Genomic DNA, 72,089 nt, shown 5'->3' with positions numbered 1-72,089 from the left:
TGAGAAGATTTTTCATATTAGAAGACCAATTGAGCATCTCTAGCAATGAGACTCTTTTGGAAATGCAAGGAAAGCTAAATCTCTCAGAATCTGATGAACTGGAATTCCACAAGCAGCTCCAAAATCAGATTGAGGAAAATAACAGAAAGCTTAGAAAGAGATCCAGACCTTCAAGGAACTAGATAAATCTGCTCAGGCTAGAGGAGCATCTTGAAAATGACTGTGAGCAAAACTTTGTACATTTTGTTAATTGAAGCACTTTTCAGTATTATCTACTTTCCTTTTAAAGTTGTATTTTTAGGGTGTTTTGTTATCATCAAGTATCTCTTAATTTATGCCTACAATTCCAATAGACATAAATTGGGGGAGATTGTTGTGTATATGTTGTGTACTTGATGATTTCATGAACAAAACACCTTGTTAGATTTTACTTAGTGAAATTGTAGCACTCGAAGGATAAGGATTATAGTCCCGACGAATGACTCAATTTAGTCCGGACGGATGATGACTTATTATCCATCGAGTGAGTAGCTTATGTAACAATAAGTCTATAACACATTTCTGCATACACATTGTTTAGAATCTGTAGTAGTATTTGAGACATGATTGACTTTAACTAGATATACAGAATAGGTTGATTAATTATACATAGATGATGTCTTGTAATTCTGCATAAGTGAAATGAAGTCAAGTGCCTGATTGCTACCCGACAGATAAACAGCAATGAATTCGACGGATAATCAACAACCCGACGGATGATCAGTAACTCGATGGATGATCATGAACCCGACGGATAAAGATTTCAAATATCTGTTGACAGTGACAACACAATCACATACGTCAAGTGGATGCAAATAGAATGTGGTAGCCTATTCAACTGGGTTTTTGAGAACAAAGAAGCATTTCCATTTCCATGCTATTATGGAGATATTCAAAGATGCTGGAATAGAGTAATGAAGTAGCATTGTAATAGACTAGATAGTTTTTCTTTTATTATCTTATCGTATTGCTTTGTAATCTTGGTGATATATAAACCAAGAAGCTGCAAATAGAAAAGTAACTAAGAAACTGAAGAACACAGTAGAAAAGAGAGAAACATTTGTAAGCTGTCTTAGCATTTCTCTCATTCTTAGTTGTTATCATTTTGTAAGCAGCTGTGAGCATTTTGCACACAGGGTTCTCTCGATATATATTTTATATATCTATAGTGGAATCATTCAAATCCACCAGAAAGTTTTTAAAGACTCTTGTTTTTAATTACTTGTATTTTGATTCATTTCAAGTGATTATTCCGCATTCTGCTAATCAATTCACACTATATAAATATCTGAGTTAGAACATTTTTTTTTGTCAAGAAAAAGTTTCAAGAATTCCATTCAACCCCCCTTCTATAATTCTTGTTATATTGTTAAGGGACTAACAAGCTTTAACTTACTTCATTTTATTTTTCTCCTTTTTTCTTTTAATAAAAAAAGGGTACCTTCATTTGATCATTATTGTAACGTCGGTTAGCAATGGTGCTTCCTGGGCATTGTTGGGGTTCAAGCCTAAAAATCCTTGTATTTTACCCATATCCATGTTAACAACTCATAATCTGAGTTTCTACGTATCGAAGCTGTAAGGTCTTTTGATGAGTGACCATCGCGGGCATAGCTTCATCTGCCCGCCGTGGCTCTTTATTTTGCTCTTATCTGCTTTTGGTCCTTTATGGCCTTTGAACATTTTCAGTGTGCATCCTAACTGTCCTTCGGGATTCGACTTGTGATCCTTCAGGATCTTCTATCATTATACAATTATCTTTTATTTTCGACGGTTGGTCTTTCAGGACTTGCATTCATTAGATGCTTTCTCATAAATAAATTGATAGATAAAATGATAGGAATAAACTTGCATAAGTAGATAATATCCTGAAATATGGGTTCAACCCTTATATAGAATAGAAATTGGTTGCATCAACCTTATTTCTACTTGTTAGATACATTCACGCCATGGGGCTTCAAGCCCAAAAAAAAGTCAAGGCATTTTTGGGCTACAAGCCTTCTTTTTGCACATATCATTTACTTATGTCACTTGAACTCTTCAATTACAACATATCCTGGTACATGATCGTTACTCGAGTTTAATTAACTGCAATTGAATGATTGCGACACCTACGAGCCTCTAATCGGACAAAACTTGGGCTCTTCAGGCCTTTAACAACTTTTATTTTCATTTCCTTGCATACTATTTCAGTGCTTGGCACATATTATGTGTTTTCCACATATTTGCTTTTCTATCATACACAATAATCCTTCAAGTTTATGTCACAGCAAGGCTTTGGCATTTTCTCACCATTCATGGTTTTCAACATGTTGGATTTTTGTCCTAGAACGCACTTGACTCGATCTCATTCTCCTCGCAATACTTCCTGAATTCTTTATTATTGAACTGTGTTCCATTATCTGTGATTAGGATGCAGGGAATTCCATATCTGCACATGATATTTTCCCACAAGAATTGTGCAACCTGTTTAGTTGTGATCTTGGCTAAAGGTTTAGCTTCAATCCATTTGGTAAAGTAATCTATCGCAATAATTAAGAACTTCCTTTGAGCATTTGCCATAGGGAAAGGTCCAAGAATATCCATTCCCCACATAGCAAATAAGATTGGGGAGTTTATGGAAGTCAGCATTTCAGGAGGTTGCCTTACTATAGGGGCATATTTCTGACAACACTCACATCACTTCACATATTCTTTGGCGTCAACCATCATTTCTGGCCAATAGAAACCTAAGCGGGTGATTTTATGGGCTAAGGCCCTGCCCCCCAAGTGTTGGCCATATATGCACTCGTGTACTTCCTCTAGAGCAAGTCGAGCCTCATCTGGCCTAAGGCATGCTAAGTAAGGCACTACAAAAGATCTTTTATACATAATTTCGTCAATCAAGGAATATCTCAGTGCTCGTACAGCTAACTTTCGGGCTTCAGTCACATCATTCAGGAGCCAACCAGTTTGAATATAGGCCTTAATAGGATCCATTCATGATATCCCCAGCCCTATAGGGGCTACAAGCTTAACATCAATGCTCTGTGTCTTCAAAACATGGAAGTACACACTTCCTGAACTCTTCTCTATCTCTGATGAAGCAAACTTAGACAACGCATCTGCTTAGCATTTTCCTCCCTTGGAATGTGTTCAACATGGCATTCATCGAACTGAGTCATCACAGCCCTTACTAGGCGGATATGCCTATCCATTGTTTCATCTCTTGCCTCCAACTCTCCCTTGACATGAGATATGACCAGCTTTGAATCTCCACAGACTTTCAAGTTCTTGACCCTCAATGTCCCTGCTAGGCCGAGGACAGCTATCAGGGCTTCATACTCAGCTTCATTATTTATGGTTGGGAAGTCTAACTTCATAGCATATTCAACCAAGAACCCATCTGGGCTTTATAAAACTATCCCTTCCCCACTCGAATTTGTTTTTGATGCTCCATCAAAATAGAGAACCCAGTATTCCTTCTCCTTAACGCCCTCTCTTTTATCTCCTTTATTACCTTCTGTGTCTTGAGTTATAGTATTATCCTGCCCCCCGACTTTTTGGTTGGGTATGGTACACTCCACCATGAAGTCAGCCAACGCCTGGGCTTTTATTATCATTCGCGGCTTATACTTGATGTCAAATTCTCCCAATTCTATTAACCATTTAATTAGCCTCCCACTAGATTTGGGACTGTGAATGATATTTCTCAATGGCTAATTTGTTAGCACTTCAATTTTATGAGCTTGGAAGTATGGGCGCAACTTCCTTGAAGCCATCACCAGGGATAAAGCAAACTTTTCAATAGTTGAATAGTTCAACTCAACTCCGTGTAGGATCTTAATGACATAATATATGGGTTTCTGGACTTTAAGTTCCTCCTTAACAATACAGCGCTCAAGGCATTTTCTGAAATGGCCAAATATAAGTACAAAACATCATTCAGAGATGGTTTGGCCAACAACGGGGCTTGAACCATATACTTCTTTAATTCCTCAAATGCTTCCTGACTTTCCTCATTCCATATGAAATCTTTTACTTTCTTCAAGGATTTGAAAAATGGCAAGCACTTGTCTCCATATTTGGAGATGAATCGTCCTAGAGTCACAACTCTTCCAATGAATTTCTGAACGTCCTTTATGAAACGTGGTGGTTCCATATCCAGGATAGCTTTTATTTTATCAGATTGGCCTCGATTCCTCTCTTGGAGACCATCAATCCCAAAATCTTCCCAGATCCCACTCCGAAAGCACACTTTGCAGGACTTAGCATCATCTTGTGATATCTCAGGACTTCAAAAGCTTCCCTCAAATGGGCTATGTGGTTAGTCTTTACCAAACTTTTGACTAACATGTCATCGATACAAACTTCCATAGTTTTTCCAATAAGATCCTTGAAAATCTTATTTACCAACCTTTGATAGGTAGCTCATGCATTCCTAAGGCCAAACGCCATAACAAGATAACAAAAAACACCAAAGTCAGTGATGAATGATACCTTTGGGATGTCATCCTTATGCATCTTGATCTGATTGTATCCACTGAATCCATCCATGAAACTCAGCATCTCGTGACCGGCGGTCGCATCTATCAATGTATCTATCCTTGGCAGCGGGAAACAATCCTTCGGGCATGCATCATTTAGATCAGTAAAATCTACGCACATTCTCTATTTTCTGTTTGCCTTCTTTACCATTACTGTAACATCTGGGAAATATCGTATAATTATTTATATCAATATATGATTATTATGTGAATATTATATGAATTTTTGGTGAATTATCTGGTGTTTGATAATAATATTTGGATGTTTGTATGTAATAAAATGTGAGTATGTTAATTTTAATATGTCCAGAATAAAATATAGATAATTAAGTTATTTTTCTGGTAATTTTTGGAATGTTAGATGATTTTATAATAATTTATGAAATTATTAATTATTTTCTGAATAATTACAAAATTATTTTATAAAGCCAGAAATCAGCCGACTTCAACCGTTTTTACGTTTTTATAACCCGAAACTCTTCCGTAAACTCCTTTCTAACCTAATCTGGTAATTTCGGACATTTTCCGTGTTTTGACTTTTTCGATCCGGGTTACGATTTGACCTGTAGGAGTACCGGTATGAAATTTTCGATACGCAAATCATTTCATATATCAATAAGAATTCATAATCTCAAAAGGCGAGACATTATCACCTTAATTTCGTATAAGGTATTTTATAGGAAGCTCTGTTTGATAATTGTCCAATTCTGGTATTAAAATCGTATCATCTTTTTAGTTACTTAGCGGCTAAGTAACCTATTTTCGGATCAGATCTGTAAATGTAATTATCAAATTATTAACTAAATAAAATAGGTGATGGGTCTGACGGCTATGTGTTGCTGTATTATTAATTGTTTGTGCTTTATTGGACGTGAAGATTAATTTTATAATTAATTATCGAGCTGTATGAATTTAATTCGCCTTAAAATGATTTTATTGAATGTTTATTCTCATAAATGCTAAAATTGCTCACAAAATTATTTTGTTGCTCTATAATTTTATTTATTATTTTTAGGAATTTATAAAATTTAGAAATCAATATTTTATTGATTATTTAATTTTAAATGATTTCCTGATTTCATTAAATTGTAAAATCAGCAATTAATCCGGAAATTCTTCAAAAATTATGGAAATTTCGATTCTATTAACTTTTAATTATTTCAAGAATTTTGAAAATATGTTCAGATAGATTCTCGGGTTATTTTACCCGTTTAATACTCGTTGAATCGATAAATTACGATATAAAATTCAGTTTTTCGGGTTAGTAATGGGGCTAGGGTTTTATTCTTATCAATTAATTTCTCTCCGGTTATTTCATAGCACCGCCTCTCCTCCTCCTTCGATTAATCTCCTCAAGCCTCTTTTCTCTCTCTCGCCCTCTACTCTCTCGATTTCTCTCCTTCCCATCTTTATCTCTCTGTTCTCTCCCCGGTAAACTACTGTCCTTTCTTGATTTCATTAATTTCGGCCGCCGCCCTTCGCTTCTCCGGCGAGGTGGTGGCGCGTGCGGGGCTGTCTTCGATTGTGTTTTGCGTGTATGTATATATACGTGCTCTGTGTGTGTAATCGTGTCTGTGTGTGTGAAATCGTATTTTGTGTGTGTGTGTGCGCGTGTGAACTGTGTGCGTGTGTGCGTGATGGTGGATTCAGGTGGGTGTTGCTGGTTCCCCTGTTCCGTTTTGTTTGCCGTCTGTGTTTCTTTTCCGGCCTGTTTCGCCGGTGCTCTGTGGTTCCTGATTGTGATATATAGCGCGCGTGCGTGTGACACGCTTGTGGCCTGAGTATTTTGGAAATTTTAATATTTTAAATTTATTTTCTGCAGGAAAGCAATTGAATAATATACGTGAAATAAAAGATTTCGTGCGAAATAAATTAAATTAATCGGTAGAATTTATTTGGAAACCCGAATTTCATCGGGTACCAATAAATTTTGTCGCTGTTGATGATGACTTTTAACGAGTCAACAGTGGACTGTGATGAATTAATTCTGAGTCCTAAATTATAAATAAATAAAAGTTAAAATTTGTTTGTGAAATAAATTCGAAACGAAATGAAAAAAATATAAAATACAAATAACAGTACATAATGATTGAATTCATATCGGTGGTTGGGATTGTTTATTGGATTGTGGTGTGATTGTTGATTGTGATTGACGTCGATTTGATTTCGACGGGTAGGCCGATAAACAAAGGAGACGCTGCCCGATTTTCGGGAAATTAATTCCGAAATTTCGGGAACGTAACCTATAATTATCGGAGATGTCGAATAATCATATACAATTATATTATATGAACTGGACTGCGATTGAGACAAGATAATTTATAAATAATCGATTACCCTATTTTTCAAAACGACGAGTATACGTATTTTCTAAAAAATAAATACCGAACCGATTTTCAAAGATGTGAACCATAATTGCTATGTGTATTTCGATAATATATATAAATATGAATTCGGTTATGAAATGGTATGGGTAGAATAGAATAGTGATTTGATGTAAGCATAAGTGATTATCTGAATTAGGGTATTTCAACCCTGTAGGTTTAGACGGAAGACCCGAGACGTGACATCGGACTAGGAACGATCTAGTGATTAGACGTCGAGATCAACGAAGTTCCAACCAAAGGGTCTGAATGTTGGGACCGTATCGAGAATAGGATAGTAGGTGGATGATAAAGCCGAACGATCTAAGTCGAACCAAAGTCAACCAGTAATAACGGTTAAAGCTTATTGAGGCAAGTATCTCTATCATCACTTATTGTTCAAGTGATATTTATTTTAAATTTTATCATGCAAGTATTGCTTTCCCTATTCTCAGTTTAGAATTGATAAACATATCGCTGAATTAAATAATTCTGTTTATGCAAGTATTCGTGAGTTTCTTTTAAATACTGCAAGTATTCCTAGCCTTTCTCCTTAAATACTGCAAATATTTATTCGCTCCTATTCTAAGTTCAGAATAGTTAACTGTTTTATATTTCGCTGCAATTACTCTTATTATGCCAGTTCTTTTCATTATTGTTCCTATAATTCGATTGCTCTCTTTCACAAATACCCATTCGTTCGGGTTATTTGCGAACCCTAATTTGGGATGTTTTGAAATCAGAATGATTTGATATCAAAATACTCTACGGGCTGGACGATTATTATGAGGACCAGTGATGAGCTGGATCCTATGGGCCGGAGATGGACCGGACCCTTTAGGCCATAGTTGCCTGGGTGCCCCATATGTTGGTTGGGTCTATGCAGTTGGGTATAGATCCGCACTATCTCCTGACTGATCAGCAGGTTATAGTGCATATGTTGGTTTCTAGTGCTCAGTCCAATTTGTTGTTGATCGCCATTAATGGCATTCCCTCTTGAAATAAAATGTGATTATGGTTTAAAGATATTCTTTCTTAGCACTCAGTTTCGGGAAATTACAATGTTTCTAAATATATTCGAGGTTCAGATTTTTGCTGCAGCATTAGTTGCTCAGTGATAGTTAGGATCTTGAATGAATTGAGATCTTCTTAATTATTCAACCCGTCCTTACCAGGCTGGTTTAGCAGGCTAAGTCTATGGAAACTTAGTCGATAATGATGGATACTGAATAGTTAGGAATTTCTTGAACGTCGTTTTATGAATAGTTATTGCATCCATTGCTCAATTATGAAATGATACCAAAAGCTATTTTGAAAACACGCGATCTCTAAAGCTCTTACAAAAATGTCATTATGTCCTATGTGATTTATAGCAATGCAAATCAAATTGATTTTTAAGTTGATAAAGTATATCCTTTAAATGATTTCGTGTTTCGCTCTTCAAAATATTTCTGAAATTTTGTCTGAAAGTTTTCTTTGAAATTAATGTTTAAGACTCAAATTATATACTTGCTGGGCATTTTGGCTCACTCTTGCTTTGTCAATTCTTATTTCTGCCAGAAACAGATAAGGATACAAATAAATAGCTTAGATAGACAGCAGAAGTTCGAGAAATCTCCGCTGCGAGAGGTTGAAGAAGTTAGAAGAATATGATTCGAGCATTAGTTCAGAGGTATTTACAATTGTATATTAGTTGTTGTAAGTTGTAGAAGATTAGATTCTTGTTTCATACCATAACCTGTAAACGATCCGGATTCAAGGGGTTATTTATTTATTTATTTATTTATTTCTTTATTCTATGTAAGGATTGTTTAGTGACACCAAATCTTGACCCCGGATTTGGGGTGTTACAGTTTGGTATCAGAGCTACAGGTTATTGGTCACTGAAATAAGAATAGATGAGAGTAAAGATAGGAATGATAGGCCGTACAAGATAGGAAAGATCCTAGGCATATTCAGGATAAATTGAGTTGAGTTCGAATTAGGGTTAGCAGATCCAATAAGGAGATGGTAAGATAGGATTGCTGAGAAAGTGTAAGGCGAATATCACAACATTATAGGTATATTGAGTTCTCAGATTCTATAGTAATGAGAAATCGACAGATCTACGGAGACTGGGTAGGTTACCCTACTTTCATGTGGTTTTAAGGAAAATGCGATTGAGTCTTGTGAGAACTTCGTGAGTTTTAGTACGATTTAACTTAGAATTAGGTAGTAAGACGAGCTCCACGCGGAAGGTAAACAGTTGATGGAAGCTGATGAAGAACCAACATTGCGCATTTCGAAGGCACCACCGTTGCGAGAAGATTCTTATCACTTATCGGAAGCTGCGCATGGAACAATATTTACCTTACTAGGTATATATACGAATAGCAAGAAGATGCGCCCTTATCTACAGAAAGAACATCGAATCACATGCGTGGTTGTGAGCATAACGTCAAGGAAGACGATAGGAATGTCAAAGATAATACTAAACGTCAGCGTTGCGATAGAATTGCGAATTCAATGATTTACGACGACGAATGAAGTTTCTGCGACTAATAAGGGCGAGCAGAATCCAAGGAAAAGTGGAAGAGGTACCAAAGTGGAGAGACCCTTATATGGGCATTATTTAGTTTGACATTTCATTGGTAAATCAGGAAAATAGCAGGTAACTTATATAGTGATAACGACCAAATATTTGATTTCCAAAACTTTAAAATGAGATTGCAGAAAAGATTTTCTTAATCAGCTTTCAGAAGAATTTTGGTATTAAATGAGTTTTACAATTTGGTTGTCGAATTACTATTTATGTTCTTGTTATTATAAACAGAAAATGACCTAAAAAGAAGAAAAGAAGTAGACTTAGTGTTATTAATCTGGAAGACCAAATAGACCCACTAGTGAGAAGAAAGTTTAAACTTTTCGTGAAAAATGAACATAAATTTTGTTTAATACTAATGATTAAATTAACTTGTTAAAACATTATTTCTTCAATTCATGAAATTGTTAAAAGATGCGTAATTTGAGCGGACAACGGATGACTGAAGGAAATCAGAAGTAATAAATTATAAATTTCGTAGGAACGCGATTACGATCAAATCATTAAAGCATTTAATATGGAGGCATTTTCAGACGACATTTCGAAGATATAATGTGACCTAAATTATGAATCTCTCATCCGATTGGTTTCTGAAGGCATACGTAGGTGAAGCGTGGAAGGTGATCAACATCGAAATTCCTCTTCTTAACTTGATAGCATATATTCTTCTTGATTCTTGGATACGTATAAAGTTTCTTATGTGGATAAATCATATGTGTTATATTTCTTCGGAATTGTTTCTCTCCTAAAATCACTAATTTCTGATGGAGACAAGCAGTGTTGTGATGTGACGCTTTGTCGAAATGATGAAGAGTCGGGTGGGATGCCACCTAATCATGTGTTGCATGCCATATAGTATGAAAGACTGGCCATCTTGAGTACGAATATGGTTGTCTCATTCTTCACTCATTTTTTCTTCTTTCAATTTTCTGATTTACCAGTTCTCCCAATTATCTGTGGCATTGTTATTTCTTATTCAATTTTCAATCAAAATCATATTCACAAACTCTCCTTTTGCGTAGAGTCTGTTCTCTGACGATTTCAAAAGAAATGAAATAGTATAATACGTAGAATTATACAACTAACATAGATACGACTGCAATTCAATAAATAATGGACATCTGCGAGCAAGGAAAATAGATGCACTGGCAAATATGGACGTGGCAAAGACATCAAGTCAGGTAGTGGTTCATGTTACAAGGATCTCATCAGTGACGAAAGTTTGATGCAGAACCATAAGTAGAGATGAAGTAATGGTGATTCGACGATGAAACCTTTTAAGAAATAACGATATAACGATTAAGGTTCTATCAAATTGCGACGATAGTAATAAAAACCGTGCGTGGTTATTGAAAGATAAACGAAATAGTTAAAAAAAAAAAAAATCAAAATCAAAAGCGTATCGTCAACAATAAATGATTGGTGTGACCAATTAAATGATGCGGTATAATTTTTCTATACACAATTAGTAATGACAATAAATAAGTTAAAATACTCGCGAAATAAAATTTTGAGACACGAGATAAATTTTAAAGCTTAATGGTAAAATTTTGTAACATTCTGAAAGAACTAGGAAGAAAGTGGTTATATTAATCTTTGTTGATTTAAAACCTTAAATCTCATTTCATATATATATGTTATGCCAATTAACCATACTTATACTAATCAAAAGGATATAGTTTGAATTATGGTGGATGAATGAATTTGGTTAATGAAAATGGATGGATGTGATTGTAGATGATTTGGAAGATTGATGGTGTCGGCTCAAGTCCGACTGGTAGTCAATGGTATAGGGGAGGTGCTGCCCAAATTTTTAGAAATTACCCTACGTGTAGGAATAAAGGAGGGTGTTCTCACTCCCGGTTGTACTCCAAATGATTGGTAAGTTAAAGGAATCGATGGTGTTAACAGGAATCAAAGTTAATAGAATTAGCGTGATGTTACCACGGACATGTGTGAGACTTTATCTAAATAAATATGCTCTTTTCGATAAACAAGAGGAACAGAAAGTAATTGGTGTATGTCAGTAAGCAGAGTATTTAAAACTGAAGGTTCAAGATAAAGCAAAGAGGTTCTATTATCTAAAATAGCATTCCCGGAAGGACCGGAAAGTATAACCATATCGAATGGCGATTGAATAAATTTTTTTTTTTTTTTCGAAAGCTCGTAAATCTAAGTATCTAAGGTACACTAACAAAGTATTCATGGGAATTTGGGAAGAAGAAATGCTGATCAATTGAGGGAAAGTCAAATACGCGAACTGCGATAATTTAAGCAAGGCTAAGGAAATAGCTACCAAAGAAATTCGATAACTCTGTTAGTAAAAATTTAAATAGTACAAATAAAAGCCTTCATTCCAGTGTGAACTTCAGAAATGACCTATCCAATAATAAACAAAGTAATATTACTAAGAAAAAGAAATTCGTTATGTATGAACAAGATAATGAATAATGAGAACGAAGAACTAATCAAGACAAGAAGTGAAATCAAAAGGATGATAAAGAAATTTTATAAAATAATCCAGAAAATATGCAAGTTGGGAACGTCGGTTGTGCCAGAATTATTAGGAGAATGAGATGGAACGTCGATAGTTGAAAATAGGAGTTCGTTCCCAAGAATGCATGTAAGCAGGGGAATGAATAAAAGGATAGGAAAAGTTAGAAATTGAGAGCAGGTTTGATCCGACTTCTGGAATATACTGATACTTATTTTTTTTGTTAAATATCAAAGGTGGTATTGATATAGATGATTGGTGTTGACTTCAGTATGGAACGTTGTTAGCATCAAAGTTCATATTTATATCTAATTTAATATGACAATAAAATTAGTATTAGTACCAGGAGTTCGGTTTTGAATAAAGTTATGGTTCATTCTATTCCAAATTAATATTCTATTTAAAGAGTAAAAGATTTCACTTGATGAATCTACTTGTTAATATTTAAAAGGAATTGAAAAATACTACAAAATGGTGAGTTAAATGCGATGGTCGAGATTGCCTTTTTAATTGTTAGTTTTAATATATTCAAAACATTTCGAAGCATTAAACGCCATAAGTTTAGTATATCAGGCGGATACGGAGTGAAAGTACAAGAAACCAACTAAAGGTTCTCGAATACGATTAAAAACAATTATAGGCCAGATTAACTAAACAGAAGGAGACGCGAGAAGTAAAGTTGAATAGTCAGGAAAATAGAAGGTGCATAATCGCAAATTGTTAAAATTAGAAAGAAAATCAGATTGGTATAACTCAAGTTAGTCCATCAAGACAATGAGATAGATAGAACGATTATGAATGAGCTGACCCTTTTGTTATAGGCATAACGAGTTCATAAGATATTTAAATATATATAGCTGAGAAAGGTAATTTAGTTCCCTACGTATAAAAATGAAGGGTGATTTAGGTTATGTGAGTAACTGACAGATTTAATGTCAGTGAAAGACCGCTAAATTGTGATTAAAATAATGAGACCGATGAATTATAGGAAAGGTACTTGGGGAATATCATAGTTAACGTCAGAAAGCCAATGCGCCCTGGTTCCCGTGCATCATTTACAAATGAAGAAGAAGATTACAGGAACGGTTACCTCCAGTGCGATAGGAAGTGATTACAAATTAGATTAATTGAACGAAGAAACATATGAGGACGAGATTCAACACCGAGTAACAATTGGAAATGCATGTAGGCACGAGTTACTAGAATTAGAAAGAAAAAGAGAATTAAGATGTGTTATGTTGTTCCTCCTAAGTAGTAAATAGACATGATAAGTAGAAGTGAGTTGGCTTCACCGTTACCCATACAGCGCATTCATAAGGCGTTTATCTGTAGATATTCGGAAGGAGTATGTTAGCTCCAGTATATATAGGAGATGGAGAGTTGAATTGAGTTATGCAAGCAATAAATAAAATATGATGTTAGCAAGAGGCTATAAAGGAAAGATTGGTATTATACGTTAAAGTTATGAAAAAAAAAAAATTATGAGGTTGAGAGATTAACCTGAGGAAATGAAAGTTATATACTTGAAAAATAATAGTATTATTCCTTAGCGTGATTCTGAGGACAGAATCCTTTTAAGGGGGGAAGGATGTAACATCTGGGAAATATCGTATAATTATTTATATCAATATATGATTATTATGTGAATATTATATGAATTTTTGGTGAATTATCTGGTGTTTGATAATAATATTTGGATGTTTGTATGTAATAAAATGTGAGTATGTTAATTTTAATATGTCCAGAATAAAATATAGATAATTAAGTTATTTTTCTGGTAATTTTTGGAATGTTAGATGATTTTATAATAATTTATGAAATTATTAATTATTTTCTGAATAATTACAAAATTATTTTATAAAGCCGGGAATCAGCCGACTTCAACCGTTTTTACGTTTTTATAACCCGAAACTCTTCCGGAAACTCCTTTCTAACCTAATCTGGTAATTTTGGACATTTTCCGTGTTTTGACTTTTTCGATCCGGGTTACGATTTGACCTGTAGAAGTACCGGTATGAAATTTTCGATACGCAAATCATTTCATATATCAATAAGAATTCATAATCTCAAAAGGCGAGACATTATCACCTTAATTTCGTATAAGGTATTTTATAGGAAGCTCTGTTTGATAATTGTCCAATTCTGGTATTAAAATCGTATCGTCTTTTTAGTTACTTAGCGGCTAAGTAACCTATTTTCGGATCAGATCTGTAAATGTAATTATCAAATTATTAACTAAATAAAATAGGTGATGGGTCTGACGGCTATGTGTTGCTGTATTATTAATTGTTTGTGCTTTATTGGACGTGAAGATTAATTTTATAATTAATTATCGAGCTGTATGAATTTAATTCGCCTTAAAATGATTTTATTGAATGTTTATTCTCATAAATGCTAAAATTGCTTACAAAATTATTTTGTTGCTCTATAATTTTATTTATTATTTTTAGGAATTTATAAAATTTAGAAATCAATATTTTATTGATTATTTAATTTTAAATGATTTCCTGATTTCATTAAATTGTAAAATCAGCAATTAATCCGAAAATTCTTCAAAAATTATGGAAATTTCGATTCTATTAACTTTTAATTATTTCAAGAATTTTGAAAATATGTTCAGATAGATTCTCGGGTTATTTTACCCGTTTAATACTCGTTGAATCGATAAATTACGATATAAAATTCAGTTTTTCGGGTTAGTAATGGGGCTAGGGTTTTATTCTTATCAATTAATTTCTCTCCGGTTATTTCATAGCACCGCCTCTCCTCCTCCTTCGATTAATCTCCTCAAGCCTCTTTTCTCTCTCTCGCCCTCTACTCTCTCGATTTCTCTCATTCCCATCTTTATCTCTCTGTTCTCTCCCCGGTAAACTACTGTCCTTTCTTGATTTCATTAATTTCGGCCGCCGCCCTTCGCTTCTCCGGCGAGGTGGTGGCGCGTGCGGGGCTGTCTTCGATTGTGTTTTGCGTGTATGTATATATACGTGCTCTGTGTGTGTAATCGTGTCTGTGTGTGTGAAATCGTATTTTGTGTGTGTGTGTGCGCGTGTGAACTGTGTGCGTGTGTGCGTGATGGTGGATTCAGGTGGGTGTTGCTGGTTCCCCTGTTCCGTTTTGTTTGCCGTCTGTGTTTCTTTTCCGGCCTGTTTCGCCGGTGCTCTGTGGTTCCTGATTGTGATATATAGCGCGCGTGCGTGTGACACGCTTGTGGCCTGAGTATTTTGGAAATTTTAATATTTTAAATTTATTTTCTGCAGGAAAGCAATTGAATAATATACGTGAAATAAAAGATTTCGTGCGAAATAAATTAAATTAATCGGTAGAATTTATTTGGAAACCCGAATTTCATCGGGTACCAATAAATTTTGTCGCTGTTGATGATGACTTTTAACGAGTCAACAGTGGACTGTGATGAATTAATTCTGAGTCCTAAATTATAAATAAATAAAAGTTAAAATTTGTTTGTGAAATAAATTCGAAACGAAATGAAAAAAAATAAAATACAAATAACAGTACATAATGATTGAATTCATATCGGTGGTTGGGATTGTTTATTGGATTGTGGTGTGATTGTTGATTGTGATTGACGTCGATTTGATTTCGACAGGTAGGCCAATAAACAAAGGAGACGCTGCCTGATTTTCGGGAAATTAATTCCGAAATTTCGGGAACGTAACCTATAATTATCGGAGACGTCGAATAATCATATACAATTATATTATATGAACTGGACTGCGATTGAGACAAGATAATTTATAAATAATCGATTACCCTGTTTTTCAAAACGACGAGTATACGTATTTTCTAAAAAATAAATACCGAACCGATTTTCAAAGATGTGAACCATAATTGCTATGTGTATTTCGATAATATATATAAATATGAATTCGGTTATGAAATGGTATGGGTAGAATAGAATAGTGATTTGATGTAAGCATAAGCGATTATCTGAATTAGGGTATTTCAACCCTGTAGGTTTAGACGGAAGACCCGAGACGTGACATCGGACTAGGAACGATCTAGTGATTAGACGTCGAGATCAACGAAGTTCCAACCAAAGGGTCTGAATGTTGGGACCGTATCGAGAATAGGATAGTAGGTGGATGATAAAGCCGAACGATCTAAGTCGAACCAAAGTCAACCAGTAATAACGGTTAAAGCTTATTGAGGCAAGTATCTCTATCATCACTTATTGTTCAAGTGATATTTATTTTAAATTTTATCATGCAAGTATTGCTTTCCCTATTCTCAGTTTAGAATTGATAAACATATCGCTGAATTAAATAATTCTGTTTATGCAAGTATTCGTGAGTTTCTTTTAAATACTGCAAGTATTCCTAGCCTTTCTCCTTAAATACTGCAAATATTTATTCGCTCATATTCTAAGTTCAGAATAGTTAACTGTTTTATATTTCGCTGCAATTACTCTTATTATGCCAGTTCTTTTCATTATTGTTCCTATAATTCGATTGCTCTCTTTCACAAATACCCATTCGTTCGGGTTATTTGCAAACCCTAATTTGGGATGTTTTGAAATCAGAATGATTTGATATCAAAATACTCTACGGGCTGGACGATTATTATGAGGACCAGTGATGAGCTGGATCCTATGGGCCGGAGATGGACCGGACCCTTTAGGCCATAGTTTCCTGGGTGCCCCATATGTTGGTTGGGTCTATGCAGTTGGGTATAGATCCGCACTATCTCCTGACTGATCAGCAGGTTATAGTGCATATGTTGGTTTCTAGTGTTCAGTCCAATTTGTTGTTGATCGCCATTAATGGCATTCCCTCTTGAAATAAAATGTGATTATGGTTTAAAGATATTCTTTCTTAGCACTCAGTTTCGGGAAATTACAATGTTTCTAAATATATTCGAGGTTCAGATTTTTGCTGCAGCATTAGTTGCTCAGTGATAGTTAGGATCTTGAATGAATTGAGATCTTCTTAATTATTCAACCCGTCCTTACCAGGCTGGTTTAGCAGGCTAAGTCTATGGAAACTTAGTCGATAATGATGGATACTGAATAGTTAGGAATTTCTTGAACGTCGTTTTATGAATAGTTATTGCATCCATTGCTCAATTATGAAATGATACCAAAAGCTATTTTGAAAACACGCGATCTCTAAAGCTCTTACAAAAATGTCATTATGTCCTATGTGATTTATAGCAATGCAAATCAAATTGATTTTTAAGTTGATAAAGTATATCCTTTAAATGATTTCGTGTTTCGCTCTTCAAAATATTTCTGAAATTTTGTCTGAAAGTTTTCTTTGAAATTAATGTTTAAGACTCAAATTATATACTTGCTGGGCATTTTGGCTCACTCTTGCTTTGTCAATTCTTATTTCTGCCAGAAACAGATAAGGATACAAATAAATAGCTTAGATAGACAGCAGAAGTTCGAGAAATCTCCGCTGCGAGAGGTTGAAGAAGTTAGAAGAATATGATTCGAGCATTAGTTCAGAGGTATTTACAATTGTATATTAGTTGTTGTAAGTTGTAGAAGATTAGATTCTTGTTTCATACCATAACCTGTAAACGATCCGGATTCAAGGGGTTATTTATTTATTTATTTATTTATTTCTTTATTCTATGTAAGGATTGTTTAGTGACACCAAATCTTGACCCCGGATTTGGGGTGTTACAATTACAGGGTTTGCTAACCATTCCAGAAATTGTATCTCTTTAATGAAACCGGCCTCCAAGAGCTTTTCTACTTCTTGCTTGATTGCCTCTTGCCTCTCGGGGGAAAAACTCATTTTCTTTTATTTCACAGTCTTTCGATTTGGATCTACATTCAATTTGTGAGTGATTAGCTACGGGTCTATGCCAGGCATATCAGCTGTTAACCATGCAAACACATCACTATTCTCTTGTAAAAACCTCACCAACTTCCCTCAAAGGGGCTCCTCTAGTGATGCTCCAATGAAAGTTACTTTCTCAAGATTCTCAGGAGCCAATGGGATCGGGACCAAGTCTTCTGCTGGCTTCCCTCTTTTCTCGTCATTCTCGTGGACATCCAGATCTTCAATATGCAGAACTTACCCCCATGTAACACCCCCAAATCCGGGGTCGGGGATCCGGGTTGTCACGAGTTCCATTTCCCTTAATAACACTCAATCTTAATAAACAACCAACAACTGCGTACTGTGACCCCACAATATACACACATCACAAGTTTTAGTCTCAGAGATGAATACCAAAAAATAATACAAGTCATTTTATTCCACAATTATAATTCATTACACCTCAAAATGGTATATGAATAACTTTACATATTCTTTGCCATTTATTACAATTCATAAGCATTCATGGCAATTATCACTACTTTCTCATATACATAAGTCTGGTACATCAAAAGTTGAAAGCCTAGCCTATTGGTAGTTCATACCTCAGCTACAGCGTCATTAATGCCTATAGGAAACTGTGGAACGTTTCCAATCTGCTCACGAATTGGGAGTTTGGTCATGTTCATCTTGTCTAGCTGTTGTTGTGTAATGAAAGAATAAAGCAATGGTGAGCAACAAGCCCACCGAAATAACATGTATAATAATTAACAATATATGATCATTCTCATAGTACTCATGAAAGTCTTGGTCAAGCAAAAATGAACCAAGTTTGATATCTTAACGCGACCAAGTCGCAAAATATTCAGTATATATGTATATATACTTTTCAAAATCTTTGAAATCCTCAGCCATGCATAATATACACAGAGTTCCAGTTTATAACTGTATAAAAATATCGTTACAAGGTGATCTCATATATCTAACTTTGTCTCAACATTTTTATGAAAATCTTTATCATGCATAAGATAATCATTAAATAGATATAAGTTGAGAAGATGGAGTTACAAGATACTTCAATATACTTATATTTTTTCCAAATACTACTTGAACTACCACCGTTCAAGGTATAATCAATTTCAAAAGTTCATCACATAGATGAGACTACAAGATAAGACTTGAATAGATTCAATCTTTGAAATACTATTTGAAAAATGAAGTTACGAGATACTTTATTAAGTCCCGATATATACACCTATATATATATATCTCATACACTCCTTGAAAACCTCTGTTATGAAAATTATAAACACAGTCGCAATATCCAATGAATTTGGAAAGAAGAAAACCTTGGCATAAACCTGATATCTTGCTGATCAGGCAAATATACCAATTAAGTCACCTTTTCTACCAGTAGATGGATGAATTCCCCACCGGTCATCACCCTGGCCGCATTATGACCTTATGCTGGACTGCCACTCAGCCACTTACGCTTTGATGGACTCCCACTGAGCCACTTACACTTTGATGGACTCCCACTAATCCCATGGCGCCTATGCCGACGCATTTTGATTGGGCTTACTTCCCGAACGTTGGGCAAGTAATCAAACTCTTTTATCAAATTAGCAACTTCGTTGCGCCAAAAATAAACCACGGAGTCGGATCCCTTAGGTTTTGAGCGAGTATTTAAATCCCCTTCGAAAGGAAGATCTTAAATTTTTAAATGAGTTTTTAGATCCGCTCGAACTTTAAAAATCATTTTGAAGACTCGAAAATATTTTTAAGAATGTTTGGAGTAATGATAATTTAATAAAATAAATTAGTCCCGATATGTTAGAAAATATATGATTATTATTATTTAAATAATATTCCCATAAAGGATAATCTTTATAAAAACAAATGAAGTAGAAGTTTTAAAACTCATACTTGAAACGTATAATAAATAACTAAAGATTTACTTATACGAAAGTAAGAGCTTTATTTGAATAATCGAAAATAAGTTTGATTATTATTCAAAACTATCGAATACACTTTATTCAATTGATAGTTATAGAAAACTATATAATATATACTCGGGAACCTCGCCTCCCGATTTTAGGAAAATGTTCAACTTTGGGTCCCCTATACTAAGGGTATACGCAAATAATGCATATCTCTAGCATAGGTATTATGCAGTTTATAACAATTGAATCGACAATGAAATATCAAGATTATGAAACATGCATGTATATATATATATATCATATCCACATGCTCCAATATATCACAAGACTTGCTAATAATAACCATGCACTTACCTCAAGATAATGCATCAATATATTACATCACAACAACAGTATAACGGGTAGAAAACTTGCCTGAGTGTTCCGGGGTAGACTTAAGCTTAGAGTGGATCTGGTAACCTATGAACAATAACATAATCCAGAATTAAACCACGGTCTCTTAAGAAACTAGACTTTATCCACTTAGACCCTAACGTTCACTTTTGCGCTTAATGATTTACATAAGTCGCTCGAGTACCCTCGGCCCCACCATTTTTATAAAATTAACCGTTAAACTTTTTAAGGAGACTCTTTCGCGAGTACTTTATAAACTAGCTAATCCACCTTACATAATTGTTTCATATTCCAATTAGTCATTTAAGGGCCCTAAAGAAGGTCTCAAAGTAAAGCGAGGGGTAAAGGTTCGTTCGCGAAACGCCATAACTTAAAACGGTCGTTTCTCATAAACCGTACATCGGATCTAAGCGAACCACATACCAACGAATCTTACGACATGATATAGCTAAAAATGGTAAGGTTGCAGTTTGGTCAGTGAGATTTCTGCTACGAATACTAAGCACAACAGTCTATATGCAAACGGACATTATGACGGCTATGTTTACGCGATTTTCAATTTTTTACCAAATCAATTCAATTCATTCCAACTACAATTCTTCCACAACTTCAAGATCTAATATTAGGCTACTGATCTTAGCCAACATGATCTCAGGAATCTCAAACCCATCCAACATTATACTACCTCCAAGATCAAATAAACTACTTAACAAATCAAGCTCAAATCATGCTTAATCATTCAATCAACTACTCATCCATCCAAACCATCCCGAAATTTAAGCAAACAAAATTAGTACTTAAAGTTAAAGAATTTATACCTTGATTTGTGAGGGGAAAGTTCCTAAGAAGCCTTAAAAGCCTTGATCTATCCTTATACAAGCTTGGATCTTACAAACAAATCAAAAAAGTACCAAGTTAGATCTTGAAGTTTCTAAAAGTGCGATCGAAAGAACTGTACAAATGAGGGTCTTACCATGATTATTTGGACGAGATTTGTGAACAAGAGTTGTAGGCCATCTCAATACCTTTACAAAGAGATATATAACACAATATTTGAGTGAGCATTGAAGGAGATATGGTAGTTTGAAGTTGCTGGTATTGTTTTGGCCGGGAGCAAGCTTTCAAGGGGGAGAAAGAGTGAAATGCTTCTTATTTTGTCTATAGATTAATTGTGTGGTGTTTTTAGGCTTTGGTTAAGTTAACCTTTCCTTAATCAAGGTTAGTTTGTATGGCCACAAATGATCCTTGCAAAATATCTCTTTAACCTTGCTTATGCAATGCTTATGCCATCTTGCTTGCATCATCCTTATGCCACATGTCCACTCCTTGGGTGTGATGATGTCACTTGCTCTTATCCACTTGTCTAATCCCCTTCTTGTACAATCTTAATTCCTAGTCGCTTATTTTTTTTACGGTTTTCTTATCTCTCGTCCTCGTTGTTCGTTGAGGGATCATATCCGGGATCTTATTACTTGGGCTTCCCTGAACCTTTCTTAATATTTTATATTCCTTTAATGATCCTCTCTTATAATCCTTGAATTTAAATCCTTTTAATCATGTTACCTTATACTCAATTCTTTCGGTATCTGGTGGATTTTCGGGAAAAATCAAAATGTTCGAATCTGAATTTCGACGACCTTTACATACACTCATTAACTTTATGGAATATTAATACGATCTCAGAATTTCCATAACAGTACTTCTATATAGTATGGTCTGATAATTTTCCTTAATTAGCATCATCAGCAAAAAGTTACTCTTTCATCAGGGTTTCAAAAATTTCCAAAAATTGGGGTTATTATAGTCTCCCCTCCTTAAAAGGATTCCGTCCCGAAATCAGATGGAAAATAGTTGGGGGTACTTTTCTTAGCATTGCGCTTTCTAGTTCCCAAGTCGATTCTTCCATATTATAGTTCTTACCATAAGACCCTGACTAACTTGATCACCTTATTCTGAAGCACTTGCTCCTTTTCGATCTATAACCCCTCCTGGTTGTTTCATATAGGTCAAGTTTGGTTGCATGTCTATGCGCTCATATGCCCTTATTTGTCTGGCGTCCGGATTATAATTTCTTAACATTGATACATAGAACACGTTATGAACTTGTTACAGGTTCGGGGATAGGGCTACCTCATATGCTAACTTCCCAATAGTCTTAATATCTCCAAGGGTTCAATAAATCATGGACTTAGCTTTCCTTTCTTTCCGAACCTCATCAATTCCTTCCAAGAGTATACCTTTAACAGCACTAGGTCCCTTACTTTATACTCCTTGCCCATTTTGGGTCAAATCAGCATACTTCTTTTATCCATCTTGGGCTGCTACCAGCCGTCCTCTGATTAGATCTATCATATCCTTGGTTCTTTGGGTCACTATTGGCCCGAGCATCTTGCGATCTCCAACTTCATGTTGATACAAGGGAGATCGACATTGTCTTCCCTAAAGGGCCTCATAAGGCGTCATCCTGATACTGACATAAAACCTATTGTCGTAAGAAAACTCGATACGTTCTAGGTGATCATTCTAAATTCTTTCAAGTCTATCACACAGACTCTCATCATAACTTCTAGTGCTATAGCTTTTGCTTCTCAATACCCACTATTTTCCAGTCCGTAATCATTACTATCTTTCGTACCTAATATTATACTGGTTACATTATTGCTTGTTAGCGTTCTATAACCTTTTAATAAACGCGTCAACCTTAGTATCACAAACACGTTTCTACTCTGAATACCATTGCACTGATATTATTTCCATTCTAGTTGCTTTTATCTTCGAAAGTTTGATCCATCGTATAGAAGTAAAAGAATTTATTGAGAGATCACCATGATCAAGAACACTTGTTACATCGCATAGTTAGTACAGAAGGTGGCCAGCCTTTAGTACTTAACAAGCAATTAAATAACATGTGGTATCCTACTAGGTTTTTATCACACAGATAGATAGTCATCTGGAAATACCTCCCCTTCTGGAAGGGTTGTTCTTCTCAGTTTACACGAAATGAAAAGGAGAGAAAAAGAACAATTTTAAGAAAAATATGATCACAAAATATCTATTTTGGAATCTACCTCCGAACTATAGAGGTTTATTATAGGAGAACGAAACATATATGTATATATATCAACATCAAGTATTATCGCATCGTATTTCACATGCCTTAATATTTTTGCTATTTTGTCCATCATTCTATGGACCCAGCGAAAATCGAATCTGGGATTTCATTCTAGACATCATCATTACTAGAATCCATTGCTACACCGCAACCTTCTTCATATAGTAATACTACTCTTTATCGATAAGAAGGAATAAATGCATCATAGGTAAATGATCGGCTTAGTTAGTCTAACGACGATTACTTATACATCACCATGACCCGATTAGTGGTACACAATCTCAACATTCATTACAATACAACTCTCACAGTTGTCATCGTCTCATTATTTATAGACTCATTGTTACATTACTATTGTCCATCACTGACCTACTATAGTCATTCATTTTCCTCGAAATCTTAGCTAATCATACGGAGTCCATACTTGCCGTATCAAAATCTTCTAAGGAGGTAACATAATCACCGTTTGTGATCCATGAAGGACATCTCCTGAACTTGACGTATATATATGACATGAAGCAGATAAAATTGCAGAAGAGTCTCAATCAAAGCAACAATAGCAGGTTATTACCATTATTAATCATATGTCCTCAATAAGAGACTGGAAACTCAAGGGTTCATTTAGTCCTTTCATAACATGGTCCTGGCTTATCTCAAAATAGGAACTTCTAAGATAGGTAGCCCGCTCACAGTGATAACATGAATTAAATCTCCACCATCCTACTATTATGGTTGAGTATTGCACTATCATCAGAAGGAATGTCAATCTTTCACACCATAATACAACCTTCACGGCTTTAACCATCATTACTGTATTCTTCTGGCACGAGCGCCTATAACTGCTCTCTTACACTTAGAGTGTCGGCCACCTCATTGGCCTTTCCTGATAGTAATAGTTCCTTACAATCAATGTCTTTTGGACGATCTTCAACTAAATTTTCTACCTCATTTCTAATCACTGCTTGTGTGAAAATGCTCTTCCTTAAGATTTGGTGAGGAAAACAAAATATCACCATTTTTCCATAAGTTATTGCCTCGGTCTTTAGATGTGAACATTATCACGACTGACTCTCGATCATACTTTGGACGTCTCTTATCTTGGGTCCTTCTTGTTTTCACCAATCTCGACCCTCATTGGATCGATCTATACTTTCTTATGGTTCAATATGTGCCCCACCTGGCATTATTATAATTACGTCATATTTCCTTTATCAAAATTTCTATTATTGAGAACTTTGAATATTACCTTTCTCCTTGTAAAACCTCTAAGGTTATCCTTAAATCCGTCATCATATACTCCCTAGGTACAGGGTATATCAAGATACCATTTACTAATACTAGAACCATTGTCTATATAGTTCTGAAAACTTCCTCCACTAATCTTTAAAGGTTGTTGTTGCCTTAGTCCTTCATTCCATACGACCCAACTCATATTGTCCCTGTTAAGGGTGACATGCCAACCTTTATGCATTCCCCCATGGTTCATCTCAAGTTATCGAGGTTCTATCCTTAATTCTACCTTTAAAAAGGTACTTGCATCCTTTTAAGGATAAATCAAGTCATATATCCCTGATAAGGGTATCTTATTCAATCATTCCCACCTCGATAGTCTATACCCAATTTCACAATAGCATCCTTATTCAAACTGAGGTCAATCCATATGACTTCCAAAAGATAAACAACAGTTATCCGCTTTTCTTGCTTGATTTAGTAATGATAAAAAGGATGTTCGGGAAGATATTGGTCGTGTTCAACGTGAACGTTTTAGTTCTAATTTTTCATTTACCTCTGTTATCTCAACAGTCATCTCAATGTTGGGATATCTTTTATACCTGGTGTCTCCTTTTGGGTATCAAGTCACATGTGTTACATACACTTCACATTTTGAAGGTTACTTCCTTCATCTAATTTATTAATTTTTTACTTTCCTGTCTCCCCAGTCCATCCATGTTCCCTTATTAATCCATCGATCTATCTTAGAGTTTCATCGAATACTCTCAACTTAAAGGGGATTAATTATACGTATCGCTTACGCCTTCAAAACTTGACTTTATCTCATTATCAGTCACCATCGCGCTAATGATGACATACTTCTCATATTTATTGCTATGGTTTCACATACATAACTCCCTTATTGCTTCCCAACTCTATTTCCTTTATATCCCTTTATACTCCTTCCCCTTTCAGTCTTTTATTTTCATTTCTATTACAGCCATTTCATGAACCAACACAACATAAGCATTGATTTCAAAAATTCCGTCATTCTGGATTCGTGTCCTTCAGACGAACCTTGACGACTTTCATAACCTATATTCATGATTCATCATACTTGTCCACCTCTGGCCTGGTTTTAAAACTTCTACACTATCTCTCTATCTTCCTTAGCCTTTCACCAGCTGGTGAACTCTCTCTTAGGAAGGTAAGTGGCAAAAACAGTCTTTTGTGCTTCGTCAATCATTTAGAATCTCAAATAATTCCTCTATTTCCTTTAGCCAGGCTCTTGCCTCGACTGGGTTAACTTGTTCCTTGGAACTCTGAGAGCTTAGCGACTTAAAGATCCTGAAAGAATTTCCCACCGCATTGTTTCCTCAGGGTGGTGGTTGGGGTAAAAGTATAAGTTTTGTTTAGGCAGGTCCATGAATTGCCCCATAGGAGTACCGTCCTGGTTCTCCCTATCTTGCTCGACTTCTGTTTTCTCAGTTATGAAATGTTTCATCCTTCTCCCATAATCGGGGTTATCTTATACGTTAAAATACGTATTTTCCGCTTCATTATGTTATGGGTTCCTTCTTTCTTGATGGCGACCTCCCTGACTATCATATTCAGGGTTTGCCCTAAATCTTATTCCTTGAACTATGGCTTTCATCTAAGATCCTGTCCCTAAGCTTTTGAACATTTGGAACCCAAATTCTGTAGGAATACCTCATTATCCCGTTATCATCTTTCTCGGTATTAATCTCTTCTCCAGTCATTCGCTCTCTTCCTTCATTTATCACTTTTTCCTGGCACAATCTGATCTTTTCCAATAATTCAGGCTGCATTGCGATCTCAAACAGCTTTTCGGTACCGGCTCCAGTTACCTTCACTTCTATTTCCATTTTCTCAAAATCTCTTATCAACTCTCCCGAAGATATTATCATCTTGAGTCTCTCCTTTCTACTAAGGGCGTCATCCACCACATTGGCTTTCTCTGGCTGATAAAGAATCTTGTAATCGTAATCCTTGATTAGCTCTAACCACCTCCTCTGGTGTATGTTGAGCTCTTTCTGCGTAAAAATGTACTCGAGCTTCTATGATTTGTGTAAATCTCGCACTTCTCTCCATACAAGTAGTGCCTCCAATCTTTAGGGAAAAACTATTGCCATGAGCCCAAAATCATGGGTGGGATATCGAATTTCATATTCCCTTAATTGTATTGACGTGTACGCGATTACCTTGTCATGCTGTATAAGCACACACCCTAATTCCTTTTGCGAAGCGTCACTACAAATCACAAAATCTCTTTTTCCATCCGTCAACGCCAATATAGGGGTCGTCACCAATCTTTTCTTCAGTTCTTGGAAGTTGTTCTCGCATTTCTCTGTCAATTCGAACTTCTCAGTCTTACGAGTAAGCCGCATTAAAGGGGCTGCTATCTTTGCAAACTTGAACAAACCTATCGTAATAACCGGCCAATCCTACCTCTGGTAGTCGCCCTAACTACGGTCATCAATTCTTCAGCGGTTCTTTCTTCATTCTTGTCAGGATCCTCCACGGGATCCTCCTCAGGAACAATCCCTTCTAGGACAACATCCTCAACCGCTACATCCTCAATATGAACATCATTTGGTCCCTCATTAGGTTGCTCCATTGGATCCACAATCTGATCCCTAATATGTAGTACAACATTATCGTGTTGTTGCTCTTGAACTTCGGGGTTCGGTGCCCCACTACCTTATACAATAACGATCTATGTTACTCTCATGATATTTATAAGGGTTCCCGTAAAGGTTTTAACTGTCAGTACTATGTTTGGTAGTCCGACCATGAACTTGGAAATAGTTCTTATTATCTTACCGAACTTAACCGTACATCGGATCTAAGCGAACCCGATACCCAAAGGAATCTTATGACATGATCTAGATGAACATGGAAAGGTTACAGTTTGGTCAGTGAGATTTTTGTTATGAATACTAAGAACAACATTCTATATGCAAACGGGCATTATGACGGCTATGTTTACGCGATTTCTAATTTTTAACCAAATCAATTCAATTCATTCCAACTACAATTCATCCACAACTTGAAGATCTAATCCTAGGCTACTGATCTTATCCAACATGACCTAAAGATTCTTAAACCCATCCAACATTATACTACCTCCAAGATCAACTAAACTACTTAACAAATCAAGCTCAAATCATGCTTAATCATTCAAACAACTACTCATCCATCCAAACCATCCCCAAATTTAAGTAAACAAATGAGGGTCTTACCATGCTTATTTAAACGAGACTTGTGAACAAGAGTTGTAGACCATCTCAATACCTTTCCAAAGAGCTATAGAACACAATATTTTAGTGAGAATTGAAGGAGATATGGCAGTTTGAAGTTGTTGGTATTGTTTTGGTCGGGAGCAAACTTTCATGGGGGCGAAAGAGTGAAATGCTTCTTGTTTTGCCTATTGATTAATTGTGTGGTGTTTTTAGGATTTGGTTAAGTTAACCTTGTCTTAATCAAGGTTAGTTTGTATGGCCACAAATGATCGTTGCAAAATATCTATTTAACCTTGCTTATGCAATGCTTATGCCATCTTGCTTGCATCATCCTTATGCCACATGTCCATTCCTTGTGGTGTGATGATGTCATTGCTCTTATCCACTTGTCTAATCCCCTTGCTTCTTGTACAATCTTGATTCCTGGTCGCTTATTTATTTTACGGTTTTCTTAACACTCGTCCTCATTGTTCGTTTGAGGGATCATATCCGGGATCTTATTACTTGGGTTTCCCTAAACCTTTCTTAATATTTTATATTCCTTTAATGATCCTCTCTTATAATCTTTGAATTTAAATCATTTTAATCATGTTACCTTATACTCAATTCTTTCAGTATCTGGTGAATTTTCGGAAAAAATCAAAGTGTTCGAATCTGAATTCTGACGACCTTTACATACACTCATTTACATTATGAAATATTAATACGATCTCAGAATTTCCATAACAGTACTCATATATAGTGTGGTCTGATTATTTTCCTTAATCAGCATCATCACCAAAAAGTTACTATTCATCAGGGTTTCAAAAATTTCCAAAAATTTGGGTTATTACACCCCAACTCCATCAGCCCTAAGTGAGGCTACATAACAACTCCTTGCCATCTTTTGATCTCCTCTCTCTTCTCCAATCCCGTTCCGGGTGGAAAACTTCATCACTGAATGGTAAGAAGATGGGACTGCTTTGAAAGCATGTATTCTTGTTCTTCCCATGATCGCATTGTAAGTAGACCCGACCTTTACTACTACAAAGTCCAACATCTGTATTGCTTTCCTCGGTTCATGACCTATAGTCAGGGGCAACTTAATTATTCCTTCTACGGGGCACTCAACTCCAGTAAAACCATATATCGGCATATCAGTTAGGGTTAATTGAGAATCATTGTAACCTATCCTTATAAAGGTATCATGGAGCAAGATTTCCACTGAAGCTCCATTGTCTACGAGGACTCTCTTCACCGGGTTGTCCCCTATTATCGGTGTTATGACCAGAGGATCGTCATGAGGAAATTTGACACCCTATCAGAATCATCGAACGTCATTGTTACTCCTTTCCTAGTCCTCTTCGGGGCTTCTCCGAAAAATGCATAACTTCTCTAGTATAGGCTTTCCTCGAGTTTCTGGATGAACTCACAGCAGTTGGTCCTCCAAAAATTGTATTTATCAATGGCCCTCAGGGTTGTGGTACTCCAAAGATTGCGTTTATCACTGGTCCCCTGGGCTGGGGATTTCGCCCCTGATCGTCTTGATCCTCCTACGATCATCGAAATTCCTTCTACCAATGTTATTCCTATATCCTCCATCTCCAGTATACTTGCTCAGCCTTCCCTTTCAAATAAGAAACTCTATTTCATCCTTCAATTTTCTACGCTCATCGGTCTCATGACCAGCATCCTTGTGAAATCTACAATATTTGCTCTTATCTAGCTTGGTAGGATCAGCCTTCAGGGGCTTAGGCCAACAAACATCTCTATCTTTCTCGATTTCCATCAAGCTCTGGCTTCTAGGATCGTTCAACTTAGCATATTCAGTGAACTTTTGTTCAGGTCCTCCCTTCTTCGGGGTTGAATCTGTGTTTTACTCAGTTCTAGGATACTTGTCCTTAACAATATATTCCAGATCAGTCTTTCGCTTCTTGCCACCAGCAGGCTCGTTATTCACTACCATCTTTCTCATGCTTTCCTCCACTTTGATGTACTTCCCAACCATGTCTTGTAGCTGTAACATGCTTTCAGGGGGGCACTTGGCTAATGACATCTTGAAGAACTCATCCCTAATTCCCTGCTGCAGTGCTATCATAGCTACCTTGTCATCAAGGTCCGGGACTTTCAAAGCTTCCTTGGTGAAACGGTTCAGATAGTCCCTCAAAGACTCTTTGGCTCCCTGCACAATGCTCATGAGGGATACTGAATTTTTCTCATGCACTCTCCCACTGATGAATTGCTTGATAAAAGCTTGACTTAGATCTCTGAAGGACCCAATAAAATTCAGAGAAAAACGGCTATACCATCTTTGAGCCATTCCCGACAGGGTTTGAGGAAAGGTCTGACACTTAATAGCGTCGTTCACGGGCTGCAACAACAGTACATTAAAGAATATTCTGACATGATAAGCTTTTATGGTGGGCATCTTAAACTTCCTTGAGATATGGGCATTCATTATCTCTTCAGTGAATGGTGGAGTGGGATCATCAGGATCTCCTAGGGGCAGAAGATCACTTGGATCATCCCTTGGGACAAAGCCCTTCTTTGCAGCGGACCATCCAGGTCTATGATTGGAGAAGGATTTATCCTCCTTGGAGGTAGTGGGGGCCTTGGGGTCAGGTGTGTCTCCAAGTCGCGCTTCAGTCTTTGGATCTCAGCTCGTGAGCCCTGATTCTCTCCTGCACTTCTTGGGGATTCGTCCCTCAAGTTCTCCTAGGACGCTGATTACCATCAGGCATCGGCTTTTTGCCATCACGCCTCCTTCTTGGAGCCACATCATCATCCGAAAATTCAGAGTCTCTCTCAGTGTAAGGCCCGTAGATTTCTTGATCCTCCGGAATAGGAGCCAAACCACGTATGTAGGGGGCGTCTGCCCTTGCGCTTCACTCCGATTTGCATGTTCACTTCCTCCAACCTCGGGGTATAGAGGCATCCCATAAGGGGGTTAGTGGTCACAACAGTCGAATACTCGTACCCAACGGATCGAGGATTCACAGGTGCATGTAGCTGTTGAAGTTGGGAATTCGTCCCTTGAGGACCCGGGGGATTCGTCCCTTGTGGCTGAGGCTTAGTTTCCCCTATTTGGGTTCCTCCTTGGGTGGCGGCATAGGTCGAATGGGGGGTATCTCCACTACTGATGAAATTGGCAGCATAGGTCGAATGCGGGGGTATCTCCACTACTGATAAAATTTGAGAATCAAGCCAAAAACGTAGTTCTGAATGGAGGGGTGAGACCCTTTATATAGATATTGGATGTCCTTTAATTTGATTAGGGTTAGGAGACTTGATGAATAAGTTTCCGTTTTAAAGTAGACTTTGGAGTCCTAATAAGTAAGAAGCATATTTCTTGTTGGTTTGGCAGCTACTCAATGAAGAATTTTATCCTGTATGGGATATACATAATGAGTTGTTATTTTATCCTATTTATTAATTACGAAATTAATAAATAATCAATATTTTGGGTCTCATTAACTGAGTTTTGTTACTGGATCATCTCGGGTTTAATTAATTTAAAATTAATTATGCTTTTACAGTATTTCCATTTAACCGATTTCAAATTAATACTCACCGATAAATTAAAGTACCTGTATTTTTTGTATTTTTTGTGCTGACTTGGGAACTACAACTGAAATGTATATAAATTGAAACTATTTTATGTGTAATATAACTAAAATTAGGGTCACTTTATTTAGCAAAAGGAAAAAATTAGGGTCACATTAAATAGAAAAAATAATATGGACTACCGCATTCCCTCGTTCGCGAGAAGAAAACACACCATTCACATTTTACATACGATCCTCGTATAAAATGATTTCAAATATCTCACTGCATTATAGCAAGGACTTTCACTTGATGCAGACCTCAACTTATATGCTTTACCACTTGCAGGAAAATAATATTTATAGTTACCTCTCAACTTCTAAAATCTAGTTGTTCAGAATCCAAATTACGCCTATGAAAAATTGACAAAAAATTAACTATATTCTGAGTATATATTGTTGTCAAAAAGATTGAACTAACTTCAAATATAAACAAAATAAAACTATCACACAAATAGAACCAGGGACTGGCAACTCTGCAACTTCCATCTCACTGCTTGGCATCATCACATATTACCCGACCTTGCATTCAAGCAACTGGCTATGGTATCCTTAATATTTGCGTTGCCCCATTGTACACGTAGCTTATTCTAACATCCAAGCCCGGAGAACTAAGCAAATGAATGCATGTACTCCTTTTCGCTGCTACCACGGAAATGCATATAGTCATGAAGTTTAGCTTGGAAGCTACTTACAAAATGAATAATTAATGGTTTCCACAAGAATGCATGATACAGTATTTACATCTAGCCTTTTTTAAGTACCATGTGACCAGACTCGTTCTTTTCAAATAAGTGTTCGATCAACTCATCCCAGGTTTCTCTTGACTTGCTATTGTGGGATGATCCACTCGATGAATCCCCACTTGACATATTTAAATTATCCCCGACTTCCTGCTCTTCAAAGGTTCCGTATCTGGAAGGTGAAAAGGCATGGGGAACAGCCAGTGTTACAGCTCTGCGTAGTGCAGCCTTATACTCTTCGCTATGTTCTCTAGCCAAAGTTTGCTGCCGCTCCATTTTTTGGCTAGGTGGAATCTCCATAATAGGATCTTGCTCTAGCATCATCTGAAACACAAGAGTAAATAAACGAATATATATTATACATCTAAACAAATAATTAGATACTAAACTACATACCTGCAAGCATGGTAGTTATGTGACATTATTGACTAAACCTTTAGAATTATACCACAATAGAATCAGATTCTATTAATACATGTATAACCTCCAGAATAGTTACATTAAGACTGTATACCATCATTTATCTGAAGCCTCGAATAAAAGGTTGATTCATGAAAAAGCTAACTAGATAACAGGTGCTAAGAATAACTAGATAACTGGTAACAACAAAGGATGAGCTAAGGTAATATATACATTGCCTCTGCCAAATCAGGCACTACAATAAGTAAGCACACTAACTTACGTCTAGAGCTCTTTTGGCTTCTCTCTCTATCCAAATAATGGCATGGTCAGAAGTAGCATTACAGGAAAGAACTATGTGTTCAAATCTTCCATCTACAGGTACTGCTGTCCTCACAACTGGGGGGAACCTTCCACATCTACAAACATAAAAAGTGCATAGAACATTCAGTTTACAGACTGATTAACAATCATGCGAAATCTCTTACAACGCTAACATTTATCATCGCCCTTTAAAGTTTGTGCAATTCCCAGATCAATCACTTATTGAACACACACACACACACATTATTTCTTTAAGAAAACAAAGAGTGACAGGCATTATCCTTGCTTTCCAAACTTCTTTTCTTTGTTCTTTTCTGGTTTGTTAGATGATCACGCAAAAAAGACATGCGTTATCTTTAAGTTAGTGACATTCAAACCCTTCATTATACAGAAAAAAATAGTTTCTAAGCGGTTCATATCAAAGAGTCATCCGGAAAGCACAGATTTCTTTTATAAAGACTAGATAGCATGGAAATGAAATTTATACTGAAATTGAGTAAATCATGTAACTGTCTTCTAGAATCAAATTGAAAGTAAACACTCTTTTATGTCAACAAAACTGATTACCAGTAAGATAGTTTTGCACTATGCAGAAACACCATCAACAATATCGGGCAACGCCATTATGAAGGATATGCTACCCAAAATTAGTCTCTCTTCTAACAGATTAGAAGGGAATCAACAGAATATTGATTTAGTGTATCTTAGGTCTATTATGCTTGTTACACTTGAATATACCTAAAGGGCTTTCTCTCAACAATATGATAAAGGCGACCAGGTGCATACAGCCTCCTTGGATCTCTTAACATCTTCTCCTCTGATACACATGTGTCTCTCATGCACCTTAGGCACAGTATGCATGGCAAACTGTCGAAAGGAAAGAAAAGATTCACATTAAGCTTTAGAAATATTCAGGGAATAAACTATAGAAGCATCTATGAACTCGTCAATTTACAAAACTTTCAACTGCAAATGCTTAACTTTATATAAACACTAGATATAAATTCTTTTTGCAAGAAATCTTCCATGATTGAAAGAGTAAATAGCTCAGCAAGATTGGTTTTCATAAATCATTTAAGTCAAACACATTACAAAATATCTTGCCTGACTGTGCAAGAGTATCATGATTCATTAACAGGAGGGTCTAAAAATTGACAAACTCTGATATTTAGTTTACCAAAAAATTGACTTGAATATGTCTTCCAAAGGGGTGGCTGTTCGTGGCAAGAAGTCATCCTGCTTCGAAAGGAAAAGAACTATATCAGAGTACTGACAAAAAAATTGAAATACGATTGCAACTACGTTAGGAAGCATCCAACAATTTTTGCAGGATATGAGACACATTATTCAGTTTAACAAGCACACTTTATTGGAACCAACAGATGTGCCTACTGTACTGCCTAACTTGTAGCACAAAAAGAAAAACAAACAAATTATCTTAAACCATTCATATACTAAAACCTTATCTACTCCAGATGACAATCTTATCATACAAGAAGCTAAAACAGCACTGAATGCTATTTAAACAGTACACCAAAGCCCTACTATCTGCTGGAGCTCTGCGCACCGATTACTGCCAGATTAATTGCAGAAAAAAAAGTTGTACTAAAATTGCCTATAGCCAAAAAAGAATTTATAGTCTCTGAATCTTGAAAATGTAAGGCATGACATAATTACTTCATGGTTGATATTATACAAGAAGATGACAAAAGATAATTTATTACTTTATTAATTGACACATGTTTCTATGATACACATGTAATCCATCAAAATATACTCCCAAAAGAAATTGATTATATTTTTTCAAACTGACGAGTATACATTGTGATGGGAAAAATAAGCTGTCTAACCGATATTATCATGTATAAGAAGTAAAAATAATATCAGGGCTGTAAGAGGATGTGATAGTAGCGCAAGGCAATCGAAAGATACAAAGGTTTGTACCTTTTGAAGTGCATGATATAAAATATTTATATGATTATATCGAGGGTTCACACATAAGTTTATATCGATTCAACAAAAATTAGATTAAGATGCTTAGCAGATCATCCTAGACGGTAGTAATGCAGGATGGAATTTGATGCAGGACAGCTTTGAGAAATGCTGAACATGATAAAAGATGACAACTGGGGTGGATTAACCATATAAAAACCGCTATCCCAAGAATTTTCCAACCGCAGAAGGGAGATAAACTATGGATCACAGCCCATGAAATAGACTCAATTCAATAATTCAATAAAATTCCAATATTTCAACAATAATCAAGTCTAATGACTCAAGGATGCAAGTAAAGTACAAATACTGTTAATAAAACCATAACCAAAACTTAAATGGTCTGAGACCATTGGTCTCCAAGGTCCCCAATATGATTAGTGATCTCCATAGAACTTTTCCCTGATTAAAAAAAACAAAAACTCTCTTTCATCTTTACTTGCATCTTTCATCAGGTAGGGATCAGGGTTGGTGCATAAAGGGAGAACATGTGTAATGGGTAAAATAAATATAATTAGATATGTTTTATGACTTTTAAACAGGAATAATCTCAATGGATTCAGATACACATTTCCACCTACTGAAAAACCATCTTCGATGAGATGAATAAACAACAAACACCAATGTCAACACTACCACTCATTATATTAGCATCCTGCAATTAGATCCTCAAGCCCAAACCTAAGAATATGACAAAAATAACAAAGCAGTAAAATTGTACTAATAGTTTACATAGGAAATACAATGGAGAAGCAACATAACAACTAAGACTATAACAGTAACACACAATGAACAGATGTACTAAAAGATTGAGACTTTAAAACAAAAAGATGAAAAAACTTGCCTGTAGCACAACAGAATTTATAACATCTGAATATCTAACTGCCAAATTAAGCGACATACACCGAGCAGGAGCAATGGCATAGCATCTAACCCTCTTCCTAGATATATTACCCAATCTGTCGAGATTTTGCACTACCACCATAGCCAACAACGCTGCAACACCGGAGCCAAGCGAATGTCCGGTGAAAGTCAAAGTATAATTTGAGTACTTATCCACCAACTCCTTCAAAGTGTCACACTCGGCATCTAAAACCAAACCAGCTGCTTTCAACAGTCCATTATGAACATATCCACCATCAAATTTCCTTTGACCAAGCCTATTATCAAGTAGTACAGCATAATCACCCTCTTTCGCCATATTAAGTCCCCTAATGGCAACAACAATATCGCAATGCTGATGATCAAGATACAAAATATAGGGGGGTGCACGACCCCGAGTATCGGCATAAGTTCTTTTCCTAATCAAGCAATCAGGGTCAATCCCATATCCACCAGGAGGCTCCCAAACAGGATTCCTAAGGTCATCTTCATAAACAGCTAGTATAAATCGACATAATCGAGGCACGGGCTCAAATTCTTGAGCAGTGGCAAGACCCCAAGTCTGACTATCATGGCCTGCAGTGTGAAGACAACGCTTCCATGCCCAACGGGCGCATGCTAGACAATAAACACATTCTAGGAGAGGCAGGCCACATATAATTGACATTTAATCCTCAAAAAAACATTTACTGATCAAAATTAATCTATAAAGAATAAGGAATCAAATTAAAGTATGAATCTTTAAGATGCATAAATATGTGAATTCAAGATTGAAGATGAAAGTGGTGAGTGAGCTTGTGATCAGATTAAAGTTTGAATCTTTAGGGAATATGAGTAAATGGGTATGATTAAAAGAAACGAATTGTAAAGAAAAAACAGAAGAAACAGGTGGGAAGGGATATTCGTATAATCATAGTATTTGGACTACACTACTACCTGATTACAAGACAAGTCAACCCCAAACTTTAACCAACCATGAGAAACTAGAGTTGAAGGGTAGTTGTTATTGTTGTTGTCACAATTAATTTTTAATCTCCGGCAAAATATTACTTGTTCACATTCACAGCATGTATGAGACACTACTGCTAATCTGCTAATATCATATTCTTGGCGACCCTGCGTCATATCATTGTGCGGAGCATCGTCATGACCTCAAATAATTTCCCTGGTTATAAACTTTTCTATACAAATTTAATGAAATTTTTGTAAATACAATAATTTATACAAATTTAATCTTATGTATTTGTATTTGTAAATACTATAATTTCAGGGGAGTTCATCGTCAGGTCATGCTCTAATTGATTTAGACGAAGCTTTCTCTATTTTCTAAAGAGAAATTAACAAAACTACTGTTTTCTTAAAAACAATTACTATTTTACTGTCTTCTGTTTAGAAAATGTTTCTGAAAATATTTATAAAAATATTATTAATAACTAAAAGCAACTTTTTATTTATTTATTTTTTAAAAATAATTAAATTTGTTTTGGTAAAAATGCTGCAATCGATGCAACCCATTTAACCCGATACAAGTTGAATAACTTGTTATGCAATAACTACCAGAGGATGTGATTCAGAGATAAGGGGTGTATTCATTTCAGATTTTAAAAGATTGTTAATAATCTATGGATTTTAAAAGATTTTCATTGATTTCAATTCTTCATGGATTTTGATTGAGTTGATCCAAAATCTTGTAGAGTCTTGCAGATTTTGTGGAGTTTATTAGAAATCCATCAAAATCTCATGTATTTTGAAGAGATTTCAAGATATTAAAAATGTACTGGCAAATCCATCAAAATCTACAACTTTTTTAAATAAAAGAAAATCCATGTACTTTTGAATACCATCAGATTTTGATGGATTTTTTAAAATCCAAATTGAATACCACCAAATTTTGATTGACTTTTTAAAATCTAAATTGGATACATTCAGATTTTAAAAGATTTTTTTCAATCCTTATTGAATACCTTCAGATTTTAAAGGATTATTTAAAATCCAAATTGAATACCCCGTGATTTCTAAAATCTATAAAAATCCTTCAAAATCTCAATTGAATACACCCCCTAAGTCTCTCAACTTCTATTTAACTTTTATAAATTTTAACTCCATTTCTCACAGTTAGAAATGCATATCGGTGGGCCTAGAGATACATAAAAGGTCCTCTTGATCGAGCCGATATTTTACACTTTGACTTTAACCAGGTCAAATCGGGTCGGATTTTTTGAAAATATCAGAGCATGTTTAGGCTCTCGAGGCGGGACTCACCGGACTTTTTTCATTTCAAGTTTTTTTCTGATTTAAATCGAATCGAATTTTATTATAGATTCTAAAAGTTATAGATGTTATCAAATAAATTATTGGAAAAGTTTATGAGTTTGCAGGTAATATTTTATGAAAATACTATTTCATTGAAAATATTTAAATTCGACAAAAAATGAAAATATTTATAAAATAATACATTTTATAAATATTATCCAAATATATACAGTGTACTTACCTATCTACTTTCAAGAATCATATAATAAATTATATAAATAGTATTATTAGTCACAAATATGTAAATATATATGTGTTTAAAGTATTATTTATATTTATAGTAAATGTAAATATATAAACATATAAGAAAATATATTAGAATAATCATATTTTAACCAGATTTTTCCGTGCTTTTAATCGGGCCTAAACCTTGGCTTTTAACCGGGTCGGGCCAGGTTTTGCCTAAAAATATAGGGGTCGTCGAGGCCCTAAGCCCGGGTCCGGCTTTTTCGGGTCGGGTTTTGACCGGATTTTGACCGCATCGAGTCGGGTCAGATTTTCGGGCCCGGGTTTTTGTGCATATCTAGGTGGGCCTGACTTTAACCAGGCCCTGAAAAATTTGGACTTTCGGTCAAACATATAAATTTATATTTTAAACGATGTGTATTTGTATGTTTCAAGTATTTTTTATGCATTAAGTGTAAATATGTATACATATATATGAAAAATTGAATTACATAGTGTTGAAATCGGGTTTTGAACCAGGTCAGGCCGAAACCCGGGCTTTTGAAAAGACCGGGTTTTGTTTGGGTTTTAACTGGACTGAGTCGGGATTTGACTAAAAATATAGGGCTCGTTCAAGGTCGGGTTGGGTTTAAACCAGATCAAGTCACCAAGTCAGGCCAGATTTTTTGTCTCATGTTCAACTCTGCTCATCGTTAAACTTTGTTAAAACTGTTGTGCAAGACATGCCCGTGCTTCAACAAGACTAAGTCAAATTGACAACCCTAAGTAAGTTGTATTGTAATCTTAATTTGTATTTTCTACTTGTAACATTTAAAGTCTGTAAAAATGTCAAAATAGCATACTGAAGTCTTTTTCTGTAAACAGTGTTAAGCCTAAGAATTCTATCTAGAAGAAGATCAAGAAGATCAAGCCTTAGAAGAATTATGAAGAAGTTTGGAGTTGAATAAATCTGTTTTGAGAAAAATATTCTAAGTTAAGATCTCTACAAGTCACAGATTAAGTGTTATAGAGAAGTCACTCAAGAATTCCAAATGACTTATAGAGAACTCAGAAAAGCTACTAGAGAACTCAGAGATATCGACAAGTCAAATTGAAGACATGAAGATTGGAGATATCGACAAGTCAATTCTTCACTAGAGAACTCAGAGTTATCGACAATTCAACATTCATTAGAGAACTCTGAATTATCGATAAGTCAAATTTCACTAGAGAACTCAAAGATATCGACAAGCCAAAGTTCAATAGAGAACTCTGAGTTATCGACAAGTCAAATTTGATTAGAAAACTCTGAGTTATCGACAAGTCAATATATCACTAGAGAACTCAGAGATATCGATAAGTCAAAGTGAAGATATGAAGATTGGAGATCTCGATAAGCCAAATTCTCTTATATAGAATTCAGAGACCTCTACAAGTCAAATCAATTATGGTCTCGATAAGCCAATATACTTATCGAGATGTCAAGATCTCTATATGTCTAACTGGAGATCTCGAGATAAAATCTCAAAGTACAATTTGCAGACCAGTTCAATATCCAAGATTAACAATCAACAAATAATCCAACCAGATGGATTGACAAGTCTACAAAAAGCAGCTTGAAGAGTGTGCAAGATCAAGGGTGAAGATTACTGATAAAGGAAGATCAAAGTTAACACAGTATGCAAAGACATGCTAAGCTAGAAATGGAAGATATGTTTTTCCTGAAATGGAAATGACAAGTGACAGTTTACTAAAGTTAATAGCATGTCTTATTATACACTGTGTAAACTAGCAGTTAACTAAATTATAAAGTTAACGCTGGTCCTTTGTTAGAGGTAACAATTTAGATCAGGAACTCTTGTATTCTATCAAGAAAGAAGCTAAGCTCTTTATCAACAGAGAGCCTAGAAATTTTGTAGCAAAACATTCTTAATTTTAATATAAAATTAAGTGAGTTTGAAAGATCTGTGTTCTTTATTATTGCATGTTTAATTTCTGCATGAACACATTTCACTACAAGATTTGATTTACTTTGTTCACAACCAAAATAGTTCAAGAAAAGCATTAAAACACAAAAACACATTCACTCCCCCCCCTCCGTGTGTAATTCATTACCTAACAAGTGGTATCAGAGCAAAATCTGAAAATAAACAGATTCAAAATCTTGGAAAAATGAATACACAGAAGATTAGTTGTTAGGCACAAAGCATGCGCTAAATAATTCACGCAAGTATACGCGTTCGCAAGTAATATAGAATGATTTCTAGTTCGTTCCCACAGAGACTCTAATTAATTATATTTAATTAACACTTACTCACCAATGTATGATTATTCTTCAATGTCAAGACAATAACAATTAAGATTGGTTAACTAATATTAACTACGAGAATTAAACACTTGAATTAACAATATTAAACACACATGAGATCATAACTTCATTACTACTTCATTCTATAGTTATTGTTATTACCCTTAGCATGTAATGGTGATGATATTAATCGAACAACACGAAACTGATAAACGCCAACTTTTGTTGTACGAATACCATTCTACCAAGCATCCACAATTAAGATAGAAGTTCAATAGGCATCAATTATGTTGAGACCCTATATGTCTACAGAATTTAACAACATAACGATTTAAGCGCAAGTTATTCATTATGATTATACAGGGCAAGTAAAACGGTTAGAGTTACCCACTAATCATGCATACAATACACGAACCTATGCTAGCATGGAAAGTTCTAAATCTCAAGATTCACTGTCGCTTCACAAGAGATTAACAAGTTATCTTACATGTTCGCGACGCACATAAGACGAATCAACACAACCTATGCTAGATATCATACAATCACCACATACCAAGGTATTAAACAATTAACTAAAGAAATCCATAGTAAATCCGCTAGGATCCCATGATCACGATTAGCCCATAATAGAATTCATCATCACCATGGGTTCACATGAAAGCATGATAATAACACAACGATATTAACTAATAAAAATACTTAATAAATAATGAAGTACATCACAAGAGTATTAAGGTTCAAAGCATAATAAAAATAGCATCCACAGTTACAACAAATTAAAAGAATCACAAGATAAACGTATGCTTCCTCTTCTTCGTTGTTGCGTGCTAAAATGGTCTTCTCGATCTTCTTGCCTTCGCTCTCTATATAGAAAACGTCTTCTCATAAGGTTTATATAATAACCCAAAAGAACCAGCGTCAACAGAAGTTCAATCGTACTCGAATTATAAAATCCAGATTCTAATTTTCCGCACACAGGCGGCCGCCTGTATCCTCTACGCGGGCGACTGCTAGCAGGCGGTCGCCTGCTCCCATCAGGCGGGCGACTGCTAGCAGGCGGTCTCCTGCTCCCATCAGGCGGGCGCCTGCAACCTTTCTAGAAAAATCCTTGGTCTGCTTCTATTTTTGCTGATTTCTTCGCTCATCATCCCTAGACTGATCCCATGCACTTCCTTAAGCTTATTTTGATGAAATCCAACTTTCTAAGCAAGTTATACCCTGAAATGCAAAAACACTCGAAAATGTGTCAAATACACAAAAAACCCGAGTTCAAGACACCAATTCAAGTCGTTATGAGTCGCTCTAAGTGGTATAAAATGCCACTTATCATTGGTACATCAAAATTCCTACCTTTGACAAAGCTAACTACACTCTTTGGAAAAAGAAAATATTGCTGTTTATCAGGATGGCCAATCCACTCTATATTCAGGTTCTCAAAAATGGGCCTTTCACTCCTATGGTTAGAGTTGAGGAATCTACAGATGGTGATATGGTTATCCCAGCTCATTATGCTCCAAAAGACCCTTCTGAGTACTCTGAGCCTGAGAAAGAAAATGTTTCCCTGGATAGTGGCTTGCAGCTGATATAGATAGAGTCACTTGATAATGTAATGTACAACAACATTGTCAACTGTGACACTGCTAAACAAATTTGGGAGAGATTTAAATACTTTGTGAAGGAACTCTTGAAATTAGGTCAAACCAAAGAAGGATACTGATTTCACAGTATGAGGGTTTCATGGTCAAGCCAAAAGAAAGTATCACTGATGTGTTTGAAAGGTTTAACAAGCTGATAAATGACTTGCAGTTTCATGATAAATGTTATGAAGCTAAAGAAGTGAACTTAAAGTTTTTGCTCACACTCCCTGACCAATTGGAACAGAAAATTTCAGAAATCAGGGAAGGGAGAGATCTAAGTAGGATAACACTGGAAGTTCTTTATGGAATCGTAAAAACATATGAATTAGAAATGATTCAAAGAAATCATTGAGAGCTGGTCAAGGGCATGTTATGGATGGTTCCCGTGCTCTAATTGTCAAAGATGGCCAGACCTCCAATGATGATACAAGATCCCAAACTCCAGTTGCCTCAACAAGTGAGAAAAGAACAAATGATTCACAAGAACAAGTTATTCTGGAATTGGAAGAAGATGAGTTCTACACCTTGGATGAACTTGATGAGCTTGATTAGTCAATGGCCTATATGGCAAGAAATTTCTCTAACATTAGAGTAAAGAAGCCAAGATTCTTCAAGGGTAAAGGACAATCATTCATCAAAGACAGCAGCTGGAAAGGAAAAGGGAAGTACACATCTGATAGCAAAAATGGTTACAAAACTGGATCTATTGACATATCAAAGATAAGGTGCTTCAACTATGATGAACTAGGCTATTTTGCTACAGAATACAGAAAACCCAAGAAAGCAAAGAAAGACAAAGCTTATCTTGAACTGGAAGCAAAGTATGAAGCTCTTATGAAGAAACAACAAAGCAAAGCTTATATTGAAGAGGGAAAAAGTTAGGATGATTATGATAATGATGAAGATGAGGAAGTTGGAAATTATGCTTTAATGACCTTGGAGCAAGAAGAATTATCCTCATCAAAATCACAGGTACCAACTCTCACCACCATTGATTTAAATGTGAGTCAATATAAGAAAACTGTAGAGAAGATGAGCACATAAATGTTTCACATTCATACAAGTATGGTTGCTTTTAATGAAGAAGTTAGCAGACTGACAAAGATAAATGAGAAGCTTGAAAGTGAGAAACAAGAAGCTGAATTGTTGGTGGTGGAGCTTGAAACTGTAAGACAGGAAAATGCATATCGAAAGAATAAGCTCAAGTGTGCAAGTGAAATTGAAGCAGTGCTAAGGGAGAAGCTGGAAAAGAATGAGGTGAAGTTGAAGTCCTTCAAGAACACATCAGAGTTGGTTGGATAATACCATGAGAAAAAAAAGCCGTATAAATATTGTTATTGGTCTTGATTATGATGCCTTGAGCAGCAAGAAGAAAGATATAGGTGACAAAGGAAAAGCAACAGAAAATGAAAATGTTCCAGCAATGCTGAAAAATGTTGTTTTACCTATGTTCAAGGCATGTGAGGTTGACTTCAGTGAAGAAGAGTTGATTATTAAGCAAGAAATTGCTGATGAAGATATTGAGAAGAAAAATGCAGAACCAACTCAATACTTCAAAGCTGAAGAGAAGTTCATGGACAACCAAGGTTCCAAGACACCTGTCAAAAAAACCAAAACTGAAGATGCAAGAAAGAAGAAGAAAAATAGAAATGAAAAAATTGGGATAAACAAAAGCAACATCTTTGCTTATGTAGATGATGCTCCAAGAAAGAAATGTGAAAAATATGGCTCTATGAATCATCTAACTCACCTTTGTAAAAAGGTTGTTAGCAAGCCAATTGAAGGAGCTTGCAAATACAATGAAGCAGATGCAAAGGATCCCTACTCATTCTGTGACAAGTTTGATTGCATCCCTTGTAACTTAAAAGTGATGAAAAGTTGCCACAGACTGATAGTAGACCTTAAAGAAACAAAAATTGGGTCTACATCAGATAGGGAAAATGCACAGCAATCAATGAATTCTATTTTATCTGAAACTACTCATTCTACTTCTGCTAAATCAGTTAACAAGAAGAAAGTACCAAACACTGCTTGGGTTGCTAAACACACTTAAAACTCATTGTGTGCAGGGAAAAATAAAGAAGGTCATATGGATCATTGACAGTGGATGTTCCAGATATATGACAGGTGATAAAGCCCTGTTATTACAATTTGAGGAGAAGGTTGGCCCTTTAGTGACCTTTGAAGGCAACAGTAAAGGATTCACAATGGGATATGGCAAGATTGTTTCTGGAAATATTGTCATTGATGATGTAGCACTGGTAGCTGGTCTTGAAGTGAATCTTCTCAGTGTTAGTCAATTTGCAGACAAAGGTTTTGAAGTTTTATTCAACAAAGAAGAATGTTTTTTTATCAGCAAGAAAATTGGTGAAGTTGCTCTAAAAGGAGCAAGGAAAGGAAGCTTGTTTGTTGCAGACTTGGACTCAACAAATAAGGATGGAATTTATTGCTTCTACACCAAGGCATCTAAAGAACAAAGTAAGCTATGGCATAAGAAGTTGTCTCACTTGAATTTTAAGGCAATTAACACCTTCGTCAAAAAGGAGTTAGTAAGAGACATGCCTAAACTGGAGTTTGCTCAAGTTGAAGTTTGTGAAGCTTGTCAGAAAGGAAAAATAAAAAGATCAAGTCACAAGTCAAAAACTGTGAATTCTATAAGTGCACCATTGTAACTTATTCACATGGACTTGTTTGGGCCAGTAAATGTCTTATCTATTTCAAGGAACAAATATACACTTGTGATGGTGGATGATTTCTCAAGATACACGTGGGTAGAGTTCATGCACTCCAAAGATGAGAATCCACACATCATAATTGAACACATCAAGAAGATAAAAAACAGGCTGAAGATTATAATTGTGTAAAAAGATTGAGAAGTGATAATGAAACATAATTTAGGAATGCAACATTGAGTGAATTTTGCAAAAACAAAGGCATTGTTCAAGAATTCTCAGCAGCTAGAACACCTCAACAAAATGGAGTAGTTGAAAGGAAGAACAAAACATTAGTTGAAGCTGCTAGAACAATGCTGCAAGATGCCAAGTTGCCAACAAGTTTCTGGGAAGAGGCTGTTAACACTGCATGCTACACTCAAAATAGATATCTCATTAACAAGGCTCATGGTAAATCACCTTACTCAATCATGTCTAAGAGAAAGCCCACTGTAAAGTATCTTCATGTGTTTAGAAGCAAGTGTTATATTTTGAAAGACAACTCTGAATATGTGGGAAAATTTGACTCAAAAGTTTTTGAAGCAATTTTTCTGGGATATTCATTGGAGAGAACTACCTATAAGGTCTATGTGATAGATCAAAAGAAGATTATGGAAAACAAAATTGTGACTTTAATGATGACAAGTGTCCAGGATTGGAATGCCTTGATGAAAATGAAGATGAAGCCCTTGTATTTGAAAACCTCAACATTGATAGTGATTCTGATGGAGAAGAGGAAGTTGATGCACAACAGATGATAAATGAAAAGACTAGTGAAAAGGAAAATCATGGGAATGGAAGCTCATCTCAAACACCTGAATTTGATAGCACAAACTCAGGGGAGAAAGAGAAGAAGGATCTACCAATCATACCAATAATGAAGAAAATGATGAAGGCACAAGTCAACAAACTCACACAAGAAAGTGAGATAGAAGTCACACTAAAGAAGCAATTATTGGTGATCCCACTGCTGATGTGAGAACTAGAAGTGCAACTGCTAATGAGTGCCTACATGCATGATTTCTGTCCCAAGTAGAATCTAAGAAAACTGAAGAAGCTCTAATGGATCCTGATTGGATATCTTCCATGCAGGAAGAGCTGAATCAGTTTGAAAAAAATAAAGTTTGGGAGTTAGTTCCTGCACCAAAGAATAGAAGCATTATTGGAACAAAATGGGTGTTCAGAAACAAGATGGATGAAAATGGTATAGTTACCAGAAACAAGGCAAGGTTGGTTGCAAAAGGCTACTCACAAGAAGAAGGAATTGATTATGATGAAACTTTTGCTCCAGTTGCAAGACTTGAATCAATAAGGATTTATCTAGAATTTGCTGCATATTTAAATTTTAAAGTGTATCAGATGGATGTCAAGAGTGTGTTCCTAAATGGTGAGCTAGAAGAAGAGGTTTATGTGCAATAGCCACCTGACTTTGACGATCCAAAATTTCCAGATTTTATGTACAATCTACTCAAGGCTCTACATGGACTAAAGCAGGCACCTAGAGCTTGGTATGATACATTGTCAGAATTCCTGCTTAAACATGGTTTAACTAGAGGCACTATAGACAAGACTCTCTTCTACAAGAAACATGATGAAAATATGATCCTAGTTCAGATCTATGTGAATGATATCATCTTTGGTTTTATAAATGAAAAGCTTTGCCAAAGGTTCTCCAAGCTTATGCAGAGTGAATATGAAATGAGCATGATGAGGGAATTAAGGTACTTTCTTGGACTTCAAGTCAGTCAAAGAAGTGATGGAATCTTCATCAGCCAAACTAAGTATGTTAAAGATTTATTGAAAAAGTTTGGCATGGTTGATTTTTCACCTACATCTACACCTATGTCTACTGCAACAAAGTTGGATGAAGATAGAAAGGGAAAAAGTGTAGATATGTCAAGCTATAGAGGGATGATTGGATCATTGCTTTACCTAATTGCAAGTAGACCAGACATCATGTTTGCAACATCTCTATGTGCAAGATTTCAAGCCAATCTAAAAGAATCACATTTGATGGCTGTAAAGAGGATTTTCAGATATTTGAAGGGGACTTCAAACTTGGGATTATGGTATCCTAAGGGAACTGGTTTTGAAGCTGTTGGCTACACAGATGCAGATTTTGCTGGATGCAGGATTGACATAAAGAGTACTAGTGGAAGCTGTCAATTTCTTGGTCAAAGAATTGTATCATGGTATAGCAAGAAACAACAATATGTATCAACTTCTATAGCAGAGGCTGAATATATAGCTACAGGAAATTGTTGTGCTCAAGTGCTTTGGATTAGAAATCACCTAATGGATTATGGCCTAGTGTTACACAAAATTCCCATCATGTATGACAATACTAGTGCTATATCTATAGTGGCTAATCCAGTTAATGATTCTAGAACAAAGCATATTGATGTAAGGTACCATTTTATTAGAGAACATGCTAAAAATGGTACCATTGAGCTCATTTTTGTTCCAACAAAAAAACAATTAGCTGATATTTTTACTAAACCTTTGGATGAAGCAACTTTCACTAGACTTGTAGGTGAAATTGGAATGCTTAATTCTTCATCCTAAGGCAAGAACTCAGCTAATGTTTTGCATCAGATTAATTTCTAATAAATCAACTTTTGTTTGATTTAATTAGAAATTAACTGAAATATGAATTATAAATATTTCAGATGTCTCTGCATATTTATTTTTCAAAAATAAAAATTTTAGCTTGGAATTTTTCAAATTCTAAGTAAACTGCTCAGTTGTTAATTTACATCTTTAATATGTAAAATTAACACAAGGTAGAATTAAGTTGATCAAAAGTATATAGAGAACTGAGTTCTCGATAAGTCTAACTGACTTATCGACAAATCATTTTAAGACTTCTTGAGTGAGTTCTCGATAAGTCAATTCACTGACTTCTCGAGTGACTTCTCAATGAGCTTTATTATGACTTATCGATAAGTCCTTGTAGAGTTCTCTAGTAGTGTTAATTCACAGAGTTCTCAACAAGTATAATTTTTAGACTTATCAATAACTCAGAATTGAAATAATTTAATTTAATAAATTGTTTTGGCAAAATATTTTTGGCAAATTTATTCTAATTTTATTTTGAGTTTATTCAAATAAAAGTTGGAATTGTTTCAGTTCATTTCTGGACAAACGGGGTATTTATTTGACATCTAAATAAGTCAATTTTTAGTTCTCTATAAGAGTAATTTAAAATGATTTCTCAATATGTAATTTCATTTCTTAAAATGACTTCTCGATAAACTAATTGTAAACGTCTATTTTTGAGTTCTCGACAAGTCATTTACTTTTACTATAAATACCCAGACATCTCGATACATATACATACTTACAACTTTCGATATCTCAAGTGACCTAGCTTTTCAATCCAAAACCGATTTCTCTCTCATTTTCACTTCTTTCTAACTAATTTCTTTTTCACACTAAACTTCACACACATATCAATGGCAGCCAACAATATTTTTCCTTTCATCCCCAAGGAGACCAACTTTCTTGCATTTCTGGATGTAAACCAAGCCCTTGAGATTTTCCGATGTTTTGTCAAGTTCCTATCTGAGACCTACTTTATAGGTACTCTCACTGCCACTCCTGTGTTGTATTTAGATGTGTTAGGGGATTTATGGAACACAGCAACAAGGACAGTTGTGCATGAGAATCAAGCTACAACCATTGTGATAAACTGCACAATCAAGGGACAACATGTGGATATTCTTGAGGATGATGTCAATAAGGCTTTGAGCATTCCTACTGATAAACTGGTGGAGGCTCCAACTCAGGATGAGCTGTATGAATTCATGGACTTCATCAATTATTCAGAGAAGATCAACCTGGCCAGCATGAACAAGAAACATCTAAGGAGGGAATGGTCCTTTCTGTTTGACTATGTGATAAGGGTATTCACATGCAGGAAGTCAGGGTTTGACAACATATTAAGTGTTATCCAAAAGTTGGTTTACTCAATTGCCACAACAAACAGATCAATATAGGACACTACATACTGGAGGAATTGAACACAGGCTAACAATGCCATTGGAATCAAGAGGTAAGGAAATTTTTCTACCTAGATTTATTATGTCAGCTTTAAACTATAAAGTAAATGACATACATATGCTAGAAGGAGTAAATAGGTCACTAATTGGCAATTGTAAGCAAGTATCTAAAATTTTATTTTGATCACTTCTTAATAAGAATAAGGTTCCTGTAAGTCTTAAGTTAACACCTTTCATGATTGAAAGATTTAGGACTTATCCTTATTCTATGCCAAACATGAGAAGTAGTGCAAATTAACCTAGTGCAACAATGATTCCTGAGCCTGTGAAAGCACAAACACAGGCACACCCATAGGAACCTACCCATGTTGAGCCCGTTCCTTCAAAACCATTAGTAGCTAGGAAACTAACCACCTCAACTTCTCAAAAGGATGAGGTGAGTAAAAGGAAGAGAAAGTAGGTAACCTTAACAGTTATAACTGAGAGTGGTGATGATCAAACTGAAGTTGAGTCACCCTTGGTCAAGAGATCAAAGAAGAGTAAGAAATCTGAGCCGACCACTCAAACCACCTCTGTATCCTCCCAATAGGATGCAGTTGTAAAAAAGGGGACTAAAAAGAATCCAAATACATCGTCTCAACATGGTGTGTTTATTGAAAAGAGCATTCACCCCAATGCACCTTGTACAGAGTCTGCACAACCTGCACCTGAAGCAATTCAAGTGTATGGTAGGAGAAATAAGGACGACACACACAGTGAGGGCACATCTCTTGAAGCTCCCTCATCCATTCAGGGGGAGATGCCAACACTCACATCTGAGCAACAATCTCTAATCTCTCAAATTTCTTCTCTACCTACAGCACTTGAATCCAATTCTCAAGTGCAAGGTAAATCAAGTGACTTGGTTCAAGAAACCTTGTTCACCACCCAAACACTACATTCAGATGGTGAGAGGCTACTAGCTGGGGTAGACCTTGATGACACCATAAAAAACATGGGGGATTCATCAGTTTTTACTGAAGACCCCATGGATGTCGCAAATGCACCTTCATATGCAAATCAGTCATTACAGGCTGTTAGGTTTGAGGGTAGTACTCCTGAGGGGGAGCTATCTAAATCCTCTCTAATTGAATTGGAGGTTCCTCATGTAGGAACAACTCCCCTAAAAACCTTAGAAAAAATTACATTAGCAGTTGATGCTAGGAGTATAATTGCCAATGATCCTGCTATGGGGGAGGCAAGTATAGCACATTCAGGTGACAGTATGGTGCAAGACACACAAGGGTTTGAGACTGGTGCACATGACAATAACCCAGTCAAATTCCCTCCAATTCAATTGGAGGTTCCCACAACTAGTGTGGAACAACAACTGGTCATAGACACAGAGCAATCTGTGAGTAAAACTGTGACTTTAGTCACAGGTGGTTCTGATCCCTCACAACAACCTTCAACCTCACAACCTCAACAACCACATCTCCTCTAACAATGGCTACATGAATCAGACTCTCAACCTACATCTGTAGATGATCTCCTAGTTGAGCAGCGTTCTGGGTTAGCAAACATCTCACAGCACCTCCTCACTTCAAACATGAGCAATCAAGATTATCAAGCTATCATCCTTACATACAATGAAGAAGTTGAGAAACAAAAAGAGAAAATTGTGAATGGTACAGAACAAGATGGTAATGTGGATGCATGGCTATCTCAGGACTTTGTATTAGAAATGGATCAAGTCTTGGCTAGATTTAGGGAAGAATACATCACTATCCCGGGAAGTAATGCCAAGGCCTTGACTCCACAAGATGTATATGATGCAGTCACAGAAGTGTACAAAGCTTAACTCAAAGCTTTTCACCTTTTTGGTAAAGCTCTTGAAGTCAAGATGACTGGTCATGAGGACAAAATCAGGAGGATGGTAAGGGAAAAGATGGATCAAATCATCCCCTCTCAAACTGAGATCAAAAACCAATTCAAAACATTCTCAGACCAAATGTCAAGGTATGATCTCAGTGGGATTGATAAGAGTGTAAATCAGCTCAAAGTATCCTTTGTAGTCTTGCACAAGGTAGTTCAAGTTCACATCACTAAATCCAATGACACAAGGTGGAAGTTGGATCAAATACACTCTGCAAGATACACTCCTTCACCTCTAGTCATTGATGAAATTTAGAAAGTTGTGCAAGCTACATTTGGACCATTTACTGCTATCTCTACATCAAGCTCTCATCCACCTGCATCTACTTCAACAAATCTTCAAATTCAAGCACTTCAACAACAAGTCTCCATACTGCAAACATCAAATGATCAGCTCACAGCTCAAGTGCATGCTCACACCATACTAGTGCAGAGTCAACAGACAGACATCCAATCCTTGGTGGACTCCCACAAACACCTACAAATGCAAAATTTAGTTGCTTTGGGGGTCATCATGGGTAAGCTCAATATTCCATTGCCTGCACTACCTGAAGCTGTGAGGCCTGAAATTCCTACTTCCCTTCTCATGCCTCCCAACAAGACTAAGGGGGAGATAGAGGCTAGGCTAGCACAATCAAGATCATCTACTCAACATGTCCAAGGTGCTGAAAAGAGCTTAAGTCAAGAAGGTCATATTGGAATGGAGAGGCTTATTAAAGCAGCTGAGGGACCCAGTCTAAGCAGGGAATTTGATGAATTGCTTAAGGCACTCAGGGCTTCTCTCAATGACAATTTCTTCACCTACAAGAAAGCCTTGGACAAAATAATAAATTCACTAAGGGTGATCTTGGTAACAAAAGACAAATTTCAGGAAAGAAGGATAGTGATCAACATAAATGACTCAGGGGTAGACAGATGTATGCAGGTGTCCTACAACTATCTTATCTCTAGGAGGGCATCTGAGTTAGACATTCTAATAAATAAAGTCATAATGGTAATTCATGAAGACACTCTCTTGCTAACAGAATTGAAGAATGTACAAGTGGCTGCTTTTCCAGAAGCTTATGTACAGCCTAGCAAGGGAGTGTCATACATATGTCCTATCACCAAACACTTCAAACACTTCCAAATTCCTAAGCAGTGTGTCATGGTCAACAAGAAGCTTATCATGACTCTGGAGACTGAGTTGAAAACAAAAAGGAACAAGAATTTTGAAGATGAAGAGATGATTAAGCTGTTGGGGAGATATCTTAGAAATGCTGAAGCCAACTTGCTCAAAACTCAAATCAACAAGGATAATTTGGATGACGATGAGCAGAAGAAAGATGATCAAAAACCTTCTGGCTCAAATCCAAGTCAATCCACTAAGGCAGCTGAAAGCAAAGGTGGAGAGAGGAAGGAAGATGAAAAGAAGGATGCTGAAAGTAAGAGGAGAGGTGAGAGAATAAGCAAGAGAAGACATGATGGCTCAGAACCAAAATAAAACCCTAAAAATCCAAACACAACTAGATCAACCTTTAGCTCAACCTTCAGAATCAACTATCTCAAACATCAAACCACCTCAAGCTTCTAAGCCCAAATTTCTATACAAACAAACTACTAACTCTTTTCTAAAAATTCCAATAACCACAAGCCAAACATCTCTTAAGAAAATCTCAACCTTGCCTTCTGTCAAACCATCACACAAAATTCATTTCAAGACTGTTGGGAGAAAACCTAAGAAAGCTAAGACTACTGAACAAGTTGAAGTTACTGAAAAGGCCATCTGGAATTATTTTAAGCATAATAATTTGCTACCCTTAAACTGGTGCAGTTCAGATGACGATTGTTTCCAACAATTGGCTGAGAAAATAGTTAGAGTCTGGGTTGTTACTCTAAAGGAAGTAAGAATCTACTTTCAAGATGGGTCCTTCACTTTTCTAGGCAGCAATTTGATGGACACTCTCTCTCAAACAAAAATCAAGAGAGTGATTAGTTTGTTGAAAGATAAGGATACTGCTACAAGAGCATGAAGATCAGTTCTAGCTGAATGTTTGATTGCAAGAGATGAGAGAAGAGCAAGGGGTATAGTAGAGTATGAGGAGAAAATGAGAAAGAATGATGAAGAGATTGAAATGTACATCAAAAGATCAGAAGAACTTAAAGCTAAAAGGATGAGCAGAATTTCTAAAGATGGAAGATTTCCGAATGTAAAGGCTGGCTCATTTTCAAAATTCAGAATTAAAGTGTTAGATGGTTATCCTAAGCAAGACATACTCAAACTAATAGAAGCTCTAACAGAGACTCCAATCATAGGAGGAACTTGAAATTATTGTATACCTAAAGGAACTTATTAGAGAAGAATCAAAAGTTACAGTCTTTTCCTAATGCTTGTAATTACTCAACTCAAAATCATCGGATGAACAATTGCTGTAATTCTGTCAATTTTTTTATTAGTCTTATTTTCCATTTTAACTTGGGGTTAGTCTTGTTAACAGGCATGAATTTGTGTTAAGCAATCTTCTCACAAATTAGGGGAGATTGTTGTGCAAGACATGTCTGTGCTTCAACAAGATTAAGTCAAATTGAAAACCCTAAGTAAGTTGTAGTATAATCTTAATTTGTATTTTGTACTTGTAACATTTAAAGTCTGTAAAAATGTCAAAAGAGTAGACTGAAGTCTTTTTTTGTAAATAGTGTCAAGCCTAAGAATTATATCTGGAAGAAGATCAAGAAGATCACACCTGAGAAGAATTATGAAGAAGCTTGGAGTTGAATAAATCTATTTTGAGAAAAATATTCTAACTCAAAATCTCTACAAGTCACAGATTTAGTGTTATAGAAAAGTCACTCGAGAACTCCAAATGTGATAGGGTATAAAAATAACCCTTATTGTGGAATTAATGTTGCATTAATTATACATGATTTGGTCAAAGGGAAATGCCCAATTAATGATGCCCAAAACCCTAATTATTTATTATTTTCGTAATTAATAAAGGGGCTAATTAAACAACCCAATGAATGTGTTCAAATAAGTAATTACTTCGACAAGAACTAGCCTCCAAGCAACCTAAATTCAGAAGGAAACTAATTCCTGCTTTCTAGGATTCCAAAGTCCAATCAAAGAAGGAGACTTGTCCACCAAGTGACCCAATTCTACCCTAATTCCTAAACTCTCAACGTCTATATAAATGGTCTTACCCCTTCAACTTCAGGGGACATTTTCTGGATATGAGCTCCATACGTCACCACTATAAAACCACATTTTGGAAGAAAGCTTTAAGCATCATAAAACCGCGAAGGCATCCTACAAGCCACGAGGCCATTACCTGGAACGACATTTTAGACTTAGTCCTTGAAGGATATAAAAGTCACTACGTCCTTGGTGAGCTCTCGTTGCCATAGCCCCGAGGGCAAGCATCACCAAGAACTATGTTTTGGCTTGATCCTTGACATACGCCAAGGTACGTAGGCATCTTGTGAGGGCAGATTCAAGCCACGAAATACAAGCGCAGCCATTACAGCTCGAAGCTTATCAAACCCTAACATTGAATATACACAATAAATAAATACATATTTTTTATCCATAACATTTTGGCGCCGTCTGTGGGACAGAACACGACAACCATGAAAGCACAAATAAGTACCGATAAACCACCTGCTAAGATGCGCGATATCACATCCAACGTTGAGATTCCACCACAGTCAAACCTGAATATCTGAGGGACTAATCTCTCAGGGACGAAGATCCCCATTACCCAACCGTTGATTAATAAAAAGACAACGGTCTCCAACCTCAAGGGATGCATAATCAAAAAAAGAGTCTGAAACTATAGATGATGTTCTCACTAATGAACATCTGAATTTCAGATGTTAATAATTATGCTTCCCTCAAGTGTAAATGATCGCCCACCTTATGGCATGTGAAATTTTAAGGAGGAACGCAACATTGAGTAAATGAGGAGTACGAACCTCGGTATTTGTAAAGGCCAAACCTCACTAAAGGGAGAAGTTACAATTTTAATGATCCCTATATCGAGGATATTGATTGTTCATATGAAGAGGAGATTGCCCCGAGATGGGAGTGGCCGAATAAGGAACCTATTGTCAAAGGGCATTTCTTACCCCGATGACGTGAAAGGATGAATCCCCAAATAATAAAGAAGAGGATCCGTGCTCATGAAGTACACATCCGGGAACCCCAAAAAATCATGAATCATAGAGAAATCATGATCTACCATCCACAACTCAAGTTATCACCTCCACCATATCGCAACTTTCAATCACAAAATCAAGAAGCCAGACCCGTAATTATTGGATTCCTTGTGACCCGAACGCTGATTCAAGGGACAGATACCCAATCTCAAGGAGTAGAAGACCAAAGGGTGAATCTCCAATCATATTTCAGATGTTAAAAAATTATATTTTCATTTAGGAGGAGCGCTCACCTACCTGATTAAAGTAAACTTCAGCGTTGACCGCATTAGGAGTACGAATTCCGATATTTGCAAGGGTTGATCCCCATTCGTAAGGAGTCTGAGATTTCTTTATCCAAATACCTAGGACAGTGACCGTCCATCTGGTAAGGAGATCGAGCCAAGAAGGAGACGGCCAAGCACAGACCCATTGTCAGAATACGTTCACAGTCTTGAGGGCACGAAAGGATGATTTCTTAAATTATTTTGAAAAATAATTCGAGCTCATGAGGAGCACATCATCAAGATTTAACAAGTTTGAAGATGCGTTAGGAAAAAACCCGATCTTAACCCGAAGGGACGATTTAAGATCCCCAAATTCAAAAGATGGAATCCTCAAGTTTAAGGGTCGAATCCCCAATTCAGATGGTTGTTGTGACCTTAACTCTACCAATTCTCTTTTCCAAACCATAGATGATCCGGGATATAGATTCAAAGATTATGTTCAAGAATGCGGAATTCAACAATCATGTAAAGGCTATACATCTCCTTAGATTCAAGGGTTGAAACCCATCAATGACCAACTTTATGGTTATTCGAGTCCCTATACAGAAGATGATAAAATCTGAAGTGATAAGGATGCCACTCCAAGAAGGTGACGTCTAGGAAGTGACCGATCGAAGGAGGATGTCCCAAGCCTCAAGGGGCTTAAGTACTGAAAGCTTAGGATGAAGAACAACGAATTTTCATCTCATCAAACTTGTGATTTAGTGTAGGAAAAGAAACCTGGAAAGGGAACAACAAACTCGATTACTTACAAAATTTGGAAAGCCTGGAGCCCCGATGGTGTATTCCCCGGTATAGTTGGTTCGAACGGACTTCATAAAGAAGGAAGACAGAAAATCCAAGGATTGATCCCAAAGATTTGATGCCCCTTGAAGGTCTGAATAATTCCGCGTATCCCTCCACGAAAAACTACAAATACCTATATTTCAAGGAAGCTAATGGTAACCCAATCTGGGCGTATGACGGATTCAGTAATCCGAATAGCCATGTAAGAAAGTTTACAACCTCTCTACTACAACAGTCAATGCACGACTGATAAGGAGCATGGCATTTTCCTAAACCCCGGGGGCATGACTCAATTATGGTGCAAAATTGCATAAACTACACTGCATCGCCAAGAACATGAAACGAGGATACAAACAATCCTTGTATGACCTAGAACGATTCAAAGAAAACCCATGATCAACATATACTTGAGTAATAGGATGCCAGTGATAGTCCAACAAGGAGCCTGGGATATTAACTGTAATATCCCATATTTTCAGATATTATTATTATTATTATTTGAAATTATTTATGTGATTTTTATGTGAATTTTAATGAATTATCTGGTAATTGGAGTTGATGTTTTGGATGTTTATATATGATATTCTTTGAGTATTCTAATTTTTATATGTTCAGAATAAAATATAGATAATTGTGATATTTTTCTGGTAATTTTTTGGCTATTATATGAATTTACAATGATTTATGGATTTATAAATTATTTTCTGAGTAATTACAAAATTATTTTATAAAGTTGGGAATCGTCCAACTTCAACCGTTTTTGCGTTCTTAAAACCTGAAACTCTTCGTAAAACTACTTTTTAACCTAATCTGGATATTCTGAACATTTTCTGTGTTTTAACTTTTTCGATATGGATTACGGTTTGGCTCGTACGCGTCCCGACATACAATTTTCGATACGATAATCATTTTGATAAATCAACAAAACTTGTATTCTCGAAAGGCGGGATAATATTATATTATTTTCGTATAATATGTTTTATAGGAAGCGCGGTGTGGATAATTATCCAATACGGGTATCAAATTGTATCGTTTTATAGTTACTTAGCGGCTAAGTAATCTATTTTCGGATTCGATATGATCTAACGGAATACTTGTTACGTGTTTAAGATGCATTTATATGAATCAATCTGCAATTTGGACGTATGTTTATTTGCATTTTTATCGAGGTGCTCATTTTATCTCATTTTATGTGCGTTTAAATGCATTTTATGTGTTTTCAAGGTTTTCTGTTAATTTAGGGATCGTTTCTGTTTTTCAAAAATCAACGGACAGGGACCCCACCGGGACGTCAAAGCCCACAAAATTCATATTTTTATTTTTATAGAATCATTCGTATTTGAAATACCCAGTATTTTTATATTTTTGGATTATTCACAATTTTTGAGGAATTTTGATATAAATTTTGTATTTTATTTCTTATAAAATTGTTCCCCGTAATTATTATTTTGGGGCTTAATTATTGTAATTATGGGAATAAAAACACCCTAAATTGATTTTGGGTATTTATTTTTTTCCATAAAATATAAATAGCTGAAAACTGATTTTTATTCATTTTATTTTATTAAAATTTCAGAAAAAGCAAAAAAATCAAGAAACTTATTCTTGGGGGTGTTATTGAGTTGGAGAATCAATCCTTTGGTTTCTATTGATTTTGATTTCTATTATTAACGCTCAAATATCCAAATTAAAGCTCTATTTAAGCTCTTCATATTGATATCCATTTCATCCTTTGAAGGTAAACGAATCTGAAATTTGATTTTTTTGCTTGAAATTCGTAATAATTGGGGGTTTCTGATTTAGGCTGATTTTTGGAAGATTTGGGTGTTATAATAAGCTTTGCCATGATGTTTAGAGTCTATTTAAGTATAAATTTATGTTGTTTCGTTGCTAGAATCGAATTATCAAGTTTCGTATATATATATTGCTAGATTTGGTTGTCAGTTGCGTATGTTAAAAATTTTCGATGATGTTGCCGGATAATTCTCGGTTCTTGTCATTTGTTGTTGCTGTTAATCGATCTGAATTTCTAGATCGATTTAGATGATGTTTGGATTAAAAACCGAACTAAACGGAAATGTTATGAACCTCATCGAAGTCTTGCCGGATAATAGATTCCACCGGAATCTGCAGATTTTTCCGGTGGGTCTTTTGTTCCTCATGACCCGGTCTCCAGCCCGTTTTAATGTAATTCCGACCCGGTTTTGATTTTCAAAATCCTAACACCCAATTCCTAATTATGTTTCAGCCTTTTTCAATTAAAATTTAATCAAAATTCATTTTCTAATTCCTAAAAATCATTTATTTTATCTTCAAAAATCATTTACTTATTAATTACAATTCTAAAAATTATTTTCTTAATTATTTTAAATTCCAAAAATTATTTATTTTATTATTTTCAAAAATCCAAAAATTTTATACATTTAAATTGATTAATTATTTTGATAATTAATCAGTTTATTTAGATAAATTGTATTAATTTTATTTTAATTCCAAAAATTATGGAAAAGTCATTTTTAATTCTGATTTTTCCTAAATAATGATTTAAAAATTATTTTGAGTTTTAAGAACATATTTTGGTATTTAAAAATCAATTAATATTATTATTAATTGATTTATTCTTATTTTATTCGTAATAAATAAACCATCCGTCCGTTTAATACAAAACGAACGCGTATAGACTCAGAAAAATATTCCGCTTTTATTAAAAATATTTTCGAGACCAAAATCCTTTTGTTCCGAAAGGTCGATTGTTTTGCAAGTTAATTCTGAGTCGCGTATTTACCAAAAAGTTGTATTTTGACCCGATTTTAGTTTAAACGTACCCAGTCGAATGTTTTGACAAACCGAGGCATGTGTTATATGAATTATGTGATATGTGAGTTATGTGTTTATATGTTATGTGAATTACATGCGTACGTGGGTCAAGAGTCTTGTATTTGACTGTTTCATTTATGTGGGGGCTATCGTATGGGTAGACGATATGATTTTGACGCGCAGTTCGTCGAGTAATTATCGTTTAGACGATTAAAATGTTATTTTCTAATTATAGATATGATTCTTTCAAGATGATCAGGACCTGATGGAATGGATGAAGACTAGAGTTGAATAGTATGAAATATTGGGTTTGCAGCACTCCATGAGCAGCAGGCCAAAGGATTAGTAGAATAAAGACGGAGATGTTTTGAGACAGAATGTCAGAATAATTGTGTTTCTACGAGTGTGACTAACTGCTAAAAACCCAAAGGCAAGTATCTCTATCAACACTTATCGTTCAAGTGATATTTATTTTGAATCTTATTATGCAAGTATTGTTTTCCCTATTCTCAGTTCTGAATAGATAAATGTTTTACATATCGCTGAAATAAATGATTCCCTTAATGCAAGTACTTATCTTCTATTCTATGTTCAGAATAGTCAAGTGTTTTACTTATCAAACTATCGGATTTATAAATATTTTGGATTTTGAGAAAGATGACGTTATTTTGGGTTTTCTGCCCAAGTAAATGGGCGAATAAAATTTATAAGGGTGTCGAGTATTATGACCCCTCTCAATAAAATGTTTTAAGATTGGATGATCACAAATTGCGTAAGAGGCCGTAGCGGCGGTCCAGCGGAGATTTAGGTGTTATACATGATATAATACCTTTATGCTGATATGTGCCTTGGGTGCCCCATTTATTTTGTTGGATATGCTTCAGCATAATGGTGTTGCTCCGCGTCTGATCACCGGCGGCAACACACCGTCATTCGAGAATTCCAATCTAAATTATTATATTGTTTTGAATATTATAGAATAAATGATTTATCAAGTGTTTTGGTTTTGGATAAAAGGTGAAATACAGTTTTGATTCAGTTTATGCTTGATATGGATATTTAGGTTGTTGTTAAATATCAAAGGTGGTATTAGTATAGATGATTAATGTTGACTCCAGTATGGGATGTTGTGAGCATCAAAGTTCGTATTGATATCTAATTTGATATGACAACAAAATCAGTATTAATATCAAGAGTTCGGTTTTGAACAAGGTTGATGATTCAGTCCATAATCATTGTTTCTTGTTATTGTTGTTTACGATATTTCCATAAACACTGTTTTACGAGTTTTATTCTCGTCAAGATTCAACGTATTGTTGAAGCATTTCGCTCGAAAATATCAAAAAGAGTTTTGAATACAGTGATAAACAATTATCCGATTCTTTAATAAATTTTTTGTTTCAGCAATTATGATTTTAAAATGTTCTGCGCTATTGCGGATGTCGGTTTTATATCAAAATGACCATATATATATATTTCAATGATCTTGCTGAGCATTTCTTTGGCTCATACTTGCCTGTTTTTAAATTTAACCTCCAGTGAGGATTAGCTTGCGCTGTTTTGCCACGTAATTCGAGGAAGCAAAGAAGAAGCTCTTGGAAGGTGGTTGGTCCAGGGTTTGAGGGCTAGTGTAAGTTCTATTGTGTAAAGTTGTTTATATTATATTATATAATAGTTGTGTATTTTATAGTTGGGCCTAGTATACATCTTTTCGAAGTTATACTTGTAGGTTAAGTTTTGAGATTGATAATTGTTGAAAAGAGTTTTAAAAGAAAGTAAAAAATTTATTTTTGGAATTTGGATATCTTTTTTCTAGAACTGTAATCTTAAAAGATTTTTGGTGTAGTTTGGGGTCACAGATGCCATATTTCAGTTGCTGGCATTTATTTATTGATTAAACAGGTTAATTTGGATTGAGGTTTCATCGTAACGACCAAATCCCCTGACCCCTTATTTGGGGGCATTACAGGTTGGTATCAGAGCTGAGGTTATCGTAAACTAGAAATGAGAGTGTGTAGGAGTGTGTATAGTTATGTAAGGAAGTTTGAGCTCATATCGAGTTCGTGTTGGACTATCGGATATAGTACCAATGATTAAGTTAAGATAAGGCGTATTCGGTTTAGTCCGTTGTGTTGAGCTGGACAAAACTCCTGGTAGCAGCAGACTTCTATTGTGGAATCTTTCGAGACTACAGTTCGATGACGATGAAGATTATCGATATCCTTGGAATATGAAGAAGTGTTGAGAATCGGATGACGAGTCAATTGAAGAGTTCAAATAAAAGATAAGTATTAAGACCTTGGCAATACCTTCTCTTTCTATGACTTCTTTTGACATCTTTAAAAAAGAGGTATTTATTAGAGGATATATTCCCTAACACTCGTTTAATCATTTTGTGTCACGATCTTATTTTCTGGATTCCATTTCCTCCAGAAATATCAGCTTTGAAATCTTTTCAGTTTTATTCATCTGAGTTTAAATTCCTTTAATACTCTTTTATTCTGACTGAGATGAACAACCCTATCTATAGAGGACACAAGGTATACCTGTCTGTGTGATAGGAGTTGGATGAGACGCCATCACTTGTGTGTGTTGTGACTACAAGATGGTTAACAACCTTTAGTAGTGTCTTAATTTGGACACACAATACCAAGTTCATTTGATCATATTGATCTCTCAGTATTCTCTCATTTCAACAACACTTTCTTACAAATTCAGATTTTGGTAACCACAATGGTGGAACACTCGTTATGATATAAGATTCTTTTCTCTTTGAAATTCCATGATTTTATCATCTGAAATATTCGAAGGTATGCCAATCAAGTGAAGTTGAGTTATCATGGTCGAGTCAAAGTAAGGCTATGTGATGGGATTACCAAGAGCAACCATGGAATGCGATGCGGTTATAATATCAATGGTGTATACCGAAGTCAGTCTGCTTCTTTATCTCTCTTTCTCTTTCTTTATCTTTATCTTTCTTTCTATTTTTCTTTCTTGCAATCAGTAAAAGTGATTCTATTGAGAAATTGGTCAAAGGATGTGGATGGAACAATAATGCGGAGTGAAGCTAATGTGAGAACCGTGTGGTATAAGGAATTGTAGTGTTATTGGAAATTTTAAGAAAAGATGCGTATGCAAGATTGGGAACTTGGTAGCAAAACCCTTAGTGCTTTCTTCTGCTGATTCCGAGGACGGTATCCTTATAAGGGGCAGATTGTAATATCCCATATTTTCATATATTATTATTATTATTATTATTATTATTATTTGAAATTGTTTATGTGATTTTTATGTGAATTTTAGTGAATTATCTGGTAATTGGAGTTGATGTTTTGGATGTGTATATATGATATTCTTTGAGTATTCTAATTTTTATATGTCCAGAATAAAATATAGATAATTGTGATATTTTTCTGGTAATTTTTGGGCTATTATATGAATTTACAATGATTTATGGATTTATAAATTATTTAATGAGTAATTACAAAATTATTTTATAAAGCCGGGAATCGTCCAACTTCAACCGTTTTTGCGTTTTTACAACCCGAAACTCTTCGTAAAAATCCTTTCTAACCTAATCTGGATATTCTGAACATTTTCCGTGTTTTAACTTTTTTGATCCGGATTACGGTTTGGCCCGTACGCGTCCCGACTTACAATTTTCGATACGATAATCGTTTTGATAGATCAACAAAACTTGTATTCTCGAAAGGCGGGATAATATTATATTATTTTCGTATAAAGTGTTTTATAAGAAGCGTGGTGTGGATAATTATTCGATACGGGTATCAAGTTGTATCATTTTATACTTATTTAGCGGCTAAGTAATCTATTTTCGGATCCGATATGATCCAACAGAATACTTGTTACGTGTTTAAGATGCATTTATATGAATCAATCTGCAATTTGGACGCGTGTTTATTTCCGTTTTTATCGAGGTGCTCCTTTTATCTCGTTTTATGTGTGTTTGAATGCATTTTATGTGTTTTCGGGGTTTTCTGTTAATTTAGGGATCATTTCTGTTTTTCAAAAATCAACGGACCGGGACTCCACCGGGACGTCAAAGCCCAAAAAATTCATATTTTTATTTTTATAGAATCATTCTTATTTCAAATACCCAGTATTTTTTTATTTTTAGATTATTCACAATTTCTTGGGAATTCTGATATAAATTTTGTATTTTATTTCTTTTAAAATTATTCCCCGTGATTATTATTTTGGGGCTTAATTATTGTAATCATGGGAATAAAAACACCCTAAATGATTTTGGGTATTTATTTTTTTCATAAAATATAAATAGTTTAAAACTGATTTTTATTTATTTTACTTTATTAAAATTTCAGAAAAAGCAAAAAAATCAAGAAACTTCTTCTTGGGGGTGTTCTTGAGTTGGAGAATCAATCCCTTGGTTTCTATTGATTCCGATTTCTATTATTAACGCTCAAATATCCAAATTAAAGCTCTCTTTAAGCTCTTCATATTGATATCCACTTCATCCTCTGAAGGTAATCGAATCTGAAATTCGATTTTTTTGCTTGAAATTCGTAATAATTGGGGGTTTCTGATTTAGGGTGATTTTTGGAAGATTTGGGTGTTATAATAAGCTTTGCCATGATGTTTAGAGTCTATTTAAGTATAAATTTGTGTTGTTTCGTTGCTAGAATCGAATTATCAAGTTCTTGGTTTCTGGATAGTGTTATTTTCAATTTCTGGATTCTGAATTTTAGTTCGATAGATTGTGATTATACAAACTGATATATGCGTCAATAACTTCATTTTCGTATATAGATTGCTGGATTTGGTTGTCTGTTGTGTATGTTGCAAATTTCCGATGATGTTACCGGATCATTTTCGGTTCTCGCCGGAATCCATGGCGATGGTGGTCGGTTTCTGCTTCGTCCTTGGCCGGTTTGACGTTTATATCGTCATTTGTTATTGCTGTTAATCGATCTGAATTTCTGGATCAATTTAGATGATGTTTGGATTAAAAACCGAACTAAACGGAAATGTTATGAACCTCATCGGAGTCTTGCCGGATAATAGACTCCACCGGAATCTGCAGATTTTTCTGGTGGGTCTTTTGTTCCTCATGACCGGGTCTCCAGCCCGTTTTAATGTAATTCCGACCCGGTTTTGATTTTCAAAATCCTAACACCCAATTCCTAATTATGTTTCTGTCTTTTTCATTTAAAATTTAATCAAAATTCATTTTCTAATTCCTAAAAATCATTTATTTTATCTTCAAAAATCATTTACTTATTAATTATAATTCTAAAAATTATTTTCTTAATTATTTTAAATTCCAAAAATTATTTCTTTTATTATTTTCAAAAATTCGGAAATTTTATTCATTTAAATTGATTAATTATATTGATAATTAATCAATTTATTTAGATAAATTGAATTAATTTTATTTTAATTCCAAAAATTATGGAAAAGTCATTTTTAATTCTGATTTTTCCTAAATAATGATTTAAAAATTATGTTGAGCTTTAAGAATATATTTTGGTATTTAAAAATTAATTAATAATATTATTAATTGATTTATTCTTATTTTATTCGTAATAAATAAACCGTTCATCCGTTTAATACAAACGAACGCGTACAGACTCAGAAAAATATTCCGATTTCATTAAATATACTTTCGAGACCCTAATCCTTTTGTTTCAAAAGGTCACATGTTTTGCAAGTTAATTCAGAGTCGCATATTTACCAAAAAGTCGTATTTTGAACCGATTTCAGTTTAAACGTACCTAGTCGAATGTTTTGAAGAACCGAGGCATGTGTTATATGAATTATGTGAGTTATGTGAGTTATGTGTTTATATGTTACATAAATTACGTGTGTACGTGGGTCAAAAGTCTTGTATTTGACTATTTTCTTTATGTGCGGGCTATCGTATGGGTAGATGATAGGATTTTAACGCATAGTTCGTCGAGTAATTATCGTTTAGACGATTAAAATGTTATTTTCTAATTATAGATACGAATCTTTCAAGACAATCAGGACCAGATGGAATGGATAAAGACTAGAATTGAATAGTATGAAATAGTGGGTTTGTAGCACTGCATGAGCAGCAGGCCAAAGGATTAGTAGAATAAAGACAGAGATGTTTTGAGACAGAATGTCAGAATAATTGTGTTTCTACGAGTGTGACTAACTGCTAAAAACCCAAAGGCAAGTATCCCTATCATCACTTATCGTTCAAGTGATATTTATTTTGAATCTTATTATGCAAGTATTGCTTTCCCTATTCTCAGTTCTGAATAGATAAATGTTTTACATATCGCTGAAATAAATGATTTCATTTATGCAAGTACTTATCTGCTATTCTATGTTCAGAATAGTCAAGTGTTTTACTTATCCAACTATCGGATTTATAAATATTTTGGATTTTGAGAAAGATGACGTTGTTTTGGGTTTTTTGCCCAAGTAAATGGGCGAATAAAATTTATAAGGGTGTCGAGTATTATGACCCCTCTCAATAAAACGTTTTAAGATTGGATGATCACAAATTGCGTAAGAGGCCGTGGCAGTGGTCCAGCGGAGATTTAGGTGTTATACATGATATAATACCTTTAGGCCGATATGTTCCTTGGGTGCCCCATTTGTTTAGTTAGATATGCTTCAGCATACCGATGTTGCTCCGCGGCTGATCACCGGCGGCAACACACCATCATTCGAGAATTCCAATCTAAATTATTATATTGTTTTGATAATCATAGAATAAATGATTTATCAAGTGTTTTGGTTTTGGATAAAAGGTGAAATGCAGTTTTGATTCAGTTTCTGCTTGATATGGATATTTAGGTTGTTGTTAAATATCAAAGGTGGTATTAGTATAGATGATTGATGTTGACTCCAGTATGGTATGTTGTGAGCATCAAAGTTCGTATCGATATCTAATTTGATATGACAACAAAATGAGTATTAATATCAAGAGTTCGGTTGTGAACAAGGTTGATGATTCAGTCCATAATCATTGTTTCTTGTTATTGTTGTTTACGATATTTCCGTAAAAACTGTTTTATGAGTTTTATTCTCGTCAAGATTCAAAGTATTGTTGAAGCATTTCGCTCGAAAATATCAAAAAGCATTTTGAATACAGTGAGAATCAATTATCCGATTCTTTAATAAATTTTATGTTTCAGCAATTATGATTTTAAAATGTTTAGCGCTATTGCAGATGTCGGTTTTATATCAAAACGTCCATATTTATATTACAATGATCTTGCTGAGCATTTCTTCAGCTCATACTTGCCTGTTTTTAAATTTAACCTCCAGTGAGGATTAGCTTGCGCTGGTTAGCCGCGTAATTCGAGAAAGCAAAAAAGAAGCTCTTAGAAGGTGGTTGGTCCGGGGTTTGCGGGCTAGTGTAAGTTCTATTGTGTAAAGTTGTTTATATTATATTATATTATATTATATTATATTATATTATATTATATTATATTATATTATAGTTGTTTATTTTATAGTTGGGCCTAGTATACATCTTTTCAAAGTTATACTTGCAGGTTAAGTTTTGAGATTGATAATTATTGAAAAGAGTTTTAAAAGAAAGTGAAAAATTTATTTGTGGAATTTGGATATCTTGTTTCTAAAACTGTAACCTGAAAAGATCTTGGGTGTAGTTTGGGGTCACAGATGCCATATTTCAGTTGCTGGCATTTATTTATTGATTAAACAAGTTAATTTGGATTGAGGTTTCATCGTGACGACCAAATCCTCTGACCCCGGATTTGGGGGCGTTACATTAACTTTAAGTTATCATTGGCCGAAACTAATATGAAAAGCATACATAAATTGCAACAGTGGGAAGAAAAAAATTAAACAATATGAAGAAGAATTTGACCCTTGATAGGAGGCGATAAAAATAATGACTAGAAGCAGAAGAAGGATCAAAAGTGTGGTGATAATGATAAGTATCCCTGATGGAGACTCTCCCCTGAGAAAGAACAACAGAGAACCGAAGTTCACCAAGTATGCACGTTTTAATACTCCAAGAAGCCGAATCTTGATAAACATGAAAAGATAAAATGGTCGATGGCTAAAGCCACCGCGCGTCAACCCTAAAGAGAGGAACAAGAATTTGTATTCACGATTTCATGAAGAGTACATCGACGATTGCCGTCATCTAAGGAATAAAACTGAGTTTTTAGTCCAAATAGGAATACCGAACAGGTTCACCAAGATAGTGAAGGAAGCAATAAAGTGAAATATTATAAAGAATAAGAGGGGAGAACAAGATACTCCCGAGAAACACGCATCCCCGAGTGCCAGTAATCAATATGATCTTTAGAAGACTAACGACCGATGGGACTTGAAGAAGCTCAATGAAAGCTTGTGCCCGAAAGGTAGTATACCATAAGAAGCGATAGTGGAAATTTCCATTAACTTTGATGATTCTGATTTAGAAGGGATGAAATTCCTCTATGAAGACCCGATGATCGTCACACTATCATACAAAACTCTGAAAGATTCTTGGCAAATGAGACTCGTTGATTCCCAACTTGCATTTTATGATATGTTGCTACGATTAAAGGCCTGATGGAATCAGGGGCAGGTCCTCCCAATAGAAGACATGGAATTCTGAAAGGCCGACGAGCAAGGAGGAAATCTAACAGCGGATCTGGAGAACGAAGTGGAATTTTTTACCCTTAGCAGGCGAGAAACCATAAAATAATAACCTGATTATAAGGTCGAAATTACTAAGGTACCACTCCTTACCAACTTTTTAATATTATGTATCTTTTTGCACCACAAGATGATGTTAAATAATACAAGATGTGCCTTCGAGGTAGGATCTGGAAATTTTTGTGCCACATCTCTGAGTGGGAAATCAAGGCCAATGTTGATAAGAATCCTGGTTATGGAACCTTCATCTTTCATTAAAAACACGGAGAAACTAAAAAGTGCAATTTAGGAGAGGTTCATCTCCGAATCCAGTGACAAGTGTTTGCCCTTCTTCACGGCATGGAAGAAAGTAAAGGATTCTTCATGAACTGATACAAGCAAGGTAATTTTTGAGGAAATAAAGAAGAAGATGACTAGAACACCCGAAGAAGTACTGAATCTATACATGGAAAAACTCATTTGTGTAATTGAGATTTGTCCCTATAAGAAAAGGCATGGAGGTTCAACAACCCACGTACTAGGACAGTGAAGTTTTGTGTGAATAGCTCCACTATTGAGAAGTTCACATTAGCCATGACCACGACGCGAGGAAATTAAATTGTATTTCCAAGTGTGTAATATTAGAAAACTAGTCCCGAGGGGCAGAATGCACAACCAAGAGGTTAGTGGAAGGTTGTTTAAGTAGACAACTAAGTCTGGCAAATTCAGTATACACAAGAACCGTGTTTAAGGTTCAAGATTTGACTGACTTCATGGTTGTTAATGGGGGTTGAATGCCCCATTAACAACCAAGAAGTCGGGGGGCAGGAAGAGATACCCCGTGAGGCCAAGGAAATGTCAACAAGGGAAAGAGATGATACGCAAGTGATATTCGGTTCTCTATTTTGATGGATCATCAAAAAGAAAAATAAGTAGTGCAAGATCAAGATGGATCTATGATGGTTCTCTATTTTGATAAATCGTCAAAAACAAAAATATGTAGTGCAAGATCATGATGGATCTATGATAGAATTTTTCATGATATTGGATTTCTCAAATGATGAACAATGAAGACAAGTATAAGGCTTTGGTGGCCAGAATTGTCTCAGCTGAAACCCCAAGGGTCAAGAACTTCAAAAGTTTGCGGAGACTCAATGTTGATGATTTCTCAAAGTAAATGGGGAATTCAAAATAAAACATGGGACAACAACAGAATATGAGAAACTTGTGAAGCCACGACTCAATTAATATGGGCTACATCATGAGGGAGTAAAGCATGAAGGCCGTTCCTAGGAAATAGAAAGTTACACGGAAGTTTTTACTTCTAAGTCCTGAAGACCAAAAAATAATACAAAACTAATAGCACCGATACGTGTAAGGACTTGTTGCCTATTTGAGTCAATCCAAAACTAGTCGGTCACCTGACGATACCATGGGAGCATGAAAAATGCTGGAAAAGCTTTAAGGCTTCAATCTGATTGCAAGCACTTTATGAAAAAAGTAGTTCGTGATTCCTTACTTGAAATGCCCGAAACCCCGAAAAATGGAGTTAGCCTTGAAGGAAAGAAGAACCGTAAGCTACGCTCGGGGGGGGGGGCAAGGCTGTCGCTCAAAATGTATCATATTTAGGTTATATCGGTGGGAAACGATGACTGATGACAAAGATAATGAGAATAAAATATAATGGATGCCCGGAACATGCGCATAGCCAACGCCCAAAGGCAGTTCCTGATAATAATCATAAGTTACTTCATAAGGTGGATTGAGGCTAAGCATTTATCTATGATAACCACCAATCAAGTGACACAATTTCTGTGAGAAAGTGTGATACGCGAATATGGACTTCCGCGAATCCTAGTGACGGATGATGAACATCAGCTCAACAACAAGGATTTAAAACAAACAAGCAATTATGAGGAGATAGTCCGTGATTCCTACTTCATGCTTGTCCAAAGTGAATAAGCAAGCCAAGACGGCCACGTGAATAGTCCTGGATGGACTGAAGAAGATGACCGAGTATTCGAGAAATGCTTCGGCAAACTATCTACTTCCCATATCATGGATGAATAGTGCCACTTACAAGGTAAATGCAGGAGTTACGTCATTCTTGTTAACCTACAAAGATAAGGTTGGGATGCCCTTTGGAATCACTCCATCCCAAGGGTCGAGGCCTTTGAGTCCGAGAAGAACGAAGAATACATGACACATGCGCTAAATTTGATTAATCCAACACCGGGATTGTTGAGGATCAAAAATGAGTTTCTTATAATATAAGAAGTAAAATAATGATTTTGTTGACAATGGGCATTACCACCTAGAGAGATTAATGCACCCGGAGTTGAGCAGAAAGGAAATCCAAATCCCATGTTTCGAAGGGCCGCATCTAGTCAAGAACATAAAAAGGATGAGGCTCCTACAAGCTTGAAGACATTTAAAGAAAATGAGGTATTTATACTTGACACACTTTAAACCTGAGGGTTTAATTAAATTCAGAATCCAAATAGGACAACGCACTTAGTGAGACGAACTAAGGGAAGAGAAGTTGGGGGCTCGTGGAGGCCACGTTCCATCCGGTTGAAGGCAAGAAGAAGGCATGTATCGTCCAAGCAAACGCTCATAGAGCCATGATTTTACTCGATTAAAGGATCAAGGATTGCAAGTGGGAAGATGAGAATGCTATTATAAGTTAGAGCTCAGAATAAGCTTCGATTTGATATATTATAAGCTCGAATCAGGAAAGTTAGCAAAAAATTATGGTTGTTGAAAGGCTTGTAGCTGGTAATTGGAGATTCCTGATCCAAGGGGTCAGGATTCCTGATCTAAATCGTGAATTGTTCAACTAGGGGTCAGGATTCCTGATCTAAAGGTACAAAATTCGGGTTCTAGGGGGTCAGAATCCTGGTCCAAGGGGTTGGGATTCCTGACCTAATTTGTTAAGTGTTCGACCAGGATCCCAACCGAATGGTGCTGGTCGAAAATCCCAAGACCAGGACAAATGAGTCCATAATTCGGTCAGAATCCCGGTCAAAGGGAGATTTCTGCAAAAAAGAATATTAAAAAAATATTATTCAGAAATTTAATTCAAGTTAAATTTTATTTGAGATTTTTTTACCCAGTTTGGGCTATTATTCGGAATATTTAATCGGAGTTAAATTTTATTCGGGGTTTTTAACCTGGTTTGGGCTATTATTTGGAAAATTTAATCCGAGTTAAATTTTATTCGAGATTTTTTAAACCGGTTTGGGCTATTATTCGGAAAATTTAATCCGAGTTAAATTTTATTCTAGATTTTTTAACCCGATTTCGGCTATTAATCGGAAAATTTAATTCGAGTTAAATTTTATTCGAGAATTTTTAACTCGATTTGGGATATTTGTTGAAAAATATTTTATTCAAAAGTACCGTAAAATATTTATCCGGATTGGACACTGTTGCCAGATGACTCATATTATTCAAAATATTGAATTAAATTAATATTATTATTTTTCAATAATAATATTAAAAAAAAGAGTTAAAAACATAAACTCAAAAAAGAAAAAAAAATGGTCGACCAGAACCTGGTCGTGGGTCCTGACCGAATCAACCTGGTCGAAAATCTCACGACCAGGTTAAATGCCCTCTTAATTCGAGCAGGAGATGAATTGGTGCCAAAGTGCAACTTGGTATCCCCAAGTTGCACTTTCCTTATAACGACCCCTGAAATTTCTGAATATACAATTTTAATCTGAATTTTAAAAATTTATAAATTTGATTCTAAAATCTCGAAAAATTACGAAAAATACCCGGAGGTACAGAAAAATTCCTAAAATATTAGGAAAAATCACGAAAAATACCCGGAGGTACTGAAAAATTCCTAAAATATTAGGAAAAATGACGAAAAAAATACCCGGAGGTATAAAACAATTCTTAAAATATTAGGGAAAATCACGAAAAATATCCGAATGTATAGGAAAATTCCCGAAAAATTACGGCAAATTCCCGAAAAAATAGAGAAAATTCCTGGAAATTATGGGAAATAAAGGAAAATTTACGGAAAAATAAGGAAAATTCCTAGAAATTATGAAAAATTTCCGAAAATTCCGGTAAAATTAAGGAAAATTCCTGGAAATTATGGAAAATTCTTGGAAAGAAAGGAAAATTCCCGAAAAATTAAGGAAAATTCCTGAAAATTATGGAAAATTTCCGAAAATTTCTGTAAAATAAAAACAAATACCCGAAAAATTAAGAAAAATTCCTAGAAAATTAAGAAAAATTCCCGGAAAATTCCTGGAAAATTAAGGAAAATACCCAGAAAATTATAAAGAATTCCTGGAAATTAAGGAAATTTCTTGAAGATGTAGAAAAATTCTTAAAATATTAGGAAAAATTACGAAAAATATACGATAGGTATGGAAAAATTCCTAAAATACTAGGAAAAATTATGAAAACACCTGAAAGTGTGAAAAATTTCTTAAATAATTTAAGAAATATACTTGTGAGTATGAGATAATCCCCGAAAATTGACGGGAAAATAACAGAAAATTCCTTAAAAATAGGAATAAGGTAATAAAATGAGTATAGAAAATTATGAAAAGCCTCAGATAAGGTAAATCATTGTAAATGTGTAGGTCGCTCCATACTTTATGCTAAAATGATACACCGGATAGGGTAAGAGATAACTTAACTTTTACGAAACAGCGAATGTGTTTCCCAGAAGTTGGGGGCAAATGATAGGGTATAAAAATAACC

The 72,089-nt window shown here is 35.4% G+C and overlaps 1 protein-coding gene across 1 annotated transcript; it reads right to left on the bottom strand.

Annotated features, from left to right (window-relative positions):
* Positions 1-31,659: 31,659 nt before the first annotated feature.
* On the bottom strand, positions 31,660-36,780 carry LOC141720726 (uncharacterized). Its single transcript, XM_074523320.1, has 5 exons — positions 35,599-36,780; positions 33,940-33,998; positions 33,501-33,629; positions 32,722-32,857; positions 31,660-32,363 (listed from the first exon to the last, which is right to left on the bottom strand). Exons 1-5 carry the CDS (start codon positions 36,301-36,303, stop codon positions 32,043-32,045), a joined length of 1,350 nt encoding a protein of 449 aa, XP_074379421.1. The 5' UTR covers positions 36,304-36,780; the 3' UTR covers positions 31,660-32,042.
* Between the last annotated feature and the right edge of the window lie 35,309 nt (positions 36,781-72,089).

Source organism: Apium graveolens, chromosome 4, assembly GCF_009905375.1.
Source record: "Apium graveolens cultivar Ventura chromosome 4, ASM990537v1, whole genome shotgun sequence".
Classification (NCBI taxonomy): Eukaryota; Viridiplantae; Streptophyta; class Magnoliopsida; order Apiales; family Apiaceae; genus Apium; species Apium graveolens.
This window is presented reverse-complemented; position numbering and strand designations above follow the sequence as displayed.

Coding starts and splice junctions, on each gene's coding strand:
- LOC141720726 (XM_074523320.1), bottom strand. CDS start 36,303: ATGTCAATTATATGTGGCCTGCCTCTCCTAGAATGTGTTTATTGTCTA. Junction 33,630..33,939: donor ATATTCAAGTCAATTTTTTG/GTAAACTAAATA, acceptor TCCTTTCGACAG/TTTGCCATGCATACTGTGCC. Junction 32,364..32,721: donor AAGCCAAAAGAGCTCTAGAC/GTAAGTTAGTGT, acceptor CTTGTGTTTCAG/ATGATGCTAGAGCAAGATCC.